This window comes from Rhipicephalus microplus, chromosome 8 (genome assembly GCF_043290135.1).
Source record: "Rhipicephalus microplus isolate Deutch F79 chromosome 8, USDA_Rmic, whole genome shotgun sequence".
Taxonomy (NCBI): Eukaryota; Metazoa; Arthropoda; class Arachnida; order Ixodida; family Ixodidae; genus Rhipicephalus; species Rhipicephalus microplus.
Genome location: NC_134707.1, coordinates 126,517,280 through 126,589,110, shown reverse-complemented (window position 1 = coordinate 126,589,110; position 71,831 = coordinate 126,517,280). Strand labels below are relative to the sequence as shown.

At 52.7% G+C, this 71,831-nt stretch overlaps 5 non-coding genes across 5 annotated transcripts; all 5 read right to left on the bottom strand.

Annotated features, from left to right (window-relative positions):
- Positions 1-26,473: 26,473 nt before the first annotated feature.
- TRNAN-GUU (transfer RNA asparagine (anticodon GUU)) lies at positions 26,474-26,547 on the bottom strand. Its single transcript has one exon. It is a non-coding gene; the product is annotated as a tRNA-Asn (tRNA).
- Positions 26,548-40,893: 14,346 nt separating this feature from the next.
- TRNAN-GUU (transfer RNA asparagine (anticodon GUU)) lies at positions 40,894-40,967 on the bottom strand. Its single transcript has one exon. It is a non-coding gene; the product is annotated as a tRNA-Asn (tRNA).
- A 5,525-nt stretch (positions 40,968-46,492) lies between these two features.
- On the bottom strand, positions 46,493-46,569 carry TRNAK-UUU (transfer RNA lysine (anticodon UUU)). The gene has a single exon. It is a non-coding gene; the product is annotated as a tRNA-Lys (tRNA).
- Positions 46,570-59,259: 12,690 nt separating this feature from the next.
- On the bottom strand, positions 59,260-59,333 carry TRNAN-GUU (transfer RNA asparagine (anticodon GUU)). Its single transcript has one exon. It is a non-coding gene; the product is annotated as a tRNA-Asn (tRNA).
- Positions 59,334-66,322: 6,989 nt separating this feature from the next.
- Positions 66,323-66,396, bottom strand: TRNAN-AUU (transfer RNA asparagine (anticodon AUU)). Its single transcript has one exon. It is a non-coding gene; the product is annotated as a tRNA-Asn (tRNA).
- Positions 66,397-71,831: the final 5,435 nt, after the last annotated feature.

Below are 71,831 nucleotides of genomic sequence, written 5' to 3'. Positions count from 1 at the left end.
AAAAAAGCGACACACCACTCCAGGGAGGGCTCGAACCTCCAACCGTTCGGTTAACAGCCGATCACGCTAGCCAATTGCGCCACGGAATAAGTCGTGAGGCACTCTCACCACCGTCAGATTATTTCTCCAAGGCTATCAGCGCAAAGAAAAAAAGCGACACACCACTCCCGGGAGGGCTCGAACCTCCAACCCTTCGGTTAACAGCCGATCGCGCTAGCCAATTGCGCCACGGAGAAAGTCGTGAGGCACTCTAACCACTGTCAGGTTATTTCTCCAAGGCTATCAGCGCAAAGAAAAAAAGGCGACATACCGCTCCCGGGAGGGTTAAAACCCAATCCTTTTGGTTAACGGCCGAACGCGCTAGCCGATTGCGCCACTGAGACAGCCGTGCTCCACTCTCACCTCCGTCAGAACATTTCACCAAAGCTATCAGTGCAAAGAAACAAAATGCGACACACTGCTCCCGCGAGGGCTCGAACCTCCAAAATTTCGGTTAACAGCCGAACGCGCTTCTCAATTGAGACAGTAGTGCAGCACTCTCACCACCGTCAGAATATTTCTCGAAAGCTATCAGCGCAAAGAAGAAAAAAGCGACACCCCGCTCTCGGGAGGGCTCCAACCTCCAACCTTTCGGGTAACAGCTGAATGCGCTAGTCAATTTTGCCACGAAGACAGTACTGCTTCACTCTCACCACCTTCAGAACATTTCGCCAAAGCTATCAGCACAAAGAAAAAAAAGCGACACACCACCCCCGGGTGGGCTCGAACCTCCAACCTTTCGGTTCACAGCCGATCGCACTAGCTAATTGCGCCACGGAGACAGTCGTGCTGCACTCTCACCACCGTCAGAACTTTTCTCCAAAGCTATCAGCGCAAAGAAGAAAAAAGCGACAAACCACTCCCAGGAGGGCTCGAACCTCCATCGTTTTTCGTTAACGGCCGAACGCGCTAGCTAATTTCGCCACGGAGAGAGCCGTGCTCCACTCTCACCTCCGTCAGAACAATTCTCAAAAGGTATCAGCGCAAAGAAAAAAAGCGAACCACCATTCCAGGGAGGCCTCGAACCTCCAACCTTTCGGTTAACAGCCGATCACGCTAGCCAATTGCGCCACGGAGAAAGTTGTGAGGCACTCTCTCCACCGTCAGATTATTTCTCCAAGGCTATCAGCGCAAAGAAAAAAGCGACAAGCCACTCCCGGGAGGGTTAAAACCCCCATCCTTTTGGTTAATGGCAGAACGCGCTAGCCGATTGCGCCACGGAGACAGCCGTGCTCCACTCTCACCTCCGCCAGAACATTTCACCAAAGCTATCAGTGCAAAGAAACAAAATGCGACACACCGCTCCCGCGAGGGCTCGAACCTCCAAAATTTCGGTTACCAGCCGAACGCGCTAGCCAATTGCGCCACAGAGAAAGTCGTTAGGCACTCTCACCACCCTCAGATTATTTCTCCAAGGCTATCAGCGCAAGGAAAAAAAAACAGGCGACACACCGCTCCCGGGAGGGCTCGAACCTCCATCCTTTTGTTAACGGCCGAACGCGCTAGCCAATTGCGCCACGGAGACAGCTGTGCTCCACTCTCACCTTCGTCAGAACTATTCTCAAAAGCTATCAGCGCAAAGAAGAAAAAAGCGACAAACCGCTCCCGGGAGAGCTCGAACCTCCAGCCTTTCGGTTAACAGCCGAACGCGCGAGCCGATTGCGCCACGGAGACAGTAGTGCAGCACACTCACCTCCGTCAGAACATTTCTCCAAAGCTATCGGTGCAAAGAAAAAAAAGGGACACACCGCTCCCGGGAGGGCTCGAACTTCAAACCTTTCGGCTAACTGCTGGACGCACTAGTCAGTTGCGCCACGGAGACAGTAGTGCAGCCCTCTCACCACCATCAAAACATTTCTCCAAAGCTATCAGCGCAAAAAAAGCGACACACCGCCTTCGTGTGGGCTCAAACCTCCAACCTTTTGGTTAACGGCCGAACACGCTAGCCAATTGCGCCACGGAGACAGCCGTGCTCCACTCTCACCTTCATCAGAACAATTCTCAAAAGCTATCAGCGCAAAGAAGAAAAAAGCGACAAACCGCTTCCGGGAGAGCTCGAACCTCCAGCTTTTTGGTTAACAGCTGAACGCGCTAGCCGATTTCGCCACGGAGACAGTAGTGCAGCACTCTCACCAACGTCAGAACATTTCTCCAAAGCTATCAGCGCAAAAAAAGCGACAGACCGCCCTCGGGTGGGCTCAAACCTCCAAACGTGCGGTTAACAGCCAAACGCACTAGCTAATTGCGCCACGGAGACGATCGTGCTGCACTCTCACCACCGTCAGAATATTTCTCCAAAGCTATCAGCGGAAAGAAGAAAAAAGCGACAAACCACTCCCGGGAGGGCTTGAACCTCCAGCCTTTCGGTTAAAAGCCGAATGCGCTAGCTGAATGCGCCACGCAGACAGTAGTGCAGCACTCTCACCTCCGTCAGAACATTTCTCCAAAGCAATCGGCGCGAAGAAGAAAAAAGCGACACCCCGCTCCTGGGAGGGCTCCAACCTCCAACCTTTCGGGTAACAGCTGAATGCGCTAGTCAATTTTGCCACGAAGACAGTACTGCTTCACTCTCACCACCTTCAGAACATTTCGCCAAAGCTATCAGCACAAAGAAAAAAAAGTGACACACTGCCCCCGGGTGGGCTCGAACCTCCAACCGTTCGGTTAACAGCCGATCGCACTAGCTAATTGCGCCACGGAGACTGTCGTGCTGCACTCTCACCACCGTCAGAACGTTTCTCCAAAGCTATCAGCGCAAAGAAGAAAAAAGCGACAAACCACTCCCGGAAGGGCTCGAACCTCCAACCTATCGGTTAACAGCCGAACGCGCTAGCCAATTGCGCCACGGAGACAGTAGTGCAGCACTCTCACCTCCGTCAGAGCATTTCTTCAAAGCTATCGGCGCAAAGAAGAAAAAAACGACAAACCACTCCCGGGAGGGCTCGAACCTCCAACCTTCCGGTTAACAGCCGGACGTGCCAGTCAGTTGCGCCACGGAGACAGTAGTGTACCAATCTCACCACCGTCAGAACATTTCTTCAAAGCTATCAGCGCAAAGAAAAAAAAAGCGACACATCACTCCAGGGAGAGATCGAACCTCCAATCTTTCGGGTAACAGCCAAACGCGCTAGTCAATTTTGCCACGGAGACAGTACTGCTCCACTCTCACCACCTTCAGAACATTTCTCCAAAGCTATCAGCACAAAATAAAAGCGACACACCACTCCGGGGAGCACTCGAGCCTCCAACCTTTCGGTTAACAGCCAATTGCGCCATGGAGGCAGTCGTGCTGCACTCTCAACACCGTCAGAACATTTCTCCAAAGCTATCATGGCAAAGAAGAAAAGCGACACACCGCTCCCGGGAGAGCTCGAACCTCCAACCTTTCGGTTAACAGCCGATCCCGCTAGCCAATTGCGCCACGGAGAAAGTCGTGAGGCACTCTTACTACCGTCAGATTATTTCTCCAAGGCAATCAGCGCAAAGAAAAAAAAGGCGACATCCGCTACTGGGAGGGCTCGAACCTCCATCGTTTTGGTTAACGGCCGAACGCGCTAGCCGATTGCGCCACGGAGACAGCCGTGCTCCACTCTCACCTCCGTCAGAACATTTCACCAAAGCTATCAGTGCAAAGAAACAAAATGCGACACACTGCTCCCGCGAGGGCTCGAACCTCCAAAATTTCGGTTAACAGCCGAACGCGCTTCTCAATGGAGACAGTAGTGCAGCACTCTCACCACCGTCAGAACATTTCTCCATAGCTATCAGCGCAAAAAAAAGCGACACACCGCTCCAGGGAGAGATCGAACCTCCAATCTTTCGGGTAACAGCCGAGCGCGCTAGTCAATTTTGCCACGGAGACAGTACTGCTCCACTCTCACCACCTTCAAAAAAGTTCTCCAAAGCTATCAGCTCAAAGAAAAAAAAGCGACACACCACCACGGGGTGGGCTCCAACCTCCAACCTTTCGGTTAACAGCCGACCGCGCTAGTCAGTTTCTCCACGGCGAAAGTCGTGCTTCACTCTCACCACCGTCAGAACATTTCTCCATAGCTATCAGCGCAAAAAAAAGCGACACACCGCTCCAGGGAGAGATCGAGCCTTCAATCTTTCGGGTAACAGCCGAACGCGCTAGTCAATTTTGCCACGGAGACAGTACTGCTCCACTCTCACCACCTTCAGAAAATTTCTCTAAAGCTATAAGCTCAAAGAAAAAAAAAGCGACAAACCGCTCCCGGGAGGGCTTGAACCTCTAGCCTTTCGGTTAACAGCCGAACGCGCTAGCTGATTGCGCCACGCAGACAGTAGTGCAGCACTCTCACCTCCGTCAGAACATTTCTCCAAAGCTATCGGCGCGAAGAAAAAAAAGTGACACACCACTCCCTGGAGGGCTCGAACCTCCATCCTTTCGGTTAAGAGCCGATCGCGCTAGCCAATTGCGCCACGGAAAAAGTCGTGAGGCACTCTCACCACCCTCAGATTATTTCTACAAGGCTATCAGCGCAAAGAAAAAAAAACAGGTAACACACCGTTCCCGGCAGGGCTCGAACCTCCATCCTTTTGGTTAACGGCCGAACACGCTAGCCAATTGCGCCACGGAGACAGCTGTGCTCCACTCTCACCTTCATCAGAACAATTCTCAAAAGCTATCAGCGCAAAGAAGAAAAAAGCGACAAACCGCTCCCGGGGAGCTGGAACCTCCAGCCTTTCGGTTAACAGCCGAACGCGCTAGCCAAATGCGCCATGGAGACAGTAGTGCAGCACACTCACCTCCATCAGAACATTTCTCCAAAGCTATCGGCGCGAAGAAAAAAAAGGGACACACCGCTCCCGGGAGGGCTCGAACCTCGAACCTTTCGGTTAACAGCCGAACGCGCTCGTGAGTTGCGCCATGGAGACAGTAGTGCAACACTCTCACCACCGTCAGAACATTTCTCCAAAGCTATGAGCGCAAAAAAAGCCACACACCACCCCCGGGTGGGCTCAAACCTCCAAACTTGCGGTTAACAGCCGAACGCGCTAGCCCATTGCGCCACGGAGACAGTCGTGCTCCACTCTCATCACCGTCAGAACATTCCTCCATAGCTATCAGCGCACAGAAAAAAAGCGACACACCGCCCCCGGGTGGGCTCAAACCTCCAATCTTTCGGTTAACAGCCAAACACGCTAGTCAGTTGCGCCACAGAGACAGTAGTGCAGCACTCTGACCACCGTCAGAACATTTCTCCAAAGCTATCAGCGCAAAAAAAGCGACACACCACCCCCGGGTGGGCTCAAACTTCCAAACTTGCGGTTAACAGCCGAACGCACTAGCCCGTTGCGCCACGGAGACAGTCGTGCTCCACTCTCACCACCGTCAGAACATTTCTCCAAACCTATCAGCGCAAAGAAGAAAAAAGCGACACCCCGCTCCCGGGAGGGCTCCAACCTCCAACCTTTCGGGTAACAGCCGAACGCGCTAGTCAATTTTGCCACGAAGACAGTACTGCTCCACTCTCACCACCTTCAGAACATTTCTCCAAAGCTATCAGCACAAAGAAAAAAAATGCGACACACCGCCCCCGGGTGGGCTCGAACCTCCAACCTTTCGGTTAACAGCCGATCGCGCTAGCTAATTGCGCCGCGAAGGCAGTCGTGCTGCACTCTCACCACCATCAAAACATCTCTTCAAAGCTGTCAGGGCAAAGAAAAAAAGTGACACACCGCTGCCGGGAAGACTCGAACGAACGCGCTAGTCAATTTTTCCACGGAGACAGTACCGCTCCACTCTCACCACGTACAGATCATTTCTCCAAAGCTATCAGCACAAAGAAAAAAAAAGCGACACACCGCCCCCGGGTAGGCTCGAACCTCCAACCTTTCGGTTAACAGCCGATCGCACTAGCTAATTGCGCCACGGAGATAGCCATGCTCCACTCTCAACTCCGTCAGAACAATTCTCAAAAGCTATCAGCGCAAAGAAAAAAAGCGACACACCACTACAGGGAGGGCTCGAACCTTCAACCTTTCGGTTAACAGCCGATCACGCTAGCCAATTGCGCCACGAAGAAAGTCGTGAGGCACTCTTACCACCGTCAGATTAATTCTCCAAGGCAATCAGCGTAAAGAAAAAAAAAGGCGACACACCACTACCGGGAGGGCTCGAACCTCCATCCTTTTGGTTAACGGCCGAACGCGCTAGCTAATTTCGCCACGGAGATAGCCATGCTCCACTCTCAACTCCGTCAGAACAATTCTCAAAAGCTATCAGCGCAAAGAAAAAAAGCGACACACCACTACAGGGAGGGCTCGAACCTTCAACCTTTCGGTTAACAGCCGATCACGCTAGCCAATTGCGCCACGGAGAAAGTCGTGAGGCACTCTCACCACCGTCAGATTATTTCTCCAAGGCTATCAGCGCAAAGAAAAAAAGCGACACACCACTCCCGGAAGGGCTCGAACCTCCAACCCTTCGGTTAACAGCCGATCGCGCTAGCCAATTGAGCACACGGAGAAAGCCGTGAGGCACTCTAACCACTGTCAGGTTATTTCTCCAAGGCTATCAGTGCAAAGAAAAAAAAGGCGACATACCGCTCCCGGGAGGGTTAAAACCCCCATCCTTTTGGTTAACGGCCGAACGCTCTAGCCGACTGCGCCACGGAGACAGTAGTGCAGCACTCTCACCACCGTCAGAACATTTCTCGAAAGCTATCAGCGCAAAAAAAAGCGACACACCGTTCCCGGGTGGGCTCAAACCTCCAAACTTGCGGTTAACAGCCGAACGCGCTAGCCCATTGCGCCACGGCGAAAGTCGTGCTTCACTCTCACCACCGTCAGAACATTTCTCCATAGCTATCAGCGCAAAAAAAAGCGACACACCGCTCCAGGGAGAGATCGAGCCTCCAATCTTTCGGGTAACAGCCGAACGCGCTAGTCAATTTTGCCACGAAGACAGTACTGCTCCACTCTCACCACCTTCAGAAAATTTCTCCAAAGCTATAAGCTCAAAGAAAAAAAAAGCGACAAACCGCTCCCGGGAGGGCTTGAACCTCTAGCCTTTCGGTTAACAGCCGAACGCGCTAGCTGATTGCGCCACGCAGACAGTAGTGCAGCACTCTCACCTCCGTCAGAACATTTCTCCAAAGCTATCGGCGCGAAGAAAAAAAAGTGACACACCACTCCCTGGAGGGCTCGAACCTCCATCCTTTCGGTTAAGAGCCGATCGCGCTAGCCAATTGCGCCACGGAAAAAGTCGTGAGGCACTCTCACCACCCTCAGATTATTTCTACAAGGCTATCAGCGCAAAGAAAAAAAAACAGGTGACACACCGTTCCCGGCAGGGCTCGAACCTCCATCCTTTTGGTTAACGGCCGAACACGCTAGGCAATTGCGCCACGGAGACAGCTGTGCTCCACTCTCACCTTCATCAGAACAATTCTCAAAAGCTATCAGCGCAAAGAAGAAAAAAGCGACAAACCACTCCCGGGGAGCTGGAACCTCCAGCCTTTCGGTTAACAGCCGAACGCGCTAGCCAAATGCGCCATGGAGACAGTCGTGCTCCACTCTCATCACCGTCAGAACATTCCTCCATAGCTATCAGCGCACAGAAAAAAAGCGACACACCGCCCCCGGGTGGGCTCAAACCTCCAATCTTTCGGTTAACAGCCAAACGCGCTAGTCAGTTGCGCCACAGAGACAGTAGTGCAGCACTCTGACCACCGTCAGAACATTTCTCCAAAGCTATCAGCGCAAAAAAAGCGACACACCACCCCCGGGTGGGCTCAAACTTCCAAACTTGCGGTTAACAGCCGAACGCACTAGCCCGTTGCGCCACGGAGACAGTACTGCTCCACTCTCACCACCTTCAGAACATTTCTCCAAAGCTATCAGCACAAAGAAAAAAAATGCGACACACCGCCCCCGGGTGGGCTCGAACCTCCAACCTTTCGGTTAACAGCCGATCGCGCTAGCTAATTGCGCCGCGAAGGCAGTCGTGCTGCACTCTCACCACCATCAAAACATCTCTTCAAAGCTGTCAGGGCAAAGAAAAAAAGTGACACACCGCTGCCGGGAAGACTCGAACGAACGCGCTAGTCAATTTTTCCACGGAGACAGTACCGCTCCACTCTCACCACGTACAGATCATTTCTCCAAAGCTATCAGCACAAAGAAAAAAAAAGCGACATACCGCCCCCGGGTAGGCTCGAACCTCCAACCTTTCGGTTAACAGCCGATCGCACTAGCTAATTGCGCCACGGAGATAGCCATGCTCCACTCTCAACTCCGTCAGAACAATTCTCAAAAGCTATCAGCGCAAAGAAAAAAAGCGACACACCACTACAGGGAGGGCTCGAACCTTCAACTTTTCGGTTAACAGCCGATCACGCTAGCCAATTGCGCCACGAAGAAAGTCGTGAGGCACTCTTACCACCGTCAGAATAATTCTCCAAGGCAATCAACGCAAAGAAAAAAAAGGCGACACACCACTACCGGGAGGGCTCGAACCTCCATCCTTTTGGTTAACGGCCGAACGCGCTAGCTAATTTCGCCAGGGAGACAACCGTGTTCCACTATCACCTCCGTCAGAACAATTCTCAAAAGGTATCAGCGCAAAGAAAAAAAGCGACACACCACTCCAGGGAGGGCTCGTACCTCCAACCTCTCGGTTAACAGCCGATCACGCTAGCCAATTGCGCCACGGAGAAAGTCGTGAGGCACTCTCACCACCGTCAGATTATTTCTCCAAGGCTATCAGCGCAAAGAAAAAAACCGACACACCACTCCCGGAAGGGCTCGAACCTCCAACCCTTCGGTTAACAGCCGATCGCGCTAGCCAATTGAGCACACGGAGAAAGTCGTGAGGCACTCTAACCACCGTCAAGTTATTTCTCCAAGGCTATTAGCGCAAAGAAAAAAAAGGCGACATACCGCTCCCGGGAGAGTTAAAACCCCCATACTTTTGGTTAACGGCCGAACGCGCTAGCCGACTGCGCCACGGATACAGCCGTGCTCCACTCTCACCTCTGTCAGAACATTTCAACAAAGCTATCAGTGCAGAGAAACAAAATGCGACACACCGCTCCCGCGAGGGCTCGAACCTCCAAAATTTCGGTTAACAGCCGAACGTGCTTGTCAGTTGCGCCACGGAGACAGTAGTGCAGCACTATCACCACCGTCAGAACATTTCTTCAAAGCTATCAGCGCAAAAAAAAGCGACATACCGTTCCCGGGTGGGCTCAAACCTCCAAACTTGCGGTTAACAGGCGAACGCGCTAGCCCAATGCGCCACGGCGAAAGTCGTGCTCCACTCTCACCACCGTCAGAACATTTGTGCATAGCTATCAGCGCAAAGAAAAAAAAGCGACACACCGCTCCAGGGAGAGATCGAACCTCCAATCTTTCGGGTAACAGCCGAACGCGCTAGTCAATTTTGCCACGGAGACAGTACTGCTCCACTCTCACCACCTTCAAAAAAGTTCTCCAAAGCTATCAGCTCAAAGAAAAAAAAGCGACACACCACCACGGGGTGGGCTCCAACCTCCAACCTTTCGGTTAACAGCCGACCGCGCTAGTCAGTTTCTCCACGGAGACAGTAGTGCGGCACTCTCACCACCGTCAGAACATTTCTCCAAAGCTATCAGCGCAAAAAAAAGCGACACCCCGCCCCCGGGTGGGCTCAAACCTCCAAACTTGCGCTTAACAGCTGAATGCGCTAGCCAATTGCGCTACGGAGACAGTAGTGCAGCACTCTCAACACTGTCAGAACATTTCTCCAAACCTATCAGCGCAAAAAAGAAAAAAGCAATACACCGCTCCCGGGAGGGCTCGAACCTCCAACCTTTCGATTAACAGCCGAAAGCGCTAGTCAGTTGCGCCACAGAGACAGTAGTGCAGCACTCTCAACACCGTCAGAACATTTCTCCAAACCTATCAGGGCAAAAAAGAAAAAAAAAACGACACACTGCTCCCGGGAGGGCTTGAACATCCAACCTTTCGGGTAACAGCCGAACGCGCTAGTCAGTTGCGCCACGGAGACAGTAGTGCAGCACTCTGACCACCGTCAGAACATTTTTCCAAAGCTATCAGCGCAAAAAAAAGCGAAACAACGCCCCCAGGTGGGCTCAAACCTCCAAACTTGCGGTTAACAGCCAAATGCTCTAGCCAATTGCGCCACGGAGACAGTCGTCCTCCAATCTCACCACCATCAGAATATTTCCCCAATGCTATCAGCGAAAAGAAAAAAAAGCGACACACCGCTCCCGGGACGGCTCGAACCTCCAACCTTTCGGTTAACGGCCAAACGCGCTAGGATTGCACCACGGCGAAAATCGTGATTCACTCTCGCCACCGTCAGAACATTTCTCCATAGCTATCAGCGCAAAGAAAAAAAGCGACACACCGCTCCCGGGAGGGCTCGAGCCTCCAACCTTTCAGTTAACAGCCGAACGCACTAGCCAATTCCGCCACGGAGACAGCCGTTCTCCACTCACACCACCGTCAGAACATTTCTCCAAAGCTATCAGCGCAAAGTAATAAAAGCGACGCACCTCTTCCGGGAGGGCTCGAAACTCCAACCTTTCGGTTAACATCCGATCACGCTAGCCAAATTCGCCACGGAGAAAGCCGTTCTCCACTCACACCACCGTCAGAACATTTCTCCAAAGCTATCAGCTCAAAGAAATAAAAGCGACACACTGCTCCCGCGAGGGCTCGAACCTCCAAAATTTCGTTTAACAGCCGAACTCGCTTGTCAGTTGCACCACGGAGACAGTAGTGCAGCACTCTCACCACCGTCAGAACATTTTGCTAAAGCTATCAGCGCAAAAAAAGCGACACACTGTTCCCGGGTAGGCTCAAACCTCCAAACTTGCGGCTAACAGCCGAACGCGCTAGCCCATTGCGCCACGGCGAAAATCGTGATTCACTCTCACCACCGTCAGAACATTTATCCATAGCTATCAGCGCAAAGAAAAAAAGCGACACACCGCTCCAGGGAGAGATCGAACCTCCAATCTTTCAGGTAACAGCCGAACGCGCTAGCTGATTGCGCCACGCAGACAGTTGTGCAGCAATCTCACCTCCGTCAGAACATTTCTCCAAAGCTATCGGCGCAAAGAAGAAAAAAGCGACAAACCGCTCCCGAGAGAGCTCGAACCTCCAGCCTTTCGGTTAACAGCCGAACGCGCTAGCCAATTGCGCCACGGAGACAGTACTGTAGCACACTCACCACCATCCGAACATTTCTTTAAAGCTATCAGCGCAAAGAGAAAAAAGCGACACACCACTCCCGGGAGGGCTCGAACCTCAAAGCTTTCGGTTAACAGCCGAACGCGCTGGTGAGTTGCGCCATGGAGACAGTAGTGCAACACTCTCACCACCGTCAGAACATTTCTCCAAAGCTATGAGCGCAAAAAAGCCACACACCACCCCCGGGTGGGCTCAAACCTCCAAACATGCGGTTAACAGCCGAACGCGCTAGCCCATTGCGCCACGGAGACAGTCGTGCTCCACTCTCACCACCGTCAGAACATTTCTCCAAACCTATCAGCGCAAAGAAGAAAAAAGCGACACCCCGCTCCCGGGAGGGCTCCAACCTCCAACCTTTCGGGTAACAGCCGAACGCGCTAGTCAATTTTGCCACGAAGACAGTACTGCTCCACTCTCACCACCTTCAGAACATTTCTCCAAATCTATCAGCACAAAGAAAAAAAAGCGACACACCGCCCCCGGGTGGGCTCGAACCTCCAACCTTTCGGTTAACAGCCGATCGCACTAGCTAATTGCGCCACGAAGGCAGTCGTGCTGCACTCTCACCACCGTCAGAACATTTCTCCAAAGCTATCGGCGCGAAGAAAAAAAAAGTGACACACCGCTCCCGGGAGGGCTCGAACCTCCAACCTTTCGGTTAACAGCCGATCGCGCTAGCCAATTGCGCCACGGAGAAAGTCGTGAGGCACTCTTACTACCGTCAGATTATTTCTTCAAGGCAATCAGCGCAAAAAAAAGGTGACACACCGCTACCGGGAGGGCTCGAACCTCCATCCTTTTGGTTAACGGCCGAATGCGCCAGCCGAATGCGCTAGCCGATTTCGCCACGGAGATAGCCGTGCTCCACTCTCAACTCTGTCAGAACAATTCTCAAAAGCTATCAGCGCAAAGAAAAAAAGCGACACACCACTCCAGGGAGGGCCCGAACCTTCAACCTTTCGGTTAACAGCCGATCACGCTAGCCAATTGCGCCACGAAGAAAGTCGTGAGTCACTCTTACCACCGTCAGATTATTTCTCCAAGGCAATCAGCGCAAAGAAAAAAAAGGCGACACACCGCTACCTGGAGGGCTCGAACCTCCATCCTTTTGGTTAACGGCCGAACGCGCTAGCTAATTTCGCCACGGAGACAGCCGTGCTCCACTCTCACCTCCGTCAGAACAATTCTCAAAAGGTATCAGCGCAAAGAAAAAAAGCGACACACCATTCCAGGGAGGGCTCGTACCTCCAACCTTTCGGTAAACAACCGATCACGCTAGCCAATTGCGCCACGGAGAAAGTCGTGAGGCACTCTCACCACCTTCATATTATTTCTCCAAGGCTATCAGCGCAAAGAAAAAAAGCGACACACCATTCCCGGTAGGGCTCGAACCTCCAACCTTTCGGTTAACAGCCGATCGCGCTAGCCAATTGCGCCACGGAAAAAGTCGTGAGGCACTCTCACCACCGTCAGATTATTTCTCCAAGGCTATCAGCGCAAAGAAAATAAGCGACACACCGCTCCCGGGAGGGCTCGTACCTCCAACCTTTCGGTTAACAGCCGAACGTGCTTGTCAGTTGCGCCACGGAGACAGTAGTGCAGCACTCTCAGCACCGTCAGAACATTTCTCCAAAGCTATCAGCGCAAAAAAAGCGACATACCGTTCCCGGGTGGGCTCAAACCTCCAAACTTGCGGTTAACAGCCGAACGCGCTAGCCCATTGCGCCACGGCGAAAGTCGTGCTCCACTCTCACCACCGTCAGAACATTTCTGCATAGCTATCAGCGCAAAGAAAAAAAGCGACACACCGCTCCAGGGAGAGATCGAACCTCCAATCTTTCGGGTAACAGCCGAACGCGCTAGTCAATTTTGCAACGGAGACAGTACTGTTCCACTCTCACCACCTTCAAAAAATTTCTCCAGAGCTATCAGCTCAAAGAAAAAAAAGACACACCACTCTCGGGAGGGCTCGGTGCCTCCAACCTTTCGGTTAACAGCCAAACGCGCAAGCCAATTGCGCCACGGAGGCAGTCATGCTGCACTCTCACCACCATCAGAACATTTATTCAAAGGTATCGGCGCAAAGAAAAAAAGTGACACACCGCTGCCGGGAGAACTAGAACCTCCTATCTTTCGGGTGACAGCCGAACGCGCTAGTCAACTTTGCCACGGAGATAGTACTGCTCCGCTCTCACCACCTTCAGAACATTTCTCCAAAGCTATCAGCTAAAAAAAAAAGTGACACACCGCCACCGGGTGGGCTCCAACTTCCAACCTTTCGGTTAACAGCCGAACGCGCTAGTCAGTTTCTCCACGGACACAGTAGTGCAGCACTATCACCACCGTCAGAACATTTCTCCAAAGCTATCAGCGCAAAAAAAGCGACACACCGCCCCCGGGTGGGCTCAAACCTTCAAACTTGCGCTTAACAGCTGATTGCGCTAGCCAATTGCGCCACGGAGACAGTTGTGCAGACTCTCACCACTGTCAGAACATTTCTCCAAACCTATCAGCGCAAAAAAGAAAAAAGCAATACACCGCTCCCGGGAGGGCTCGAACCTCCAACCTTTCGGTTAACAGCCGAACGCGCTAGTCAGTTGCGCCACAGAGACAGTAGTGCAGCACTCTCACCACCGTCAGAACATTTCTCCAAACCTATCAGGGCAAAAAGGAAGAAAAAAACGACACACTGCTCCCGGGAGGGCTCGAACATCAAACCTTTCGGGTAACAGCCGAACGCGCTAGTCAGTTGCGCCACGGAGACTGTAGTGCAGCACTCTCACCACCGTCAGAACATTTTTCCAAAGCTATCAGCGCAAAAAAAAGCGAAACACCGTCCCCGGATGGGCTCAAACCTCCAAACTTGCGGTTAACAGCCAAATGCTCTAACCAATTGCGCCACGGAGACAGTCGTGCTCCAATCTCACCACCATCAGAACATTTTCCCAATGCTATCAGCGAAAAGAAAAAAAGCGACACACCGCTCCCGGGACGGCTCAAACCTCCAACTTTTCGGTTAACAGCCAAACGCGCTAGGCTATTGCGCCACTGGACAGTCGTGCTGCACTCTCACCACCGTCGGAACATTTCTCGAAAGCTATCGGCGCGAAAAAAAAAGTGACACACCACTCCTGGAAGGGCTCGAACCTCCCACCTTTCGGTTAACAGCCGATCGCGCTAGCCAATTGCGCCACGGAGACAGCTGTGCTCCACTCTCACCTTCGTCAGAACAATTCTCAAAAGCTATCAGTGCAAAGAAGAAAAAAAGCGACAAACCACTGCCGGGAGAGCTCGAACCTCCAATCTTTCGGGTAAAAGCCGATCGCGCTAGCCAATTGCGCCACGGACACAGCCGTTGTCCACTCTCACCACCGTCAAAACATTTCTCTAAAGCAATCAGCGCAAAAAAAAGCGACACACCGCCCCCGGGTGGGCTCAAACCTCCAAACTCTCGGTTAAGAGCCGAATGGGCTAGCCCATTGCGCCACGGCGACAGTCGTGCTCCCCTCTCACCAGCGTCAGAACATTTCTCCATAGCTATCAGCGCAAAGAAAAAAAGCGACACAGCGCCCCCGCTTGGCCTCAAACCTCCAACGTTTCGGTTAACAGCTGAATGCGCTAGTCATTTGCGCCACGGAGACAGTAGTGCACCACTCTCACCTTCGTCAGAACATTTCTCCAAAGCTATCAGCGCAAAAAAAAGCGACACACCGCCCCTGGGTGGGCTCAAACCTCCAACCTTTCGGCCAACAGCCGAACGCACTAGTCAGTTGCGCCACGGAGACAGTAGTAGAGCACTCTCACCAACGTCAGAACATTTCTCTAAAGCAATCAGCGCAAAAAAAGCGGCAGACCACCCCCGGGTGGGCTCAAACCTCCAAACTTGCGGTTAACAGCCGAACGCACTAGCCCGTTGGGCCACGGAGACAGTCGTGCTCCACTCTCACCACCGTCAGAACATTTCTGCAAAGCTATCAGCACAAAGAAAAAAAAAGCGACACACCGCCCTTGGGTGGGCTCGAGCCTCCAACCCTTCGGTTAAAAGCCGAATGCGCTAGCTGATTACGCCATGCAGACAGTAGTGCAGCACTCTCACCTCCGTCAAAACATTTCTCCAAAGCTATCGGCGCGAAGAAAAAAAAGGGACACACCGCTCCCGAGAGGGCTCGAACCTCCATCTTTTTGGTTAACGGCCGAACGCGCTAGCTAATTTCGCCACGGAGACAGCCGTGCTCCACTCTCACCTCCGTCAGAACAATTCTGAAAAGGTATCAGCGCAAAGAAAAAAAGCGACACACCACTCCAGGGAGGGCTCGAACCTCCAACCTTTCGGTTAACAGCCGATCGCGCTAGCCAATTGCGCCACGGAGAAAGTTGTGAGGCACTCTCACCACCGTCTGATTATTTCTCCAAGGCTATCAGCGCAAAGAAAAAAAGCGACACACCACTCCCGGGAGGGCTCGAACCTCCAACCTTTCGGTTAACAGCCGATCGCGCTAGCCAATTGCGCCACGGAGAAAGTTGTGAGGCACTCTAACCACCGTCAGAATATTTCTCCAAGGCTATCAGCGCAAAGAAAAAAAAGGCGACATACCGCTCCCAGGAGGGTTAAAACCCCCATTCTTTTGGTTAACGGCCGAACGCGCAAGCCGATGGCGCCACGGAGACAGCCGTGCTCCACTCTCACCTCCGTCAGAACATTTCCCCAAAGCTATCAGTGCAAAGAAACAAAATGCGACACACTGCTCCCGCGAGGGCTCGAACCTCCAAAATTTCGGTTAACAGCCGAACGCGCTTCTCAGTTGCCCCACGGAGACAGTAGTGCAGCACTCTCACCACCGTCAGAACATTTCTCCAAAGTTACAGCGCAAAAAAAAGCGATACACCATTCCCGGGTGGGCTCAAACCTCCAAACTTGTGGTTAACAGCCGAACGCGCTAGCCCATTGCGCCACGGCGACAGTCGTGCTCCACTCTCACCTTCGTCAGAACATTTCTCCAAAGCTATCAGCGCAAAAAAAAGCGACACACTGCCCCCGGGTGAGCTCAAACCTCCAAACGTGTGGTTAACAGCCAACCGCACTAGCCCAATGCGCCACGGAGACAGTCGTGCTCCACTCTCACCACCGTCAGAACATTTCTCCAAAGCTATCAGTGCAAACAAAGCGACACACCACCCCCGGGTGGGCTCAAACCTCCAAACTCTCGGTTAACAGCCAAACGGGCTAGCCCATTGCGCCACGGCGACAGTCGTGCTCCACTCTCACCACCGTCAGAACATTTCTCCATAGCTATCAGTGCAAAAAAAAGCGACACACCGCCCCCGCGTGGCCTCAAACCTCCAACCTTTCGGTTAACAGCCGAACGCGCTAGTCAGTTTCGCCACGGACACAGTAGTGCAGCACTCTCACCAACGTCAGAACATTTCTCCAAAGCTATCAGCGCAAAAAAAGCGACAGACCGCCCCTGGGTGGGCTCAAACCTCCAAACGTGCGGTTAACAGCCGAACGCACTAGCCCATTGCGCCACGGAGACAGTCGTGCTCCACTCTCACCACCGTCAGAACATTTCTGCAAACCTATCAGCGCAAAGAAGAAAAAAGCGACACCCCGCTTCTGAAGGGCTCCAACCTCCAACCTTCCGGTTAACAGGCGAACGCGCTAGTCAGTTGCGCCACGGAGACAGTAGTGCAGCCCTCTCACCACCATCAAAACATTTCTCCAAAGCTATCAGCGCAAAAAAAGCGACACACCGCCTTCGTGTGGGCTCAAACCTCCAACCTTTTGGTTAACGGCCGAACACGCTAGCCAATTGCGCCACGGAGACAGCCGTGCTCCACTCTCACCTTCATCAGAACAATTCTCAAAAGCTATCAGCGCAAAGAAGAAAAAAGCGACAAACCGCTTCCGGGAGAGCTCGAACCTCCAGCTTTTTGGTTAACGGCTGAACGCGCTAGCCGATTTCGCCACGGAGACAGTAGTGCAGCACACTCACCTCCGTCAGATTATTTCTCCAGGGCTATCAGCGCAAAGAAAAAAAGGCGACACACCCCTCCCGGGAGAACTCGAACCTTCATCCTTTTGGTTAATGGCCGAACGGGCTAGCTAAATGCGCCACTGAGACAGCCGTGCTCCTCTCTCACCTCCGTCAAAACAATTCTCAAACGCTATCAGCGCAAAAAAAAGCGACACACCGTTCCCGGGTGGGCTCAAACCTCCAAACTTGCGGTTAACAGCCGAACGCGCTAGCCCATTGCGCCACGGCGAAAGTCGTGCTTCACTCTCACCACCGTCTGAACATTTCTTCATAGCTATCAGCGCTAAGAAAAAAAGCGACACACTGCTCCAGGGAGAGATCTAACCTCCAATCTTTCAGGTAACAGCCGAACGCGCTAGTCAATCTTGCCACGGAGACAGTCGTGAGGCACTCTCACCACCCTCAGATTATTTCTACAAGGTTATCAGCGCAAAGAAAAAAAACAGGCGACACACCGTTCCCGGCAGGGCTCGAACCTCCATCCTTTTGGTTAACGGCCGAACACGCTAGCCAATTGCGCCACGGAGACAGCCGTGCTCCACTCTCACCTTCATCAGAACAATTCTCAAAAGCTATCAGCGCAAAGAAAAAAAAGCGACAAACTGCTCCCGAGAGAGCTCGAACCTCCAGCCTTTAGGTTAACAGCCGAACGCGCTAGCCAAATGCGCCACGGAGACAGTAGTGCAGCACACTCACCTCCGTCAGAACATTTCTCCAAAGCTATCGGCGCGAAGAAAAAAAAGGGACACACCGCTCCCGGGAGGGCTCGAACTTCCAACTTTTCGGATAACAGCCGATCGCGTTAGCCAATTGCGCCGCGGAGAAAGTCGTGAGGCAATCTCACCACCATCTGAACATTTCTTTAAAGCTGTCAGCTCAAAGAAAAAAAAGCGACACACCACTCCCGGGAGGGCTCGAACCTCAAACCTTTCGGTTAACAGCCGAACCCGCTGTTTAGTTGCGCCATGGAGACAGTAGTGCAGAACTCTCACCACAGTCAGAACATTTCTCCAAAGCTATCAGCGCAAAAAAAAGCGACACACCACCCCCGGGTGGGCTCAAACTTCAAACTTGCGGTTAACAGCCGAACGCACCAGCCCATTGCGCCACGGAGACAGTCGTGCTCCACTCTCACCACCGTCAGAACATTTCTCCATACCTATCAGCGCAAAGAAGAAAAAAGCGACACCCCGCTGCCGGGAGGGCTCCAACCTCCAACCTTTCGGGTAACAGCTCAATGCGCTAGTCAATTTTGCCACGAAGACAGTACTGCTTCACTCTCACCACCTTCAGAACATTTCGCCAAAGCTATCAGCGCAAAGAAGAAAAAAGCGACAAACCACTCCTGGAAGGGCTCGAACCTCCAACCTATCGGTTAACAGCCGATCACACTAGCTAATTGCGCCACAGAGACAGTCGTGCTGCACTCTCACCACCGTCAGAACATTTCTACAAAGCTATCATGGCAAAGAAGAAAAGCGACACACCGCTCCCGGGAGAGCTCGAACCTCCAACCTTTCGGTTAACAGCCGATCGCGCTACTCAATTGCGCCACGGAGAAAGTCGTGAGGCACTCTTACGCCCGTCAGATTTTTTTCTCCAAGGCAATCAGCGCAAAGAAAAAAAAGGCGACACACCGCTACTGGGAGGGCTCGAACCTCCATCGTTTTGGTTAACGGCCGAACGCGCTAGCTAATTTCGCCACGGAGACAGCCGTGCTCCACTCTCACCTTCATCAGAACAATTCTCAAAAGCTATCAGCGCAAAGAAGAAAAAAGCGACAAACTTCTCCCGGGAGAGCTCGAACCTCCAGCTTTTTGGTTAACGGCTGAACGCGCTAGCCGATTTCGCCACGGAGATAGCCGTGCTCCACTCTCAACTCCGTCAGAACAATTCTCAAAAGCTATCAGCGCAAAGAAAAAAAGCGACACACCACTACAGGGAGGGCTCGAACCTTCAACCTTTCGGGTAACAGCTGATCACGCTAGCCAAATGCCCCACGGAGAAAGTCGTGAGGCACTCTTACCACCGTCAGATTATTTCTCCAAGGCAATCAGCGCAAAGAAAAAAAAGGCGACACACCGCTACTGGGAGGGCTCGAACCTCCATTGTTTTGGTTAACGGCCGAACGCGCTAGCTAATTTCGCCACGGAGACAGCCGTGCTCCACTCTCACCTCCGTCAGAACAATTCTCAAAAGGTATCAGCGCAAAGAAAAAAAGCGACACACCACTCCAGGGAGGGCTCGAACCTCCAACCGTTCGGTTAACAGCCGATCACGCTAGCCAATTGCGCCACGGAATAAGTCGTGAGGCACTCTCACCACCGTCAGATTATTTCTCCAAGGCTATCAGCGCAAAGAAAAAAAGCGACACACCACTCCCGGGAGGGCTCGAACCTCCAACCCTTCGGTTAACAGCCGATCGCGCTAGCCAATTGCGCCACGGAGAAAGTCGTGAGGCACTCTAACCACTGTCAGGTTATTTCTCCAAGGCTATCAGCGCAAAGAAAAAAAGGCGACATACCGCTCCCGGGAGGGTTAAAACCCAATCCTTTTGGTTAACGGCCGAACGCGCTAGCCGATTGCGCCACTGAGACAGCCGTGCTCCACTCTCACCTCCGTCAGAACATTTCACCAAAGCTATCAGTGCAAAGAAACAAAATGCGACACACTGCTCCCGCGAGGGCTCGAACCTCCAAAATTTCGGTTAACAGCCGAACGCGCTTCTCAATTGAGACAGTAGTGCAGCACTCTCACCACCGTCAGAATATTTCTCGAAAGCTATCAGCGCAAAGAAGAAAAAAGCGACACCCCGCTCTCGGGAGGGCTCCAACCTCCAACCTTTCGGGTAACAGCTGAATGCGCTAGTCAATTTTGCCACGAAGACAGTACTGCTTCACTCTCACCACCTTCAGAACATTTCGCCAAAGCTATCAGCACAAAGAAAAAAAAGCGACACACCACCCCCGGGTGGGCTCGAACCTCCAACCTTTCGGTTCACAGCCGATCGCACTAGCTAATTGCGCCACGGAGACAGTCGTGCTGCACTCTCACCACCGTCAGAACTTTTCTCCAAAGCTATCAGCGCAAAGAAGAAAAAAGCGACAAACCACTCCCAGGAGGGCTCGAACCTCCATCGTTTTTCGTTAACGGCCGAACGCGCTAGCTAATTTCGCCACGGAGACAGCCGTGCTCCACTCTCACCTTCATCAGAACAATTCTCAAAAGCTATCAGCGCAAAGAAGAAAAAAGCGACAAACTGCTCCCGGGAGAGCTCGAACCTCCAGCTTTTTGGTTAACGGCTGAACGCGCTAGCCGATTTCGCCACGGAGATAGCCGTGCTCCACTCTCAACTCCGTCAGAACAATTCTCAAAAGCTATCAGCGCAAAGAAAAAAAGCGACACACCACTCCAGGGAGGGCTCGAACTTCCAACCGTTCGGTTAACAGCCGATCACGCTAGCCAATTGCGCCACGGAGAAAGTCGTGAGGCACTCTCACCACCATCAGATTATTTCTCCAAGGCTATCAGCGCAAAGAAAAAAAAGGCGACATACCGCTCCCGGAAGGGGTAAAACCCAATCCTTTTGGTTAACAACCGAACGCGCTAGCCGATTGCGCCACGGAGACAGCCGTGCTCCACTCTCACCACCGTCTGAACATTTCTTCATAGCTATCAGCGCTAAGAAAAAAAGCGACACACTGCTCCAGGGAGAGATCGAACCTCCAATCTTTCAGGTAACAGCCGAACGCGCTAGTCAATTTTGCCACGGAGACAGTCGTGAGGCACTCTCACCACCCTCAGATTATTTCTACAAGGCTATCAGCGCAAAGAAAAAAAACAGGCGACACACCGTTCCCGGCAGGGCTCGAACCTCCATCCTTTTGGTTAACGGCCGAACACGCTAGCCAATTGCGCCACGGAGACAGCCGTGCTCCACTCTCACCTTCATCAGAACAATTCTCAAAAGCTATCAGCGCAAAGAAGAAAAAAGCGACAAACTTCTCCCGGGAGAGCTCGAACCTCCAGCTTTTTGGTTAACGGCTGAACGCGCTAGCCGATTTCGCCACGGAGACAGTAGTGCAGCACACTCACCTCCGTCAGATAATTTCTCCAGGGCTATCAGCGCAAAGAAAAAAAGGCGACACACCCCTCCCGGGAGAACTCGAACCTTCATCCTTTTGGTTAATGGCCGAACGGGCTAGCTAAATGCGCCACTGAGACAGCCGTGCTCCTCTCTCACCTCCGTCAAAACAATTCTCAAACGCTATCAGCGCAAAAAAAAGCGACACACCGTTCCCGGGTGGGCTCAAACCTCCAAACTTGCGGTTAACAGCCGAACGCGCTAGCCCATTGCGCCACGGCGAAAGTCGTGCTTCACTCTCACCACCGTCTGAACATTTCTTCATAGCTATCAGCGCTAAGAAAAAAAGCGACACACTGCTCCAGGGAGAGATCGAACCTCCAATCTTTCAGGTAACAGCCGAACGCGCTAGTCAATTTTGCCACGGAGACAGTCGTGAGGCACTCTCACCACCCTCAGATTATTTCTACAAGGCTATCAGCGCAAAGAAAAAAAACAGGCGACACACCGTTCCCGGCAGGGCTCGAACCTCCATCCTTTTGGTTAACGGCCGAACACGCTAGCCAATTGCGCCACGGAGACAGCCGTGCTCCACTCTCACCTTCATCAGAACAATTCTCAAAAGCTATCAGCGCAAAGAAAAAAAAGCGACAAACTGCTCCCGAGAGAGCTCGAACCTCCAGCCTTTAGGTTAACAGCCGAACGCGCTAGCCAAATGCGCCACGGAGACAGTAGTGCAGCACACTCACCTCCGTCAGAACATTTCTCCAAAGCTATCGGCGCGAAGAAAAAAAAGGGACACACCGCTCCCGGGAGGGCTCGAACTTCCAACTTTTCGGATAACAGCCGATCGCGTTAGCCAATTGCGCCGCGGAGAAAGTCGTGAGGCAATCTCACCACCATCTGAACATTTCTTTAAAGCTGCCAGCTCATAGAAAAAAAAGCGACACACCACTCCCGGGAGGGCTCGAACCTCAAACCTTTCGGTTAACAGCCGAACCCGCTGTTTAGTTGCGCCATGGAGACAGTAGTGCAGAACTCTCACCACAGTCAGAACATTTCTCCAAAGCTATCAGCGCAAAAAAAAGCGACACACCACCCCCGGGTGGGCTCAAACTTCAAACTTGCGGTTAACAGCCGAACGCACCAGCCCATTGCGCCACGGAGACAGTCGTGCTCCACTCTCACCACCGTCAGAACATTTCTCCAAACCTATCAGCGCAAAGAAGAAAAAAGCGACACCCCGCTGCCGGGAGGGCTCCAACCTCCAACCTTTCGGGTAACAGCTCAATGCGCTAGTCAATTTTGCCACGAAGACAGTACTGCTTCACTCTCACCACCTTCAGAACATTTCGCCAAAGCTATCAGCGCAAAGAAGAAAAAAGCGACAAACCACTCCCGGAAGGGCTCGAACCTTCAACCTATCGGTTAACAGCCGATCACACTAGCTAATTGCGCCACGGAGACAGTCGTGCTGCACTCTCACCACCGTCAGAACATTTCTACAAAGCTATCATGGCAAAGAAGAAAAGCGACACACCGCTCCCGGGAGAGCTCGAACCTCCAACCTTTCGGTTAACAGCCGATCGCGCTACTCAATTGCGCCACGGAGAAAGTCGTGAGGCACTCTTACGCCCGTCAGATTTTTTTCTCCAAGGCAATCAGCGCAAAGAAAAAAAAGGCGACACACCGCTACTGGGAGGGCTCGAACCTCCATCGTTTTGGTTAACGGCCGAACGCGCTAGCTAATTTCGCCACGGAGACAGCCGTGCTCCACTCTCACCTTCATCAGAACAATTCTCAAAAGCTATCAGCGCAAAGAAGAAAAAAGCGACAAACTTCTCCCGGGAGAGCTCGAACCTCCAGCTTTTTGGTTAACGGCTGAACGCGCTAGCCGATTTCGCCACGGAGATAGCCGTGCTCCACTCTCAACTCCGTCAGAACAATTCTCAAAAGCTATCAGCGCAAAGAAAAAAAGCGACACACCACTACAGGGAGGGCTCGAACCTTCAACCTTTCGGGTAACAGCTGATCACGCTAGCCAAATGCCCCACGGAGAAAGTCGTGAGGCACTCTTACCACCGTCAGATTATTTCTCCAAGGCAATCAGCGCAAAGAAAAAAAAGGCGACACACCGCTACTGGGAGGGCTCGAACCTCCATCGTTTTGGTTAACGGCCGAACGCGCTAGCTAATTTCGCCACGGAGACAGCCGTGCTCCACTCTCACCTCCGTCAGAACAATTCTCAAAAGCTATCAGCGCAAAGAAAAAAAGCGACACACCACTACAGGGAGGGCTCGAACCTCCAACCGTTCGGTTAACAGCCGATCACGCTAGCCAATTGCGCCACGGAAAAAGTCGTGAGGCACTCTCACCACCGTCAGATTATTTCTCCAAGGCTATCAGCGCAAAGAAAAAAAGCGACACACCACTCCCGGGAGGGCTCGAACCTCCAACCCTTCGGTTAACAGCCGATCGCGCTAGCCAATTGCGCCACGGAGAAAGTCGTGAGGCACTCTAACCACTGTTAGAACTTTTCTCCAAAGCTATCAGCGCAAAGAAGAAAAAAGCGACAAACCACTCCCGGGAGGGCTCGAACCTCCATCGTTTTTCGTTAACGGCCGAACGCGCTAGCTAATTTCGCCACGGAGACAGCCGTGCTCCACTCTCACCTTCATCAGAACAATTCTCAAAAGCTATCAGCGCAAAGAAGAAAAAAGCGACAAACTGCTCCCGGGAGAGCTCGAACCTCCAGCTTTTTGGTTAACGGCTGAGCGCGCTAGCCGATTTCGCCACGGAGATAGCCGTGCTCCACTCTCAACTCCGTCAGAACAATTCTCAAAAGCTATCAGCGCAAAGAAAAAAAGCGACACACCACTCCAGGGAGGGCTCGAACTTCCAACCGTTCGGTTAACAGCCGATCACGCTAGCCAATTGCGCCACGGAGAAAGTCGTGAGGCACTCTCACCACCGTCAGATTATTTCTCCAAGGCTATCAGCGCAAAGAAAAAAAAGGCGACATACCGCTCCCGGAAGGGGTAAAACCCAATCCTTTTGATTAACGGCCGAACGCGCTAGCCGACTGCGCCACGGAGACAGCCGTGCTCCACTCTCACCTCCGTCAGAACATTTCACCAGAGCTATCAGTGCAAAGAAACAAAATGCGACACACCGCTCCCGCGAGGGCTAGACCCTCCAAAATTTCGGTTAACAGCCAAACGTGCTTGTCAGTTGCGCCACGGAGACAGTAGTGCAGCACTCTCACCACCGTCAGAACATTTCTCCAAAGCTATCAGCGCAAAAAAAAGCGACATACCGTTCCCGGGTGGGCTCAAACCTCCAAACTTGCGGTTAACAGGCGAACGCGCTAGCCCATTGCGCCACGGCGAAAGTCGTGCTCCACTCTCACCACCGTCAGAACATTTCTGCATAGCTATCAGCGCAAAGAAAAAAAGCGACACACCGCTCCAGGGAGAGATCGAACTTCCAATCTTTCGGGTAACAGCCGAACGCGCTAGTCAATTTTGCCACGGAGACAGTACTGCTCCACTCTCACCACCTTCAAAAAAGTTCTCCAAAGCTATCAGCTCAAAGAAAAAAAAGCGACACACCACTCTCGGGAGGGCTCGGTGCCTCCAACCTTTCGGTTAACAGCCAAACGCGCAAGCCAATTGCGCCACGAAGGCAGTCATGCTGCACTCTCACCACCATCAGAACATTTATTCAAAGGTATCAGCGCAAAGAAAAAAGTGACACACCGCTGCCGGGAGGACTCGAACCTCCTATCTTTCGGGTGACAGCCGAACGCGCTAGTCAACTTTGCCACGGAGATAGTACTGCTCCACTCTCACCACCTTCAGAACATTTCTCCAAAGCTATCAGCTAAAAGAAAAAAAAGTGACACACCGCCACAGGGTGGACTCCAACCTCCAATCTTTCGGTTAACAGCCGACCGCGCTTGTCAGTTTCTCCACGGAGACAGTAGTGCGGCACTCTCACCACCGTCAGAACATTTCTACAAAGCTATAAGCGCAAAAAAAAGCGACACACCGCCCCCGGGTGGGCTCAAACCTCCAAACTTGCGCTTAACAGCTGAATGCGCTAGCCAATTGCGTCACGGAGACAGTAGTGCAGCACTCTCACCACTGTCAGAACATTTCTCCAAACCTATCAGCGCAAAAAAGAAAAAAGCAATACACCGCTCGCGGGAGGGCTCGAACCTCCAACCTTTCGGTTAACAGCCGAAAGCGCTAGTCAGTTGCGCCACAGAGACAGTAGTGCAGCACTCTCAACACCGTCAGAACATTTCTCCAAACCTATCAGGGCAAAAAAGAAAAAAAAAACGACACACTGCTCCCGGGAGGGCTTGAACATCCAACCTTTCGGCTAACAGCCGAACGCGCTAGTCAGTTGCGCCACGGAGACAGTAGTGCAGCGCTCTCACCACCGTCAGAACATTTTTCCAAAGCTATCAGCGCAAAAAAAAAAGCGAAACACCGCCCCCAGGTGGGCTCAAACCTCCAAACTTGCGGTTAACAGCCAAATTCTCTAGCCAATTGCGCCACGGAGACAGTCGTGCTCCAATCTCACCACCATCAGAATATTTCCCCAATGCTATCAGCGAAAAGAAAAAAAAAGCGACACACCGCTCCCGGGACGGCTCGAACCTCCAACCTTTCGGTTAACGGCCAAACGCGCTAGGATTGCGCCACGGCAAAAATCGTGATTCACTCTCACCACCGTCAGAACATTTCTCCATAGCTATCAGCGCAAAGAAAAAAAGCGACACGCTGCTCCAGGGAGAGATCGAACCTCCAATCTTTCAGGTAACAGCCGAACGCGCTAGCTGATTGCACCACGCAGACAGTAGTGCAGCACTCTCACCTCCGTCAGAACATTTCTCCAAAGCTATCGGCGCGAAGAAAAAAAAAGTGACACACCACTCCCGGGAGGGCTCGAACCTCCATTCTTTCGGTTAACAGCCGATCGCGCTAGCCAATTGCGCCACGGAGAAAGTTGTGAGGCACTCTCACCACCCTCAGATTATTTCTCAGGGGCTATCTGCGCAAAGAATAAAAAAGCGACAAACCGCTCCCGGGAGAGCTCGAACCTCCAGCCTTTCGGTTAACAGCCGAACGCGCTAGCCAATTGCGCCACGGAGACAGTAGTGTAGCACACTGACCTCCGTCAGAACATTTCTCCAAAGCTATCGCCGCGAAGAAAAAAAGGGACACACCGCTCCCGGGAGGGCTCGAACTTCCAACTTTTCGGAACACAGCTGATCGCGTTAGCCAATTGCGCCACGGAGAAAGTCGTGAGGCACTCTCACCACCATCCGAACATTTCTTTAAAGCTATCAGCGCAAAGAAAAAAAAGCGACACACCACTCCCGGGAGGTCTCGAACCTCAAATCTTTCGGTTAACAGCCGAACGCGCTGGTGAGTTGCGCCATGGAGACAGTAGTGAGACACTCTCACCACCGTCAGAACATTTCTCCAAAGCTATGAGCGCAAAAAAAGCCACACACCACCCCCGGGTGGGCTCAAACCTCCAAACATGCGGTTAACAGCCGAACGCGCTAGCCCATTGCGCCACGGAGACAGTCGTGCTCCACTCTCATCACCGTCAGAACATTCCTCCATAGCTATCAGCGCACAGAAAAAAAGCGACACACCGCCCCCGGGAGGGCTCGAATATCTGACCTTTCGGGTAACAGCCGAACATGCTAGTCAGTTGCGCCACGGAGACCGTAGTGCAGCACTCTCACCACCGTCAAAACATTTTTCCAAAGCTATCAGCGCAAAAAAAAGCGAAACACCGCCCCCGGGTGGGCTCAAACCTCCAAACTTGCGGTTAACAGCCAAATGCTCTAGCCAATTGCGCCACGGAGACAGTCGTGCTCCAATCTCACCACCATCAGAACATTTCCCCAATGCTATCAGCGAAAAGAAAAAAAAGCGACACACCGCTCCCGGGACGGCTCGAACCTCCAACCTTTCGGTTAACGGCCGAACGCGCTAGGATTGCGCCACGGAGACAGTCGTTCTTCACTCTCACCACCGTCAGAACATTTCTCTAAAGCTATCAGCGCAAAGAAAAAAGATGCGACACACCGCTCCCGGGACGGCTCGAACCTCCAACTTTTCGGTTAACGGCCGAACGCGCTAGGATTGCGCCACGGAGACAGTCGTGCTTCATTTTCACCACCGTCAGAACATTTCTCCAAAGCTATCAGCGCAAAGAAAAAAAATGCGACACACCGCTCCCGGGAGGGCTCGAGCCTCCAACCTTTCAGTTAACAGCCGAACGCACTAGCCAATTCCGCCACGGAGACAGCCGTTCTCCACTCACACCACCGTCAGAACATTTCTCCAAAGCTATCAGCGCAAAGTAATAAAAGCGACGCACCTCTTCCGGGAGGGCTCGAAGCTCCAACCTTTCGGTTAACATCCGATCACGCTAGCCAAATTCACCACGGAGACTGCCGTTCTCCACTCTCACCACCGTCAGAAGATTTCTCCAAAGCTATCAGCTCAAAGAAATAAAAGCGACACACAGCTCCCGCGAGGGCTCGAACATCGAAAATTTCGTTTAACAGCCGAACTCGCTTGTCAGTTGCACCACGGAGACAGTAGTGCAGCACTCTCACCACCGTCAGAACATTTTGCTAAAGCTATCAGCGCAAAAAAAGCGACACACTGTTCCCGGGTAGGCTCAAACCTCCAAACTTGCGGCTAACAGCCGAACGCGCTAGCCCATTGCGCCACGGCGAAAATCGTGATTCACTCTCACCACCGTCAGAACATTTCTCCATAGCTATCAGCGCAAAGAAAAAAAGCGACACACCGCTCCAGGGAGAGATCGAACCTCCAATCTTTCAGGTAACAGCCGAACGCGCTAGCTGATTGCGCCACGCAGACAGTTGTGCAGCAATCTCACCTCCGTCAGAACATTTCTCCAAAGCTATCGGCGCAAAGAAGAAAGAAGCGACAAACCGCTCCCGGGAGAGCTCGAACCTCCAGCCTTTCGGTTAACAGCCGAACGCACTAGCCAATTGCGCCACGGAGACAGTAGTGTAGCACACTCACCTCCATCAGAACATTTCTCCAAAGCTATCGGCGCGAAGAAAAAAAAGGGACACACCCCTCCCGGGAGGGCTCGAACTTCCAACTTATCGGAACACAGCTGATCGCGTTAGCCAATTGCGCCACGGAGAAAGTCGTGAGGCACTCTCACCACCATCCGAACATTTCTTTAAAGCTATCAACGCAAAGAGAAAAAAGCGACACACCACTCCCGGGAGGGCTCGAACCTCAAAGCTTTCGGTTAACAGCCGAACGCGCTGGTGAGTGTCGCCATGGAGACAGTAGTGCAACACTCTCACCACCGTCAGAACATTCCTCCAAAGCTATGAGCGCAAAAAAAGCCACACACCACCCCCGGGTGGGCTCAAACCTCCAAACATGCGGTTAACAGCCGAACGCGCTAGCCCATTGCGCCACGGAGACAGTCGTGCTCCACTCTCATCACCGTCAGAACATTCCTCCATAGCTATCAGCGCACAGAAAAAAAGCGACACACCGCCCCCGGGAGGGCTCGAATATCTGACCTTTCGGGTAACAGCCGAACATGCTAGTCAGTTGCGCCACGGAGACCGTAGTGCAGCACTCTCACCACCGTCAGAACATTTCTCCAAAGCTATCGGCGCGAAGAAAAAAAAAGTGACACACCGCTCCCGGGAGGGCTCGAACCTCCAACCTTTCGGTTAACAGCCGATCGCGCTAGCCAATTGCGCCACGGAGAAAGTCGTGAGGCACTCTTACTACCGTCAGATTATATCTCCAAGGCAATCAGCGCAAAAAAAAGGTGACACACCGCTACCGGTAGGGTTCGAACCTCCATCCTTTTGGTTAACGGCCGAATGCGCCAGCCGAATGCACTAGCCGATTTCGCCACGGAGATAGCCGTGCTCCACTCTCAACTCCGTCAGAACAACTCTCAAAAGCTATCAGCGCAAAGAAAAAAAGTGACACACCACTCCAGGGAGGGCTCGAACCTTCAACCTTTCGGTTAACAGCCGATCACGCTAGCCAATTGCGCCACGAAGAAAGTCGTGAGGCACTCTTACCACCGTCAGATTATTTCTCCAAGGCAATCAGCGCAAAGAAAAAAAAGGCGACACACCGCTACCGGGAGGGCTCGAACCTCCATCCTTTTGGTTAACGGCCGAACGCGCTAGCTAATTTCGCCACGGAGACAGCCGTGCTCCACTCTCACCTCCGTCAGAACAATTCTCAAAAGGTATCAGCGCAAAGAAAAAAAGCGACACACCATTCCAGGGAGGGCTCGTACCTCCAACCTTTCGGTTAACAGCCGATCACGCTAGCCAATTGCGCCACGGAGAAAGTCGTGAGGCACTCTCACCACCGTCCGATTATTTCTCCAAGGCTATCAGCGCAAAGAAAAAAGCGACACACCATTCCCGGTAGGGTTCGACCCTCCAACCTTTCGGTTAACAGCCGATCGCGCTAGCCAATTGCGCCACGGAAAAAGTCGTGAGGCACTCTCACCACCGTCAGATTATTTCTCCAAGGCTATCAGCGCAAAGAAAATAAGCGACACACCGCTCCCGGGAGGGCTCGTACCTCCAACCTTTCGGTTAACAGCCGAACGTGCTTGTCAGTTGCGCCACGGAGACAGTAGTGCAGCACTCTCACCACCGTCAGAACATTTCTCCAAAGCTATCAGCGCAAAAAAAGCGACATACCGTTCCCGGTGGGCTCAAACCTCCAAACTTGCGGTTAACAGCCGAACGCGCTAGCCCATTGCTCCATGGCGAAAGTCGTGCTCCACTCTGACCACCGTCAGAACATTTCTGCATAGCTATCAGCGCAAAGAAAAAAAGCGACACACCGCTCCAGGGACAGATCGAACCTCCAATCTTTCGGGTAACAGCCGAACGCGCTAGTCAATTTTGCAACGGAGACAGTACTGCTCCACTCTCACCACCTTCAAAAAATTTCTCCAGAGCTATCAGCTCAAAGAAAAAAAGCGACACACCACTCTCGGGAGGGCTCGGTGCCTCCAACCTTTCGGTTAACAGCCAAACGCGCAAGCCCATTGCGCCACGGAGGCAGTCATGTTGCACTCTCACCACCATCAGAACATTTATTCAAAGGTATCAGCGCAAAGAAAAAAAAGTGACACACCGCTGCCGGGAGAACTAGAACCTCCTATCTTTCGGGTGACAGCCGAACGCGCTAGTCAACTTTGCCACGGAGATAGTACTGCTCCGCTCTCACCACCTTCAGAACATTTCTCCAAAGCTATCAGCTAAAAGAAAAAAAAAGTGACACACCGCCACCGGGTGGGCTCCAACCTCCAACCTTTCGGTTAACAGCCGAACGCGCTTGTCAGTTTCTCCACGGACACAGTAGTGCAGTACTCTCACCACCGTCAGAACATTTCTCCAAAGCTATCAGCGCAAAAAAAGCGACACACCGCCCCCGGGTGGGCTCAAACCTCCTAACTTGCGCTTAACAGCTGATTGCGCTAGCCAATTGCGCCACAGAGACAGTTGTGCAGCACTCTCACCACTGTCAGAACATTTCTCCAAACCTATCAGCGCAAAAAAGAAAAAAGCAATACACCGCTCCCGGGAGGGCTCGAACCTCCAACCTTTCGGTTAACAGCCGAACGCGCTAGTCAGTTGCGCCACAGAGACAGTAGTGCAGCACTCTCACCACCGTCAGAACATTTCTCCAAACCTATCAGGGCAAAAAGGAAAAAAAACGACACACTGCTCCCGGGAGGGCTCGAACATCCAACCTTTGGGGTAACAGCCGAACGCGCTAGTCAGTTGCGCCACGGAGACTGTAGTGCAGCACTCTCACCACCGTCAGAACATTTTTCCAAAGCTATCAGCGCAAAAAAAAGCGAAACACCGCTCCGGATGGGCTCAAACCTCCAAACTTGCAGTTAACAGCCAAATGCTCTAGCCAATTGCGCCACGGAGACAGTCGTGCTCCAATCTCACCACCATCAGAACATTTTCCCAATGCTATCAGCGAAAAGAAAAAAGCGACACACCGCTCCCGGGACGGCTCAAACCTCCAACTTTTCGGTTAACAGCCAAACGCGCTAGGCTATTGCGCCACTGGACAGTCGTGCTGCACTCTCACCACCGTCAGAACATTTCTCGAAAGCTATCGGCGCGAAAAAAAAAAGTGACACACCACTCCTGGAAGGGCTCGAACCTCCCACCTTTCGGTTAACAGCCGATCGCGCTAGCCAATTGCGCCACGGAGACAGCTGTGCTCCACTCTCACCTTCGTCAGAACAATTCTCAAAAGCTATCAGTGCAAAGAAGAAAAAAGCGACAAACCGCTGCCGGGAGAGCTCGAACCTCCAATCTTTCGGGTAAAAGCCGATCGCGCTAGCCAATTGCGCCACGGACACAGCCGTTGTCCACTCTCACCACCGTCAAAACATTTCTCTAAAGCTATCAGCGCAAAAAAAAGCGACACACCGCCCCCGGGTGGGCTCAAACCTCCAAACTCTCGGTTAAGAGCCGAATGGGCTAGCCCATTGCGCCACGGCGACAGTCGTGCTCCCCTCTCACCAGCGTCAGAACATTTCTCCATAGCTATCAGCGCAAAGAAAAAAAGCGACACAGCGCCCCCGCTTGGCCTCAAACCTCCAACCTTTCGGTTAACAGCTGAATGCGCTAGTCATTTGCGCCACAGAGACAGTAGTGCACCACTCTCACCTTCGTCAGAACATTTCTCCAAAGCTATCAGCGCAAAAAAAAGCGACACACCGCCCCCGGGTGGGCTCAAACCTCCAACCTTTCGGTCAACAGCCGAACGCGCTAGTCAGTTGCGCCACGGAGACAGTAGTACAGCACTCTCACCAACGTCAGAACATTTCTCCAAAGCTATCAGCGCAAAAAAAGCGGCAGACCGCCCCCGGGTGGGCTCAAACCTCCAAACTTGCGGTTAACAGCCGAACGCACTAGCCCGTTGGGCCACGGAGACAGTCGTGCTCCACTCCTACCACCGTCAGAACATTTCTGCAAACCTATCAGCGCAACGAAGAAAAAAGCGACACCCCGCTTCTGTAGGGCTCCAACCTCATACCTTCCGGTTAACAGGCGAACGCGCTAGTCAGTTGCGCCACGGAGACAGTAGAGCAGCCCTCTCACCACCATCAAAACATTTCTCCAAAGCTATCAGCGCAAAAAAAGCGAAACACCATCTTCGTGTGGGCTCAAACCTCCAACCTTTCGGTTAACAGCCGAACGCGCTAGCCCATTGCGCCACGGCGACAGTCGTGCTCCACTCTCACCACCGTCAGAACATTTCTGCAAAGCTATCAGCACAAAGAAAAAAAAAGCGACACACCACCCCTGGGTGGGCTCGAACCTCCAACCTTTCGGTGAAAAGCCGAATGCGCTAGCTGATTGCGCCACGCAGACAGTAGTGCAGCACTCTCACCTCCGTCAGAACATTTCTCCAAAGCTATCGGCGCGAAGAAAAAAAAAGGGACACACCGCTCCCGGGAGGGCTCGAACCTCCAACCCTTCGGTTAACAGCCGATCGCGCTAGCAAATTGCGCCACGGAGAAAGTCGTGAGGCACTCTAACCACCGTCAGGATATTTCTCCAAGGCTATCAGCGCAAAGAAAAAAAAGGCGACATAGCGCTCCCAGGAGGGTTAAAACCCCCATCCTTTTGGTTAACGGCCGAACGCGCAAGCCGATTGCGCCACGGAGACAGCCGTGCTCCACTCTCACCTCCGTCAGAACATTTCCCCAAAGCTATCAGTGCAAAGAAACAAAATGCGACACACTGCTCCCGCGAGGGCTCGAACCTCCAAAATTTCGGTTAACAGCCGAACGCCCTTCTCAGTTGCCCCACGGAGACAGTAGTGCAGCACTCTCACCACCGTCAGAACATTTTTCCAAAGCTATCAGCGCAAAAAAAAGCGACACACCATTCCCGGGTGGGCTCAAACCTCCAAACTTGTGGTTAGCAGCCGAGCGCGCTAGCCCATTGCGCCACGGCGAAAGTCGTGCTTCACTCACACCACCGTCAGAACATTTCTCCATAGCTATCAGCGCAAAAAAAAAGCGACACACCACTCCAGGGAGAGATCGAACCTCCAATCTTTCAGGTAACAGCCGAACGCGCTAGTAAATTTTGCCACGACGACAGTACTGCTCCACTCTCACCACCTTCAGAAAATTTCTCCAAAGCTCTAAGCGCAAAGAAAAAAAAGCGGCAAACTGCTCCCGGGAGAGCTCGAACCTCCAGCCTTCGGTTAACAGCCGAACGCGCTAGCCAATTGCGCCAGGGAGACAGTAGTGCAGCTCACTCACCTCCGTCAGAACATTTCTTCAAAGCTATCAGCGCAAAAAAGAAAAAAGCGACAAACCACTCTCGGGAGGGCTCGAACCTCCAGCCTATCGGTTAACAGCCGAACGCGCTAGCCAATTGCGCCACGGAGACAGTAGTGCAGCACTCTCATCCCGTCAGAGCATTTCTTCAAAGCTATCAGCGCGAAGAAAAATAAAAGTGACAAACCGCTCCCGGGAGAGATCGAACCTCTAGCCTTTCGGTTAACAGACGAACGCGCGAGCCAATTGCGCCACGGAGACAGTAGTGCAGCACTCTCACCACCATCAGAACATTTCTCTAAACCTATCAGGGCAAAAAAGAAAAAAAACGACACACTGCTCCCGGGAGGGCTCGAACATGCAACCTTTCGGATAACAGCCGAACGCGCTAGTCAGTTGCGCACGGAGACAGTAGTGCAGCACTCTCACCACCGTCAGAACATTTTTCCAAAGCTATCAGCGCAAAAAAAGCGGCACACCGCCCCTGGGTGGGCTCAAACCTCCAAACTTGCGGTTAACAGCCAAATGCTCTAGCCAATTGCGCCACGGAGACAGTCGTGCTCCAATCTCACCACCATCAAAACATTTCCCCAATGCTATCAGCGGAAAGAAAAAAAAAGCGACACACCGCTCCCGGGACGGCTCGAACCTCCAACCTTTCGGTTAACGGCCGAACGCGCTAGGATTGGGCCACGGAGACAGTCGTTCTTCACTCTCACCACCGTCAGAACATTCCTCTAAAGCTATCAGCGCAAAGAAAAAAAATGCGACACACCGCTCCCGGGATGGCTCGAACCTCCAACTTTTCGGTTAACGGCCGAACGCGCTAGCCAATTTCGCCACGGAGAAAGTCGTTAGGCACTCTCGCAACCGTCAGATTATTTCTCCAAGGCTATCAGCGCAAAGAAAAAAAACAGGCGACACACCGCTCCCGGGAAGGCTCGAACCTCCGTCCTTTTGGTTAACGGCCGAGTGCGCTAGCCCATTCCGCCACGGAGGCAGCCGTTCTCCACTCACACCACCGTCAGAACATTTCTCCAAAGCTATCAGCGCAAAGAAATAAAAGCAACGCACCGCTTCCGGGAGGGCTCGAAACTCCAACCTTTCGGTTAACATCCGAACGCGCTAGCCAATTGCGCCACGGAGACAGCCGTTCTCCACTCTCACCACCGTCAGAACATTTCTCCAAAGCTATCAGCGCAAAGAAATAATAGCGACACACCGCTCCCGGGAGGGCTCGAGCATCCAATCTCTCGGGTAAAGGCCGATCGCGCTAGCCAATTGCGCCACGGAAACAGCCGTTTTCCACTCTCACCACTGCCAGAACAATTCTCCAAAGCTATCAGCGCAAAGAAAAAAAAGAGACTCACCGCTCCCGGGAGGGCTTAAACCTCCAAATTTTCGGTTAACAGCCAAACGCGCTAGGCTATTGCGCCACGGAGAAAGTCGTGAGGCACTCTCACCACCGTCAGATTATTTCTCCAAGGCTATCAGCGCAAAGAAAAAAAGCGACACACCACTCCCGGGAGGGCTCGAACCTCCAACCCTTCGGTTAACAGCCGATCGCGCTAGCCAATTGCGCCACGGAAACAGCCGTTTTCCACTCTCACCACTGTCAGAACATTTCTCCAAAGCTATCAGCGCAAAAAAAAGAGACTCACCGCTCCCGGGAGGGCTCAAACCTCCAACTTTTCGGTTAACAGCCAAACGCGCTAGGCTATTGCGCCACGGAGAAAGTCGTGAGGCACTCTAACCACCGTCAGGTTATTTCTCCAAGGCTATCAGCGCAAAGAAAAAAAAAGGCGACATACCGCTCCCGGGAGGGTTGAGACCCCCATCCTTTTGGTTAACGGCCGAACGCGCTAGCCGATTGCGCCACGGAGACAGCCGTGCTGCACTCTCACCTCCGTCAGAACATTTCACCAAAGCTATCAGTGCAAAGAAACAAAATGCGACACACCGCTTCCGCGAGGGCTCGAACCTCCAAAGTTTCGGTTAACAGCCGAACGCGCTTGTCAGTTGCGCCACGGAGACAGTACTGCAGCACTCTCACCACCGTCAGAACATTTTTCCAAAGCTATCAGCGCAAAAAAAGCGACACACCGTTCCCGGGTAGGCTCAAACCTCCAAACTTGCGGCTAACAGCCGAACGCGCTAGCCCACTGCGCCACGGCGAAAATCGTGCTTCACTCTCACCACCGTCAGAACATTTCTCCATAGCTATCAGAGCAAAGAAAAAAAGCGACACACCGCTCCAGGGAGAGATCGAACCTCCAATCTTTCAGGTAACAGCCGAACGCGCTAGTCAATTTTGCCACGGAGACAGTACTGCTCCACTCTCACCACCTTCAGAAAATTTCTCCACAGCTATCAGCTCAAAGAAAAAAAAGCGACAAACCGCTCCCGGGAGGGCTTGAACCTCCAACCTTTCGGTTAACAGCCGAACGCGCTAGCTGATTGCGCCACGCAGACAGTAGTGCAGCACTCTCACCTCCGTCAGAACATTTCTCCAAAGCTATCGGCGCGAAGAAAAAAAAAGTGACACACCAATCCCGGGAGGGCTCGAACCTCCATCCTTTCGGTTAACAGCCGATCGCGCTAGCCAGTTACGCCACGGAGAAAGTCGTGAGGCACTCTCACCACCCTCAGATTATTTCTCCAAGGCTATCAGCGCAAAGAAGAAAAAAGCGACAAACCGCTCCCGGGAGAGCTAGAACCTCCAGCCTTTCGGTTAACAGCCGAACGCGCTAGCCAATTGCGCCACAGAGACAGTAGTGCAGCACACTCACCTCCATCAGAACATTTCTCCAAAGCTATCGGCGCGAAGAAAAAAAAGGGACACACCGCTCCCGGGAGGGCTCGAACTTCCGAATTTTCGGATAACAGCTCATCGCGTTAGCCAATTGCGCCACAGAGAAAGTCGTGAGGCACTCTCTCCACCATCCGAACATTTCTTTAAAGCTATCAGCGCAAAGAAAAAAAAGCGACACACCACTCCCGGGAGGGCTCGAACCTCACACCTTTCGGTTAACAGCTGAACGCGCAGGTGAGTTGTGCCCTGGAGACAGTTGTGCAACACTCTCACCACCGTCAGAACATTTCTCCAAAGCTATGAGTGCAAAAAAAACTCACACACCACCCCCGGGTGGACTCAAACCTCCAAACTTGCGGTTAACAGCCCAACGCGCTAGCCCATTGCGCCACGGAGACAGTCGTGCTCCACTCTCACCACAGTCAGAACATTTCTCCAAAGCTAACAGCGCAAAGAAAAAAAGCGACACAGCGCCCCCGCTTGGCCTCAAACCTCCAACCTTTCGGTTAACAGCCGAATGCGCTAGTCAGTTGCGCCACGGAGACAGTAGTGCACCACTCTCACCTTCGTCAGAACATTTCTCCAAAGCTATCAGCGCAAAAAAAGCGGCAGACAGCCCCCGGGTGGGCTCAAACCTCCAAACTTGCGGTTAACAGCCGAACGCACGAGCCCGTTGGGCCACGGAGACAGTCGTGCTCCACTCCTACCACCGTCAGAACATTTCTGCAAACCTATCAGCGCAACGAAGAAAAAAGCGACACCCCGCTTCTGAAGGACTCCAACCTCCAACCTTCCGGTTAACAGGCGAACGCGCTAGTCAGTTGCGCCACGGAGACAGTAGAGCAGCCCTCTCACCACCATCAAAACATTTCTCCAAAGCTACCAGCGCAAAAAAAGCGACACACCACCTTCGTGTGGGCTCAAACCTCCAACCTTTCGGTTAACAGCCGAACGCGCTAGCCCATTGCGCCACGGCGACAGTCGTGCTCCACTCTCACCACCGTCAGAACATTTCTGCAAAGCTATCAGCACAAAGAAAAAAAAGCGACACACCGCCCCCCGGTGGGCTCGAACCTCCAACCTTTCGGTTAAAAGCCGAATGCGCTAGCTGATTGCGCCACGCAGACAGTAGTGCAGCACTCTCACCTCCGTCAGAACATTTCTCTAAAGCTATCGGCGCGAAGAAAAAAAAGGGACACACCGCTCCCGGGAGGGCTCGAACCTCCATCTTTTTGGTTAACGGCCGAACGCGCTAGCTAATTTCGCCACGGAGACAGCCGTGCTCCACTCTCACCTCCGTCAGAACAGAACAATTCTCAAAAGGTATCAGCGCAAAGAAAAAAAAGCGACACACCACTCCAGGGAGGGCTCGAACCTCCAACCTTTCGGTTAACAGCCGATCGCGCTAGCCAATTGCGCCACGGAGAAAGTCGTGAGGCACTCTCACCACCGTCAGATTATTTCTCCAAGGCTATCAGCGCAAAGAAAAAAAGCGACACACCACTCCCGGGAGGGCTCGAACTTCCAACCCTTCGGTTAACAGCCGATCGCGCTAGCAAATTGCGCCAATGAAAAAGGCGTGAGGCACTCTAACCACCATCAGGATATTTCTCCAAGGCTATCAGCGCAAAGAAAAAAAAGGCTACATACCGCTCCCGGGAGGGTTAAAACCCCCATCCTTTTGGTTAACGGCCGAACGCGCAAGCCGATTGCGCCACGGAGACAGCCGTGCTCCACTCTCACCTCCGTCAGAACATTTCACCAAAGCTATCAGTGCAAAGAAACAAAATGCGACACACTGCTCCCGCGAGGGCTCGAACCTCCAAAATTTCGGTTAACAGCCGAACGCGCTTCTCAGTTGCCCCACGGAGACAGTAGTGCAGCACTCTCACCACCGTCAGAACATTTCTTCAAAGCTATCAGAGCAAAAAAAAGCGACACACCGTTCCCGGGTGGGCTCAAACCTCCAAACTTGTGGTTAGCAGCTGAGCGCGCTAGCCCATTGCGCCACGGCGAAAGTCGTGCTTCACTCTCACCACCGTCAGAACATTTCTCTATAGTTATCAGCGCAAAAAAAAGCGACACACCACTCCAGGGAGAGATCGAACCTCCAATCTTTCAGGTAACAGCCGAACGCGCTAGTAAATTTTGCCACGACGACAGTACTGCTCCACTCTCACCACCTTCAGAAAATTTCTCCAAAGCTCTAAGCGCAAAGAAAAAAAAGCGGCAAACCGCTCCCGGGAGAGCTCGAACCTCCAGCCTTCGGTTAGCAGCCGAACGCGCTAGCCAATTGCGCAAGGGAGACAGTAGTGCAGCTCACTCACCTCCGTCAGAACATTTCTCCAAAGCTATCAGCGCAAAAAAGAAAAAAGCGACAAACCACTCTCGGGAGGGCTCGAACCTCCAGCCTATCGGTTAACAGCCGAACGCGCTAGCCAATAGCGCCACGGAGACAGTAGTGCAGCACTCTCATCCCGTCAGAGCATTTCTTCAAAGCTATCAGCGCGAAGAAAAATAAAAGTGACAAACCGCTCCCGGGAGAGATCGAACCTCTAGCCTTTCGGTTAACAGACGAACGCGCGAGCCAATTGCGCCACGGAGACAGTAGTGCAGCACTCTCACCACCATCAGAACATTTCTCCAAACCTATCAGGGCAAAAAAGAAAAAAAACGACACACTGCTCCCGGGAGGGCTCGAACATGCAACCTTTCGGATAACAGCCGAACGCGCTAGTCAGTTGCGCACGGAGACAGTAGTGCAGCACTCTCACCACCGTCAGAACATTTTTCCAAAGCTATCAGCGCAAAAAAAGCGGCACACCGCCCCTGGGTGGGCTCAAACCTCCAAACTTGCGGTTAACAGCCAAATGCTCTAGCCAATTGCGCCACGGAGACAGTCGTGCTCCAATCTCACCACCATCAAAACATTTCCCCAATGCTATCAGCGGAAAGAAAAAAAAAGCGAAACACCGCTCCCGGGACGGCTCGAACCTCCAACCTTTCGGTTAACGGCCGAACGCGCTAGGATTGGGCCACGGAGACAGTCGTTCTTCACTCTCAACACCATCAGAACATTCCTCTAAAGCTATCAGCGCAAAGAAAAAAAATGCGACACACCGCTCCCGGGATGGCTCGAACCTCCAACTTTTCGGTTAATGGCCGAGCGCGCTAGCCAATTCCGCCACGGAGGCAGCCGTTCTCCACTCACACCACCGTCAGAACATTTCTCCAAAGCTATCAGCGAAAAGAAATAAAAGCAACGCACCGCTTCCGGGAGGGCTCGAAACTCCAACCTTTCGGTTAACATCCGAACGCGCTAGCCAATTGCACCACGGAGACAGCCGTTCTCCACTCTCACCACCGTCAGAACATTTCTCCAAAGCTATCAGCGCAAAGAAATAATAGCGACACACCGCTCCCGGGAGGGCTCGAGCATCCAATCTCTCGGGTAAAGGCCGATCGCGCTAGCCAATTGCGCCACGGAGACAGCCGTTCTCCACTCTCACCACCGTCAGAACATTTCACCAAAGCTATCAGTGCAAAGAAACAAAATGCGACACACCGCTTCCGCGAGGGCTCGAACCTTCAAAGTTTCGGTTAACAGCCGAACGCGCTTGTCAGTTGCGCCACGGAGACAGTACTGCAGCACTCTCACCACCGTCAGAACATTTTTCCAAAGCTATCAGCGCAAAAAAAGCGACACACCGTTCCCGGGTAGGCTCAAACCTCCAAACTTGCGGCTAACAGCCGAACGCGCTAGCCCACTGCGCCACGGCGAAAATCGTGCTTCACTCTCACCACCGTCAGAACATTTCTCCATAGCTATCAGAGCAAAAAAAAAAAGCGACACACCGCTCCAGGGAGAGATCGAACCTCCAATCTTTCAGGTAACAGCCGAACGCGCTAGTCAATTTTGCCACGGAGACAGTACTGCTCCACTCTCACCACCTTCAGAAAATTTCTCCACAGCTATCAGCTCAAAGAAAAAAAAGCGACAAACCGCTCCCGGGAGGGCTTGAACCTCCAACCTTTCGGTTAACAGCCGAACGCGCTAGCTGATTGTGCCACGCAGACAGTAGTGCAGCACTCTCACCTCCGTCAGAACATTTCTCCAAAGCTATCGGCGCGAAGAAAAAAAAAGTGACACACCAATCCCGGGAGGGCTCGAACCTCCATCCTTTCGGTTAACAGCCGATCGCGCTAGCCAGTTACGCCACGGAGAAAGTCGTGAGGCACTCTCACCACCCTCAGATTATTTCTCCAAGGCTATCAGCGCAAAGAAGAAAAAAGCGACAAACCGCTCCCGGGAGAGCTCGAACCTCCAGCCTTTCGGTTAACAGCCGAACGCGCTAGCCAATTGCGCCACAGAGACAGTAGTGCAGCACACTCACCTCCATCAGAACATTTCTCCAAAGCTATCGGCACGAAGAAAAAAAAGGGACACACCGCTCCCGGGAGGGCTCGAACTTCCAAATTTTCGGATAACAGCTCATCGCGTTAGCCAATTGCGCCACAGAGAAAGTCGTGAGGCACTCTCCCCACCATCCGAACATTTCTTTAAAGCTATCAGCGCAAAGAAAAAAAAGCGACACACCACTCCCGGGAGGGCTCGAACCTCACACCTTTCGGTTAACAGCTGAACGCGCTGGTGAGTTGTGCCCTGGAGACAGTTGTGCAACACTCTCACCACCGTCAGAACATTTCTCCAAAGCTATGAGTGCAAACAAAACTCACACACCACCCCCGGGTGGACTCAAACCTCCAAACTTGCGGTTAACAGCCCAACGCGCTAGCCCATTGCGCCACGGAGACAGTCGTGCTCCACTCTCATCACCGTCAGAACATTCCTCCATAGCTATCAGCGCACAGAAAAAAAGCGACACAGCGCCCCCGGGTGGGCTCAAACCTCCAACCTTTCGGTTAACAGCCGAACGCGCTAGTCAGTTGCGCCACAGAGACAGTAGTGCAGCACTCTGACCACCGTCAGAACATTTCTCCAAAGCTATCAGCGCAAAAAAAGCGACACACCACCCACGGGTGGGCTCAAACTTCCAAACTTGCGGTTAAGAGCCGAACGCGCTAGCCCATTGCGCCACGGAGACAGTCGTGCTCCACTCTCACCACCGTCAGAACATTTCTCCAAACCTATCAGCGCAAAGAAGAAAAAAGCGACACCCCGCTCCTGGGAGGGCTTCAACCTCCAAACTTTCGGGTAACAGCCGAACGCGCTAGTCAATTTTGCCACGAAGACAGTACTGCTCCACTCTCACCACCTTCAGAACATTTCTCCAAAGCTATCAGCACAAACAAAAAAAAGCGACACACCGGCCCCGGGTCGGCTCGAACCTCCAACCTTTCGGTTAACAGCCGATCGCACTAGCTAATTGCGCCACGGAGACAGTCGTGCTGAACTCTCACCACAGTCAGAACATTTCTCCAAAGCTATCGGCGCGAAGAAAAAAAAGGGACACACCGCTCCCGGGAGGGCTCGAACCTCCAACCTTTCGGTTAACAGCCGATCGCGCTAGCCAATTGCGCTACGGAGAAAGTCGTGAGGCACTCTTACTACCATCAGATTATTTCTCCAAGGCAATCAGCGCAAAAAAGGCGACACACCGCTACCGGGAGGGCTCTAACCTCCATCCTTTTGGTTAACGGCCGAATGCGCTAGCCGAATGCGCTAGCCGATTTCGCCACGGAGATAGCCGTGCTCCACTCTCAACTCCGTCAGAACAATTCTCAAAGGCTATCAGCGCAAAGAAAAAAAGCGACACACCACTCCAGGGAGGGCTCGAACCTTCAACCTTTCGGTTAACAGCCGATCACACTAGCCAATTGCGCCACGAAGAAAGTCGTGAGGCACTCTTACCACCGTCAGATTATTTCTCCAAGGCAATCAGAGCAAAGAAAAAAAAGGCGACACACCGCTACCGGGAGGGCTCGAACCTCCATCCTTTTGGTTAACGGCCGAACGCGCTAGTCAGTTTCTCCACGGAGACAGTAGTGCAGCACTCTGACCACCATCAGAACATTTCTCCAAAGCTATCAGCGCAAAAAAAAGCGACACACCGCCCCCGGGTGGGCTCAAACCTCTAAACTTGCGCTTAACAGCTGAATGCGCTAGGCAATTGCGCCACGGAGACAGTAGTGCAGCACTCTCACCACTGTCAGAACATTTCTCCAAACCTATCAGCGCAAAAAAGAAAAAAGCAACACACTGCTCCCGGGAGGGCTCGAACCTTCAACCTTTCGGGTAACAGCCGAACGCGCTAGTCAGTTGCGCCACGGAGACAGTAGTGCAGCCCTCTCACCACCATCAAAACATTTCTCCGAAGCTATCAGCGCAAAAAAAGCGACACACCACCTTCGTGTGGGCTCAAACCTCCAACCTTTCGGTTAACAGCCGAACGCGCTAGCCCATTGCGCCACGGTGACGTTCGTCCTCCACTCTCACCACCGTCAGAACATTTCTGCAAAGCTATCAGCACAAAGAAAAAAAAGCGACAAACCACCCTCGGGTGGGCTCGAACCTCCAACCTTTCGGTTAAAAGCCGAATGCGCTAGCTGATTGCGCAACGCAGACAGTAGTGCAGCACTCTCACCTCCGTCAGAACATTTCTCCAAAGCTATCGGCGCGAAGAAAAAAAAGAACACACCGCTCCCGGGAGGGCTCGAACCTCCATCTTTTTGGTTAACGGCCGAACGCGCTAGCTAATTTCGCCACGGAGACAGCCGTGCTCCACTATCACCTCCGTCAAATTAATTCTCAAAAGGTATCAGCGCAAAGAAAAAAAGCGACACACCAATCCAGGGAGGGCTCGAACCTCCAACCTTTCGGTTAACAGCCGATCACGCTAGCCAAGTGCGCCACGGAGAAAGTCGTGAGGCACTCTCACCACCGTCAGATTATTTCTCCAAGGCTATCAGCGCCAACAAAAAAGCGACACACCACTCCCGGGAGGGCTCGAACATCCAACCCTTCGGTTAACAGCCGATCGCGCTAGCCAATTGCGCAACGGAGAAAGTCGTGAGGCACTCTCACCACCCTCAGATTATTTTTACAAGGCTATCAGCGCAAAGAAAAAAACAGGCGACACACCGCTCCCGGGAGGGCTCGAACCTCCATCCTTTTGGTTAACGGCCGAACACGCTAGCCAATTGCGCCACGGAGACAGCCGTGCTCCACTCTCACCTTCATCAAAACAATTCTCAAAAGCTATCAGCGCAAAGAAGAAAAAAGCGACAAACCGCTCCCGGGAGAGCTCGAACCTCCAACTTTTTGGTTAACGGCTGAACGCGCTAGCCGATTTCGCCACGGAGATAGCCGTGCTCAACTCTCAACTCCGTCAGAACAATTCTCAAAAGGTATCAGCGCATAGAAAAAAAGCGACACACCACTCCAGGGAGGGCTCGAACCTCCAACCGTTCGGTTAACAGCCGACCACGCTAGCCGATTGCGCCACGGAGAAAGTCGTGAGGCACTCTCCCCACCATCCGAACATTTCTTTAAAGCTATCAGTGCAAAGAAAAAAAAGCGACACACCACTCCCGGGAGGGCTCGAACCTCACACCTTTCGGTTAACAGCCGAACGCGCTGGTGAGTTGCGCCCTGGAGACAGTAGTGAAACACTCTCACCACCGTCAGAACATTTCTCCAAAGCTATGAGTGCAAAAAAAACTCACACACCACCCCCGGGTGGACTCAAACCTCCAAACTTGCGGTTACCAGCCCAAAGCGCTAGCCCATTGCGCCACGAAGACAGTCGTGCTCCACTCTCATCACCGTCAGAACATTCCTCCTTAGCTATCAGCGCACAGTAAAAAAGCGACACAGCACCCCCGGGTGGGCTCAAACCTCCAACCTTTTGGTTAACAGCCGAACGCGCTAGTCAGTTGCGCCACAGAGACAGTAGTGCAGCACTCTGACCACCGTCAGAACATTTCTCCAAAGCTATCAGCACAAACAAAAAAAAGCGACACACCGGCCCCGGGTCGGCTCGAACCTCCAACCTTTCGGTTAACAGCCGATCGCACTAGCTAATTGCGCCACGGAGACAGTCGTGCTGCACTCTCACCACCGTCAGAACATTTCTCCAAAGCTATCGGCGCGAAGAAAAAAAAAGTGACACACCACTCCTGGAAGGGCTCGAACCTCCCACCTTTCGGTTAACAGCCGAACGCACTAGCCAATTGGGCGATGGAGACAGTCGTGCTCCACTCTCACCACCGTCAGAACATTTCTGCAAACCTATCAGCGCAAGGAAGAAAAAAGCGACACCCCGCTTCTGAAGGGCTCCAACCTCCAACCTTCCGGTTAACAGGCGAACGCGCTAGTCAGTTGCGCAACGGAGACAGTAGTGCAGCCCTCTCACCACCATCAAAACATTTCTCCAAAGCTATCAGCGCAAAAAAAGCGACACACCGCCTTCGTGTGGGCTCAAACCTCCAACCTTTCGGTTAACAGCCAAACGCGCTAGCCCATTGCGCCACGGCGACAGTCGTGCTCCACTCTCACCACCGTCAGAACATTTCTCCAAAGCTATCAGCACAAAGAAAAAAAAAGCGACACACCGCCCCCGGGTGGGCTCGAACCTCCAACCTTTCAGTTAACAGCCGATCGCACTAGCTAATTGCGCCACGGAGACGATCGTGCTGCACTCTCACCACCGTCAGAATATTTCTCCAAAGCTATCAGCTTAAAGAAGAAAAAAGGGACAAACCGCTCCCGGGAGGGCTTGAACCTCCAGCCTTTCGGTTAAAAGCCGAATGCGCTAGCTGATTGCGCCACGCAGACAGTAGTGCAGCACTCTCACCTCCGTCAGAACATTTCTCCAAATCTATTGGCGCGAAGAAAAAAAAAGTGACACACCGCTCCCGGGAGGGCTCAAACCTCCATCTTTTTGGTTAACGGCCGAACGCGCTAGCTAATTTCGCCACGGAGACAGCCGTGCTCCACCCTCACCTCCGTCAGAACAATTCTCAAAAGGTATCAGCGCAAAGAAAAAAGCGACACACCACTCCAGGGAGGGCTCGAACCTCCAACCTTTCGGTTAACAGCCGATCACGCTAGCCAAGTGCGCCACGGAGAAAGTCGTGAGGCACTCTCATCACCGTCAGATTATTTCTCCAAGGCTATCAGCGCAAAGAAAAAAAGCGACACACCACTCCCGGGAGGGCTCGAACCTCCAACCCTTCGGTTAACAGCCGATCGCGCTAGCCAATTGCGCCGCAGAGAAAGTCGTGAGGCACTCTAACCACCGTCAGGTTATTTCTCCAAGGCTATCAGCACAAAGAAAAAACGGCGACATATCGCTCCCGGGAGGGTTAAAACCCCCATCCTTTTGGTTAATGGCCGAACGCGCTAGCCGATTGCGCCACAAAGACAGCCGTGCTCACTCTCACCTCCGTCAGAACATTTCACCAAAGCTATCAGTGCAAAGAAACAAAATGCGACACACCGCTCCCGCGAGGGCTCGAACCTCCAAAATTTTGGGTAACAGGCGAATGCGCTAGTCAGTTGCGCCACGGAGACAGTAGTGCAGCCCTCTCACCACCATCAAAACATTTCTCCAAAGCTATCAGCGCAAAAAAAGCGACACACCGCCTTCGTGTGGGCTCAAACCTCCAACCTTTCGGTTAACAGCCAAACGCGCTAGCCCATTGCGCCACGGCGACAGTCGTGCTCCACTCTCACCACCGTCAGAACATTTCTCCAAAGCTATCAGCACAAAGGAAAAAAGCGACACACCGCCCCCGGGTGGGCTCGAACCTCCAACCTTTCAGTTAACAGCCGATCGCACTAGCTAATTGCGCCACGGAGACGATCGTGCTGCACTCTCACCACCGTCAGAATATTTCTCCACAGCTATCAGCTTATAGAAGAAGAAAGGAACAAACCGCTCCCTGGAGGGCTTGAACCTCCAGCCTTTCGGTTAAAAGCCGAATGCGCTAGCCGATTGCGCCACGGAGACAGCCGTGCTCACTCTCACCTCCGTCAGAACATTTCACCAAAGCTATCAGTGCAAAGAAACAAAATGCGACACACCGCTCTCGCGAGGGCTCGAACCTCCAAAATTTCGGTTAACAGCCGAACACGCTTGTCAGTTGCGCCACGGAGACAGTAGTGCAGCACTCTCACCACCGTCAGAACTTTTCTCCAAAGCTATCAGCGCAAAAAAAAGCGACACACCGTTCCCGGGTGGGCTCAAACCTCCAAACTTGCGGTTAACAGCCGATCGCACTAGCTAATTGCGCCAAGGAGACGATCGTGCTGCACTCTCACCACCATCAGAATATTTCTCCAAAGCTATCAGCGCAAAGAAGAAAAAAGCGACAAACCGCTCCCGGGAGGGCTTGAACCTCCAGCCTTACGGTTGACAGCCGGACGCACTAGTCAGTTGCGCCATGGAGACAGTAGTGCAGCACTCTCACCACCGTCAGAACATTTCTCCAAAGCTATCAGAGCAAAAAAAAAAGCGACACACCGCCCCGGGTGTGCTCAAACTTCCAAACTCTCGGTTAACAGCCGAACGGGCTAGCCCATTGCGCCACTGCGACAGTCGTGCTCCACTCTCACCACCGTCAGAACATTTCTGCATAGCTATCAGCGCAAAGAAAAAAAGCGACACAACGCCCCCGGGTGGCCTCAAACCTCCAACCTTTCGGTTAACAGTCGAACGCGCTAGTCAGTTGCACCACGGAGACAGTAGTGCAGCCCTCTACCACCATCAAAACATTTCTCCAAAGCTATCAGCGCAAAAAAAGCGACACAGCGCCTTCGTGTGGGCTCAAACCTCCAACCTTTCGGTTACCAGCCGAACGCGCTAGCCCATTCCGCCACGGAGACAGTCGTGCTCCAATCTCACCACCGTCAGAACATTTCTTCAAAGCTATCAGCGCAAAAAAAGCGACACACCGCCTTCGTGTGGGCTCAAACCTCCAACCTTTCGGTTAACAGCCAAACGCGCTAGCCCATTGCGCCACGGCGACCGTCGTGCTCCACTCTCACCACCGTCAGAACATTTCTCCAAAGCTATCAGCACAAAGAAAAAAAGCGACACACCGCCCCCGGGTGGGCTCGAACCTCCAACCTTTCAGTTAACAGCCGATCGCACTAGCTAATTGCGCCACGGAGACGATCGTGCTGCACTCTCATACCGTCAGAGTATTTCTCCAAAGCTGTCAGCTTATAGAAGAAGAAAGGAACAAACCGCTCCCGGGAGGGCTTGAATCTCCAGCCTTTCGGTTAAAAGCCGAATGCGCTAGCCAATTCCGCCACGGAGGCAGCCGTTCTCCACTCACACCACCGTCAGAACATTTCTCCAAAGCTATCAGCTCAAAGAAATAAAAGCGACACACTGCTCCCGCGAGGGCTCGAACCTCCAAAATTTCGTTTAACAGCTGAACTCGCTTGTCAGTTGCACCACGGAGACAGTAGTGCAGCACTCTCACCACCGTCAGAACATTTTGCTAAAGCTATCAGCGCAAAAAAAGCGACACACTGTTCCCGGGTAGGCTCAAACCTCCAAACTTGCGGCTAACAGCCGAACGCGCTAGCCCATTGCGCCACGGCGAAAATCGTGATTCACTCTCACCACCGTCAGAACATTTCTCCAAAGCTATCAGCGCAAAAAAAAAGCGACACACTGCCCCCGGGTGAGCTCAAACCTCCAAACGTGTGGTTAACAGCCAAACGCGCTAGGCTATTGCGCCACTGGACAGTCGTGCTGCACTCTCACCACCGTCAGAACATTTCTCGAAAGCTATCGGCGCGAAAAAAAAAGTGACACACCACTCCTGGAAGGGCTCGAACCTCCCACCTTTCGGTTAACAGCCGATCGCGCTAGCCAATTGCGCCACGGAGACAGCTGTGCTCCACTCTCACCTTCGTCAGAACAATTCTCAAAAGCTATCAGTGCAAAGAAGAAAAAAAGCGACAAACTGCTGCCGGGAGAGCTCGAACCTCCAATCTTTCGGGTAAAAGCCGATGGCGCTAGCCAATTGCGCCACGGACACAGCCGTTGTCCACTCTCACCACCGTCCAAACATTTCTCTAAAGCTATCAGCGCAAAAAAAGCGACACACCGCCCCCGGGTGGGCTCAAACCTCCAAACTCTCGGTTAAGAGCCGAATGGGCTAGTCCATTGCGCCACGGCGACAGTCGTGCTCCCCTCTCACCAGCGTCAGAACATTTCTCCATAGCTATCAGCGCAAAGAAAAAAAGCGACACAGCGCCCCCACTTGGCCTCAAACCTCCAACGTTTCGGTTAACAGCTGAATGCGCTAGTCATTTGCGCCACGGAGAGAGTAGTGCACCACTCTCACCTTCGTCAGAACATTTCTCCAAAGCTATCAGCGCAAAAAAAGCGACACACCGCCCCTGGGTGGGCTCAAACCTCCAACCTTTCGGCCAACAGCCGAACGCACTAGTCAGTTGCGCCACGGAGACAGTAGTACAGCACTCTCACCAACGTCAGAACTTTTCTCCAAAGCAATCAGCGCTAAAAAAGCGGCAGACCACCCTCGGGTGGGCTCAAACCTCCAAACTTGCGGTTAACAGCCGAACGCACTAGCCCGTTGGGCCACGGAGACAGTCGTGCTCCACTCCTACCACCGTCAGAACATTTCTGCAAACCTATCAGCGCAACGAAGAAAAAAGCGACACCCCGCTTCTGTAGGGCTCCAACCTCCAACCTTCCGGTTAACGGGCGAACGCGCAAGTCAGTTGCGCCACGGAGACAGTAGAGCACTCTCTCACCACCATCAAAACATTTCTCCAAAGCTATCAGCGCAAAAAAAGCGACACACCACCTTCGTGTGGGCTCAAACCTCCAACCTTTCGGTTAACAGCCGAACGCGCTAGCCCATTGCGCCACGGCGACAGTCGTGCTCCACTCTCACCACCGTCAGAACATTTCTGCAAAGCTATCAGCACAAAGAAAAAAAAAGCGACACACCGCCCCTGGGTGGGCTCGAGCCTCCAACCTTTCGGTTAAAAGCCGAATGCGCTAGCTGATTACGCCATGCAGACAGTAGTGCAGCACTCTCACCTCCGTCAGAACATTTCTCCAAAGCTATCGGCGCGAAGAAAAAAAAAGGGACACACCGCTCCCGAGAGGGCTCGAACCTCCATCTTTTTGGTTAACGGCCGAACGCGCTAGCTAATTTCGCCACGGAGACAGCCGTGCTCCACTCTCACCTCCGTCAGATCAATTCTCAAAAGGTATCAGCGCAAAGAAAAAAAGCGACACACCACTCCAGGGAGGGCTCGTACCTCCAACCTTTCGGTTAACAGCCGATCGCGCTAGCCAATTGCGCCACGGAGAAATTTGTGAGGCACTCTCACCACCGTCTGATTATTTCTCCAAGGCTATCAGCGCAAAGAAAAAAAGCGACACAACACTCCCGGGAGGGCTCGAACCTCCAACCTTTCGGTTAACAGCCGATCGCGCTAGCCAATTGCGCCACGGAGAAAGTTGTGAGGCACTCTAACCACCGTCAGGATATTTCTCCAAGGCTATCAGCGCAAAGAAAAAAAAGGCGACATACCGCTCCCAGGAGGGTTAAAACCCTCATCCTATTGGTTAACGGCCGAACGCGCAAGCCGATGGCGCCACGGAGACAGCCGTGCTCCACTCTCACCTCCGTCAGAACATTTCCCCAAAGCTATCAGTGCAAAGAAACAAAATGCGACACACTGCTCCCGCGAGGGCTCGAACCTCCAAAATTTCGGTTAACAGCCGAACGCGCTTCTCAGTTGCCCCACGGAGACAGTAGTGCAGCACTCTCACCACCGTCAGAACATTTCTCCAAAGTTACAGCGCAAAAAAAAGCGACACACCATTCCCGGGTGGGCTCAAACCTCCAAACTTGTGGTTAACAGCCGAACGCGCTAGCCCATTGCGCCACGGCGACAGTCGTGCTCCACTCTCACCTTCGTCAGAACATTTCTCCAAAGCTATCAGCGCAAAAAAAAAGCGACACACTGCCCCCGGGTGAGCTCAAACCTCCAAACGTGTGGTTAACAGCCAACCGCACTAGCCCAATGCGCCACGGAGACAGTCGTGCTCCACTCTCACCACCGTCAGAACATTTCTCCAAAGCTATCAGTGCAAAAAAGCGACACACCGCCCCCGGGTGGGCTCAAACCTCCAAACTCTCGGTTAACAGCCGAACGGGCTAGCCCATTGCGCCACGGCGACAGTCGTGCTCCACTATCACCACCGTCAGAACATTTCTCCATAGCTATCAGCGCAAAAAAAAAGTGACACACCGCCCCCGCGTGGCCTCAAACCTCCAACCTTTCGGTTAACAGCCGAACGCGCTAGTCAGTTTCGCCACGGACACAGTAGTGCAGCACTCTCACCAACGTCAGAACATTTCTCCAAAGCTATCAGCGCAAAAAAAGCGACAGACCGCCCCTGGGTGGGCTCAAACCTCCAAATATGCGGTTAACAGCCGAACGCACTAGCCCATTGCGCCACGGAGACAGTCGTGCTCCACTCTCACCACCGTCAGAACATTTCTGCAAACCTATCAGCGCAAAGAAGAAAAAAGCGACACCCCGCTTCTGAAGGGCTCCAACCTCCAACCTTCCGGTTAACAGGCGAACGCGCTAGTCAGTTGCGCCACGGAGACAGTAGTGCAGCCCTCTCACCACCATCAAAACATTTCTCCAAAGCTATCAGCGCAAAAAAGCGACACACCGCCTTCGTGTGGGCTCAAACCTCCAACCTTTTGGTTAACGGCCGAACACGCTAGCCAATTGCGCCACGGAGACAGCCGTGCTCCACTCTCACCTTCATCAGAACAATTCTCAAAAGCTATCAGCGCACAGAAGAAAAAAGCGACAAACCGCTTCCGGGAGAGCTCGAACCTCCAGCTTTTTGGTTAACGGCTGAACGCGCTAGCCGATTTCGCCACGGAGACAGTAGTGCAGCACACTCACCTCCGTCAGATTATTTCTCCAGGGCTATCAGCGCAAAGAAATTAAGGCGACACACCCCTCCCGGGAGGGCTCGAACCTTCATCCTTTTGGTTAATGGCCGAACGGGCTAGCTAAATGCGCCACTGAGACAGCCGTGCTCCTCTCTCACCTCCGTCAAAAATTCTCAAACGCTATCAGCGCAAAAAAAAGCGACACACCGTTCCCGGGTGGGCTCAAACCTCCAAACTTGCGGTTAACAGCCGAACGCGCTAGCCCATTGCGCCACGGCGAAAGTCGTGCTTCACTCTCACCACCGTCTGAACATTTCTTCATAGCTATCAGCGCTAAGAAAAAAAGCGACACACTGCTCCAGGGAGAGATCGAACCTCCAATCTTTCAGGTAACAGCCGAACGCGCTAGTCAATTTTGCCACGGAGACAGTCGTGAGGCACTCTCACCACCCTCAGATTATTTCTACAAGGCTATCAGCGCAAAGAAAAAAAAACAGGCGACACACCGTTCCCGGCAGGGCTCGAACCTCCATCCTTTTGGTTAACGGCCGAACACGCTAGCCAATTGCGCCACGGAGACAGCCGTGCTCCACTCTCACCTTCATCAGAACAATTCTCAAAAGCTATCAGCGCAAAGAAAAAAAAGCGACAAACTGCTCCCGAGAGAGCTCGAACCTCCAGCCTTTAGGTTAACAGCCGAACGCGCTAGCCAAATGCGCCACGGAGACAGTAGTGCAGCACACTCACCTCCGTCAGAATATTTCTCCAAAGCTATCGGCGCGAAGAAAAAAAAGGGACACACCGCTCCCGGGAGGGCTCGAACTTCCAACTTTTCGGATAACAGCCGATCGCGTTAGCCATTTGCGCCGCGGAGAAAGTCGTGAGGCAATCTCACCACCATCCGAACATTTCTTTAAAGCTGTCAGCTCAAAGAAAAAAAAGCGACACACCACTCCCGGGAGGGCTCGAACCTCAAACCTTTCGGTTAACAGCCGAACCCGCTGGTGAGTTGCGCCATGGAGACAGTAGTGCAGAACTCTCACCACAGTCAGAACATTTCTCCAAAGCTATCAGCGCAAAAAAAGCGACACACCACCCCCGGGTGGGCTCAAACTTCAAACTTGCGGTTAACAGCCGAACGCACCAGCCCATTGCGCCACGGAGACAGTCGTGCTCCACTCTCACCACCGTCAGAACATTTCTCCAAACCTATCAGCGCAAAGAAGAAAAAAGCGACACCCCGCTCCCGGGAGGGCTCCAACCTCCAACCTTTCGGGTAACAGCTGAATACGCTAGTCAATTTTGCCACGAAGACAGTACTGCTTCACTCTCACCACCTTCAGAACATTTCGCCAAAGCTATCAGCACAAAGAAAAAAAAGTGACACACTGCCCCCGGGTGGGCTCGAACCTCCAACCTTTCGGTTAACAGCCGATCGCACTAGCTAATTGCGCCACGGAGACAGTCGTGCTGCACTCTCACCACCGTCAGAACGTTTCTCCAAAGCTATCAGCGCAAAGAAGAAAAAAGCGACAAACCACTCCCGGAAGGGCTCGAACCTCCAACCTATCGGTTAACAGCCGATCACACTAGCTAATTGCGCCACGGAGACAGTCGTGCTGCACTCTCACCGCCGTCAGAACATTTCTACAAAGCTATCATGGCAAAGAAGAAAAGCGAAACACCGCTCCCGGGAGAGCTCGAACCTCCAACCTTTCGGTTAACAGCCGATCGCGCTAGCCAATTGCGCCACGGAGAAAGTCGTGAGGCACTCTTACGCCAGTCAGATTATTTCTCCAAGGCAATCAGCGCAAAGAAAAAAAAGGCGACACACCGCTACTGGGAGGGCTCGAACCTCCATCGTTTTGGTTAACGGCCGAACGCGCTAGCTAATTTCGCCACGGAGACAGCCGTGCTCCACTCTCACCTTCATCAGAACAATTCTCAAAAGCTATCAGCGCAAAGAAGAAAAAAGCGACAAACTGCTCCCGGGAGAGCTCGAACCTCCAGCTTTTTGGTTAACGGCTGAACGTGCTAGCATATTTCGCCACGGAGATAGCCGTGCTCCACTCTCAACTCCGTCAGAACAATTCTCAAAAGCTATCAGCGCAAAGAAAAAAAGCGACACACCACTACAGGGAGGGCTCGAACCTTCAACCTTTCGGGTAACAGCTGATCACGCTAGCGAAATGCCCTACGGAGAAAGTCGTGAGGCACTCTTACCACCGTCAGATTATTTCTCCAAGGCAATCAGCGCAAAGAAAAAAAAGGCGACACACCGCTACTGGGAGGGCTCGAACCTCCATCGTTTTGGTTAACGGCCGAACGCGCTAGCTAATTTCGCCACGGAGACAGCCGTGCTCCACTCTCACCTCCGTCAGAACAATTCTCAAAAGGTATCAGCGCAAAGAAAAAAAGCGACACACCACTCCAGGGAGGGCTCGAACCTCCAACCGTTCGGTTAACAGCCGATCACGCTAGCCAATTGCGCCACGGAAGAAGTCGTGAGGCACTCTAACCACTGTCAGGTTATTTCTCCAAGGCTATCAGCGCAAAGAAAAAAAGGCGACATACCGCTCCCGGGAGGGTTAAAACCCAATCCTTTTGGTTAACGGCCGAACGCGCTAGCCGATTGCGCCACGGAGACAGCCGTGCTCCACTCTCACCTCCGTCAGAACATTTCACCAAAGCTATCAGTGCAAAGAAACAAAATGCGACACACTGCTCCCGCGAGGGCTCGAACCTCCAAAATTTCGGTTAACAGCCGAACGCGCTTCTCAATGGAGACAGTAGTGCAGCACTCTCACCACCGTCAGAATATTTCTCGAAAGCTATCAGCGCAAAGAAGAAAAAAGCGACACCCCGCTCTCGGGAGGGCTCCAACCTCCAACCTTTCGGGTAACAGCTGAATGCGCTAGTCAATTTTGCCACGAAGACAGTAGTGCTCCAATCTCACCACCGTCAGAACATTTCTTCAAAGCTATCAGCGCAAAGAAAAAAAAAGCGACACACCACTCCAGGGAGAGATCGAACCTCCAATCTTTCGGGTAACAGCCAAACGCGCTAGTCAATTTTGCCACGGAGACAGTACTGCTCCACTCTCACCACCTTCAGAACATTTCTCCAAAGCTATCAGCACAAAGAAAAAATAGCGACACACCACTCCGTGGAGCACTCGAGCCTCCAACCATTCGGTTAACAGCCAATTGCGCCACGGAGGCAGTCGTGCTGCACTCTCACCACCATCAAAACATTTCTTCAAAGCTATCAGGGCAAAGAAAAAAACGTGAGACACCGCTGCCGGGAGGACTCGAACCTCCAATCATTCGGGTAACAGCCGAACGCGCTAGCCAATTGCGCCACGGAGAAAGTCGTGAGGCACTCTTACCCCCGTCAGATTATTTCTCCAAGGCAATCAGCGCAAAGAAAAAAAGGCGACACACCGCTACTGGGAGGGCTCGAACCTCCATCGTTTTTCGTTAACGGCCGAACGCGCTAGCTAATTTCGCCACGGAGACAGCCGTGCTCCACTCTCACCTTCATCAGAACAATTCTCAAAAGCTATCAGCGCAAAGAAGAAAAAAGCGACAAACTGCTCCCGGGAGAGCTCGGAGCTCCAGCTTTTTGGTTAACGGCTGAACGCGCTAGCCGATTTCGCCACGGAGATAGCCGTGCTCCACTCTCACCTCCGTCAGAACATTTCTCCAAAGTTATCGGCGCGAAGAAAAAAAAGTGACACACCACTCTCTGGAGGGCTCGAACCTCCATCCTTTCTGTTAAGAGCCGATCGCGCTAGCCAATTGCGCCACGGAGAAAGTCGTGAGGCACTCTCACCACCCTCAGAATATTTCTACAAGGCTATCAGCGCAAAGAAAAAAAAAACAGGCGACACACCGTTCCCGGCAGGGCTCGAACCTCCATCCTTTTGGTTAACGGCCGAACACGCTAGCCAATTGCGCCACGGAGACATCCGTGCTCCACTCTCACCTTCATCAGAACAATTCTCAAAAGCTATCAGCGCAAAGAAGAAAAAAGCGACAAACCGCTCCCGGGAGAGCTCGAACCTCCGGCCTTTCGGTTAACAGCCGAACGCGCTAGCCAAATGCGCCATGGAGACAGTAGTGCAGCACACTCACCTCCATCAGAACATTTCTCCAAAGCTATCGGCGCGAAGAAAAAAAAGGGACACACCGCTCCCGGGAGGGCTCGAACCTCGAACCTTTCGGTTAACAGCCGAACGCGCTGGTGAGTTGCGCCATGGAGACAGTAATGCAACACTCTCACCTCCGTCAGAACATTTCTCCAAAGCTATGAGCGCAAAAAAAGCCACACACCACCCCCGGGTGGGCTCAAACCTCCAAACTTGCGGTTAACAGCCGAACGCGCTAGCCCATTGCGCCACGGAGACAGTCGTGCTCCACTCTCATCACCGTCAGAACATTCCTCCATAGCTATCAGCGCACAGAAAAAAAGCGACACACCGCCCCCGGGTGGGCTCAAACCTCCAATCTTTCGGTTAACAGCCAAACGCGCAAGTCAGTTGCGCCAAAGAGACAGTAGTGCAGCACTCTGACCACCGTCAGAACATTTCTCCAAAGCTATCAGCGCAAAAAAAGCGACACACCACCCCCGGGTGGGCTCAAACTTCCAAACTTGCGGTTAACAGCCGAACGCCCTAGCCCGTTGCGCCACGGAGACAGTCGTGCTCCACTCTCACCACCGTCAGAACATTTCTCCAAACCTATCAGCGCAAAGAAGAAAAAAGCGACACCCCGCTCCCGGGAGGACTCCTACCTCCAACCTTTCGGGTAACAGCCGAACGCGCTAGTCAATTTTGCCACGAAGACAGTACTGCTCCACTCTCACCACCTTCAGAACATTTCTCCAAAGCTATCAGCACAAAGAAAAAAAATGCGACACACCGCCCCCGGGTGGGCTCGAACCTCCAACCTTTCGGTTAACAGCCGATCGCGCTAGCTAATTGCGCCGCGAAGGCAGTCGTGCTGCACTCTCACCACCATCAAAACATCTCTTCAAAGCTGTCAGGGCAAAGAAAAAAAGTGACACACCGCTGCCGGGAAGACTCGAACCTTCAATCATTCGGGTAACAGCCGAACGCGCTAGTCAATTTTGCCACGGAGACAGTACCGCTCCACTCTCACCACGTACAGATCATTTCTCCAAAGCTATCAGCACAAAGAAAAAAAAGCGACACACCGCCCCCGGGTAGGCTCGAACCTCCAACCTTTCGGTTAACAGCCGATCGCACTAGCTAATTGCGCCACGGAGATAGCCATGCTCCACTCTCAACTCCGTCAGAACAATTCTCAAAAGCTATCAGCGCAAAGAAAAAAAGCGACACACCACTACAGGGAGGGCTCGTACCTCCAACCTCTCGGTTAACAGCTGATCACGCTAGCCAATTGCGCCACGGAGAAAGTCGTGAGGCACTCTCACCACCGTCAGATTATTTCTCCAAGGCTATCAGCGCAAAGAAAAAAAGCGACACACCACTCCCGGAAGGGCTCGAACCTCCAACCCTTCGGTTAACAGTCAATCGCGCTAGCCAATTGAGCACACGGAGAAAGTCGTGAGGCACTCTAACCACCGTCAGGTTATTTCTCCAAGTCTATCAGCGCAAAGAAAAAAAAGGCGACATACCGCTCCCGGGAGGGTTAAAACCCCCATCCTTTTGGTTAACGGCCGAACGCGCTAGCCGACTGCGCCACGGAGACAGCCGTGCTCCACTCTCACCTCCGTCAGAACATTTCACCAGAGCTATCAGTGCAAAGAAACAAAATGCGACACACCGCTCCCGCGAGGGCTCGACCCTCCAAAATTTCGGTTAACAGCCGAACGTGCTTGTCAGTTGCGCCACGGAGACAGTAGTGCAGCACTCTCACCACCGTCAGAACATTTCTCCAAAGCTATCAGCGCAAAAAAAAGCGACATACCGTTCCCGGGTGGGCTCAAACCTCCAAACTTGCGGTTAACAGGCGAACGCGCTAGCCCATTGCGCCACGGCGAAAGTCGTGCTCCACTCTCACCACCGTCAGAACATTTCTGCATAGCTATCAGCGCAAAGAAAAAAAGTGACACACCGCTGCCGGGAAGACTCGAACCTCCAATCTTTCCGGTAACAGCCGAACGCGCTAGTCAATTTTGCCACGGAGACAGTACTGCTCCACTCTCAACACCTTCAAAAAAGTTCTCCAAAGCTATCAGCTCAAAGAAAAAAAAGCGACACACAACTCTCGGGAGGGCTCGGTGCCTCCAACCTTTCGGTTAACAGCCAAACGCGCAAGCCAATTGCGCCACGAAGGCAGTCATGCTGCACTCTCACCACCATCAGAACATTTATTCAAAGGTATCAGCGCAAACAAAAAAGTGACACACCGCTGCCGGGAGGACTCGAACCTCCTATCTTTCGGGTGACAGCCGAACGCGCTAGTCAACTTTGCCACGGAGATAGTACTGCTCCACTCTCACCACCTTCAGAACATTTCTCCAAAGCTATCAGCTAAAAGAAAAAAAAGTGACACACCGCCACAGGGTGGGCTCCAACCTCCAATCTTTCGGTTAACAGCCGACCGCGCTTGTCAGTTTCTCCACGGAGACAGTAGTGCGGCACTCTCACCACCGTCAGAACATTTCTACAAAGCTATCAGCGCAAAAAAAAGCGACACACCGCCCCCGGGTGGGCTCAAACCTCCAAACTTGCGCTTAACAGCTGAATGCGCTAGCCAATTGCGTCACGGAGACAGTAGTGCAGCACTCTCACCACTGTCAGAACATTTCTCCAAACCTATCAGCGCAAAAAAGAAAAAAGCAATACACCGCTCGCGGGAGGGCTCGAACCTCCAACCTTTCGGTTAACAGCCGAAAGCGCTAGTCAGTTGCGCCACAGAGACAGTAGTGCAGCACTCTCAACACCGTCAGAACATTTCTCCAAACCTATCAGGGCAAAAAAGAAAAAAAAACGAAACACTGCTCCCGGGAGGGCTTGAACATCCAACCTTTCGGGTAACAGCCGAACGCGCTAGTCAGTTGCGCCACGGAGACAGTAGTGCAGCACTCTCACCACCGTCAGAACATTTTTCCAAAGCTATCAGCGCAAAAAAAAAAACGCGAAACACCGCCCCCAGGTGGGCTCAAACCTCCAAACTCGCGGTTAACAGCCAAATTCTTTAGCCAATTGCGCCACGGAGACAGTCGTGCTCCAATCTCACCACCATCAGAATATTTCCCCAATGCTATCAGCGAGAAGAAAAAAAAGCGACACACCGCTCCCGGGACGGCTCGAACCTCCAACCTTTCGGTTAACGGCCAAACGCGCTAGGATTGCGCCACGGCAAAAATCGTGATTCACTCTCACCACCGTCAGAACATTTCCCCATAGCTATCAGCGCAAAGAAAAAAAGCGACACACTGCTCCAGGGAGAGATCGAACCTCCAATCTTTCAGGTAACAGCCGAACGTGCTAGCTGATTGCGCCACGCAGACAGTAGTGCAGCACTCGCACCTCCGTCAGAACATTTCTCCAAAGCTATCGGCGCGAAGAAAAAAAAAGTGACACACCACTCCCGGGAGGGCTCGAACCTCCATTCTTTCGGTTAACAGCCGATCGCGCTAGCCAATTGCGCCACGGAGAAAGTTGTGAGGCACTCTCACCACCCTCAGATTATTTCTCAGGGGCTATCTGCGCAAAGAAGAAAAAAGCGACAAACCGCTCCCGGGAGAGCTCGAACCTCCAGCCTTTCGGTTAACAGCCGAACGCGCTAGCCAATTGCGCCACGGAGACAGTAGTGTAGCACACTGACCTCCATCAGAACATTTCTCCAAAGCTATCGCCGCGAAGAAAAAAAAGGGACACACCGCTCCCGGGAGGACTCGAACTTCCAACTTTTCGGAACACAGCTGATCGCGTTAGCCAATTGCGCCACGGAGAAAGTCGTGAGGCACTCTCACCACCATCCGAACATTTCTTTAAAGCTATCAGCGCAAAGAAATAAAAGCGACACACCACTCCCGGGAGGTCTCGAACCTCAAATCTTTCGGTTAACAGCGAACGCGCTGGTGAGTTGCGCCATGGAGACAGTAGTGAGACACTCTCACCACCGTCAGAACATTTCTCCAAAGCTATGAGCGCAAAAAAAGCCACACACCACCCCCGGGTGGGCTCAAACCTCCAAACATGCGGTTAACAGCCGAACGCGCTAGCCCATTGCGCCACGGAGACAGTCGTGCTCCACTCTCATCACCGTCAGAACATTCCTCCATAGCTATCAGCGCACAGAAAAAAAGCGACACACCGCCCCCGGGAGGGCTCGAATATCCGACCTTTCGGGTAACAGCCGAACATGCTAGTCAGTTGCGCCACGGAGACCGTAGTGCAGCACTCTCACCACCGTCAAATCATTTTTCCAAAGCTATCAGCGCAAAAAAAAGCGAAACACCGCCCCCGGGTGGGCTCAAACCTCCAAACTTGCGGTTAACAGCCAAATGCTCTAGCCAATTGCGCCACGGAGACAGTCGTGCTCCAATCTCACCACCATCAGAACATTTCCCCAATGCTATCAGCGAAAAGAAAAAAAAGCGACACACCGCTCCCGGGACGGCTCGAACCTCCAACCTTTCGGTTAACGGCCGAACGCGCTAGGATTGCGCCACGGAGACAGTCGTTCTTCACTCTCACCACCGTCAGAACATTTCTCTAAAGCTATCAGCGCAAAGAAAAAACATGCGACACACCGCTCCCGGGACGGCTCGAACCTCCAACTTTTCGGTTAACGGCCGAACGCGCTAGGATTGCTCCACGGAGACAGTCGTGCTTCATTCTCACCACCGTCAGAACATTTCTCCAAAGCTATCAGCGCAAAGAAAAAAAATGCGACACACCGCTCCCGGTAGGGCTCGAGCCTCCAACCTTTCAGTTAACAGCCGAACGCACTAGCCAATTCTGCCACGGAGACAGCCGTTATCCACTCACACCACCGTCAGAACATTTCTCCAAAGCTATCAGCGCAAAGTAATAAAAGCGACGCACCTCTTCCGGGAGGGCTCGAAGCTCCAACCTTTCGGTTAACATCCGATCACGCTAGCCAAATTCACCACGGAGACTGCCGTTCTCCACTCTCACCACCGTCAGAAGATTTCTCCAAAGCTATCAGCTCAAAGAAATAAAAGCGACACACAGCTCCCGCGAGGGCTCGAACCTCCAAAATTTCGTTTAACAGCCGAACTCGCTTGTCAGTTGCACCACGGAGACAGTAGTGCAGCACTCTCACCACCGTCAGAACATTTTGCTAAAGCTATCAGCGCAAAAAAAGCGACACACTGTTCCCGGGTAGGCTCAAACCTCCAAACTTGCGGCTAACAGCCGAACGCGCTAGCCCATTGCGCCACGGCGAAAATCGTGATTCACTCTCACCACCGTCAGAACATTTCTCCATAGCTATCAGCGCAAAGAAAAAAAGCGACACACCGCTCCAGGGAGAGATCGAACCTCCAATCTTTCAGGTAACAACCGAACGCGCTAGCTGATTGCGTCACGCAGACAGTTGTGCAGCAATCTCACCTCCGTCAGAACATTTCTCCAAAGCTATCGGCGCAAAGAAGAAAGAAGCGACAAACCGCTCCCGGGAGAGCTCGAACCTCCAGCCTTTCGGTTAACAGCCGAACGCACTAGCCAATTGCGCCACGGAGACAGTAGTGTAGCACACTCACCTCCATCAGAACATTTCTCCAAAGCTATCGGCGCGAAGAAAAAAAAGGGACACACCCCTCCCGGGAGGGCTCGAACTTCCAACTTATCGGAACACAGCTGATCGCGTTAGCCAATTGCGCCACGGAGAAAGTCGTGAGGCACTCTCACCACCATCCGAACATTTCTTTAAAGCTATCAGCGCAAAGAGAAAAAAGCGACACACCACTCCCGGGAGGGCTCGAACCTCAAAGCTTTCGGTTAACAGCCGAACGCGCTGGTGAGTTGCGCCATGGAGACAGTAGTGCAACACTCTCACCACTGTCAGAACATTTCTCCAAAGCTATGAGCGCAAAAAAGCCACACACCACCCCCGGGTGGGCTCAAACCTCCAAACATGCGGTTAACAGCCGAATGCGCTAGCCCATTGCGCCACGGAGACAGTCGTGCTCCACTCTCATCACCGCCAGAACATTCCTCCATAGCTATCAGCGCAAAGAAAAAAACGTGAGACACCGCTGCCGGGAGGACTCGAACCTCCAATCATTCGGGTAACAGCCGAACGCGCTAGCCAATTGCGCCACGGAGAAAGTCGTGAGGCACTCTTACCCCCGTCAGATTATTTCTCCAAGGCAATCAGCGCAAAGAAAAAAAGGCGACACACCGCTACTGAGAGGGCTCGAACCTCCATCGTTTTTCGTTAACGGCCGAACGCGCTAGCTAATTTCGCCACGGAGACAGCCGTGCTCCACTCTCACCTTCATCAGAACAATTCTCAAAAGCTATCAGCGCAAAGAAGAAAAAAGCGACAAACTGCTCCCGGGAGAGCTCGAACCTCCAGCTTTTTGGTTAACGGCTGAACGCGCTAGCCGATTTCGCCACGGAGATAGCCGTGCTCCACTCTCAACTCCGTCAGAACAATTCTCAAAAGCTATCAGCGCAAAGAAAAAAAGCGACACACCACTCCAGGGAGGGCTCGAACCTCCAACCGTTCGGTTAACAGCCGATCACGCTAGCCAATTGCGCCACGGAGAAAGTCGTGAGGCACTCTCACCACCGTCAGATTATTTCTCCAAGGCTATCAGCGCAAAGAAAAAAAAGGCGACATACCGCTCCCGGAAGGGTTAAAACCCAATCCTTTTGGTTAACGGCCGAACGCGCTAGCCGATTGCGCCACGGAGACAGCCGTGCTCCACTCTCACCTCCGTCAGAACATTTCACCAAAGCTATCAGTGCAAAGAAACAAAATGCGACACACTGCTCCCGCGAGGGCTCGAACCTCCAAAATTTCGGTTAACAGCCGAACGCGCTTCTCAATGGAGACAGTAGTGCAGCACTCTCACCTCCGTCAGAACATTTCTCCAAAGCTATCGGCGCGAAGAAAAAAAAGTGACACACCACTCCCTGGAGGGCTCGAACCTCCATCCTTTCGGTTAAGAGCCGATCGCGCTAGCCAATTGCGCCACGGAGAAAGTCGTGAGGCACTCTCACCACCCTCAGATTATTTCTACAAGGCTATCAGCGCAAAGAAAAAAAAAACAGGCGACACACCGTTCCCGGCAGGGCTCGAACCTCCATCCTTTTGGTTAACGGCCGAACACGCTAGCCAATTGAGCCACGGAGACAGCCGTGCTCCACTCTCACCTTCATCAGAACAATTCTCAAAAGCTATCAGCGCAAAGAAGAAAAAAGCGACAAACCGCTCCCGGGAGAGCTCGAACCTCCAGCCTTTCGGTTAACAGCCGAACGCGCTAGCCAAATGCGCCATGGAGACAGTAGTGCAGCACACTCACCTCCATCAGAACATTTCTCCAAAGCTATCGGCGCGAAGAAAAAAAAGGGACACACCGCTCCCGGGAGGGCTCGAAACTCGAACCTTTCGGTTAACAGCCGAACGCGCTGGTGAGTTGCGCCATGGAGACAGTAATGCAACACTCTCACCTCCGTCAGAACATTTCTCCAAAGCTATGAGCGCAAAAAAAGCCACACACCACCCCCGGGTGGGCTCAAACCTCCAAACTTGCGGTTAACAGCCGAACGCGCTAGCCCATTGCGCCACGGAGACAGTCGTGCTCCACTCTCATCACCGTCAGAACATTCCTCCATAGCTATCAGCGCACAGAAAAAAAGCGACACACCGCCCCCGGGTGGGCTCAAACCTCCAATCTTTCGGTTAACAGCCAAACGCGCTAGTCAGTTGCGCCAAAGAGACAGTAGTGCAGCACTCTGACCACCGTCAGAACATTTCTCCAAAGCTATCAGCGCAAAAAAAGCGACACACCACCCCCGGGTGGGCTCAAACTTCCAAACTTGCGGTTAACAGCCGAACGCACTAGCCCGTTGCGCCACGGAGACAGTCGTGCTCCACTCTCACCACCGTCAGAACATTTCTCCAAACCTATCAGCGCAAAGAAGAAAAAAGCGACACCCCGCTCCCGGGAGGACTCCTACCTCCAACCTTTCGGGTAACAGCCGAACGCGCTAGTCAATTTTGCCACGAAGACAGTACTGCTCCACTCTCACCACCTACAGACCATTTCTCCAAAGCTATCAGCACAAAGAAAAAAAATGCGACACACCGCCCCCGGGTGGGCTCGAACCTCCAACCTTTCGGTTAACAGCCGATCGCGCTAGCTAATTGCGCCGCGAAGGCAGTCGTGCTGCACTCTCACCACCATCAAAACATCTCTTCAAAGCTGTCAGGGCAAAGAAAAAAAGTGACACACCGCTGCCGGGAAGACTCGAACCTCCAATCATTCGGGTAACAGCCGAACGCGCTAGTCAATTTTGCCACGGAGACAGTACCGCTCCACTCTCACCACGTACAGATCATTTCTCCAAAGCTATCAGCACAAAGAAAAAAAAGCGACACACCGCCCCCGGGTAGGCTCGAACCTCCAACCTTTCGGTTAACAGCCGATCGCACTAGCTAATTGCGCCACGGAGATAGCCATGCTCCACTCTCAACTCCGTCAGAACAATTCTCAAAAGCTATCAGCGCAAAGAAAAAAAGCGACACACCACTACAGGGAGGGCTCGAACCTTCAACCTTTCGGTTAACAGCCGATCACGCTAGCCAATTGCGCCACGAAGAAAGTCGTGAGGCACTCTTACCACCGTCAGATTAATTCTCCAAGGCAATCAACGCAAAGAAAAAAAAGGCGACACACCACTACCGGGAGGGCTCGAACCTCCATCCTTTTGGTTAACGGCCGAACGCGCTAGCTGATTTCGCCAGGGAGACAACCGTGTTCCACTCTCACCTCCGTCAGAACAATCCTCAAAAGGTATCAGCGCAAAGAAAAAAAGCGACACACCACTCCAGGGAGGGCTCGTACCTCCAACCTCTCGGTTAACAGCTGATCACGCTAGCCAATTGAGCACACGGAGAAAGTCGTGAGGCACTCTAACCACCGTCAGAACATTTCTGCATAGCTATCAGCGCAAAGAAAAAAAGCGACACACCGCTCCAGGGAGAGATCGAACTTCCAATCTTTCGGGTAACAGCCGAACGCGCTAGTCAATTTTGCCACGGAGACAGTACTGCTCCACTCTCACCACCTTCAAAAAAGTTCTCCAAAGCTATCAGCTCAAAGAAAAAAAAGCGACACACCACTCTCGGGAGGGCTCGGTGCCTCCAACCTTTCGGTTAACAGCCAAACGCGCAAGCCAATTGCGCCACGAAGGCAGTCATGCTGCACTCTCACCACCATCAGAACATTTATTCAAAGGTATCAGCGCAAAGAAAAAAGTGACACACCGCTGCCGGGAGGACTCGAACCTCCTCTCTTTCGGGTGACAGCCGAACGCGCTAGTCAACTTTGCCACGGAGATAGTACTGCTCCACTCTCACCACCTTCAGAACATTTCTCCAAAGCTATCAGCTAAAAGAAAAAAAAGGGACACACCGCCACAGGGTGGGCTCCAACCTCCAATCTTTCGGTTAACAGCCGACCGCGCTTGTCAGTTTCTCCACGGAGACAGTAGTGCGGCACTCTTACCACCGTCAGAACATTTCTACAAAGCTATCAGCGCAAAAAAAGCAACACACCGCCCCCGGGTGGGCTCAAACCTCCAAACTTGCGCTTAACAGCTGAATGCGCTAGCCAATTGCGTCACGGAGACAGTAGTGCAGCACTCTCACCACTGTCAGAACATTTCTCCAAACCTATCAGCGCAAAAAAGAAAAAAGCAATACACCGCTCGCGGGAGGGCTCGAACCTCCAACCTTTCGGTTAACAGCCGAAAGCGCTAGTCAGTTGCGCCACAGAGACAGTAGTGCAGCACTCTCAACACCGTCAGAACATTTCTCCAAACCTATCAGGGCAAAAAAGAAAAAAAACGACACACTGCTCCCGGGAGGGCTTGAACATCCAACCTTTCGGGTAACAGCCGAACGCGCTAGTCAGTTGCGCCACGGAGACAGTAGTGCAGCACTCTCACCACCGTCAGAACATTTTTCCAAAGCTATCAGCGCAAAAAAAAAAGCGAAACACCGCCCCCAGGTGGGCTCAAACCTCCAAACTTGCGGTTAACAGCCAAATTCTTTAGCCAATTGCGCCACGGAGACAGTCGTGCTCCAATCTCACCACCATCAGAATATTTCCCCAATGCTATCAGCGAAAAGAAAAAAAAGCGACACACCGCTCCCGGGATGGCTCGAACCTCCAACCTTTCGGTTAACGGCCAAACGCGCTAGGATTGCGCCACGGCAAAAATCGTGATTCACTCTCACCACCGTCAGAACATTTCTCCATAGCTATCAGCGCAAAGAAAAAAAGCGACACACTGCTCCAGGGAGAGATCGAACCTCCAATCTTTCAGGTAACAGCCGAACGCGCTTGCTGATTGCGCCACGCAGACAGTAGTGCAGCACTCGCACCTCCGTCAGAACATTTCTCCAAAGCTATCGGCGCGAAGAAAAAAAAAGTGACACACCACTCCCGGGAGGGCTCGAACCTCCATTCTTTCGGTTAACAGCCGATCGCGCTAGCCAATTGCGCCACGGAGAAAGTTGTGAGGCACTCTCACCACCCTCAGATTATTTCTCAGGGGCTATCTGCGCAAAGAAGAAAAAAGCGACAAACCGCTCCCGGGAGAGCTCGAACCTCCAGCCTTTCGGTTAATAGCCGAACGCGCTAGCCAATTGCGCCACGGAGACAGTAGTGTAGCACACTGACCTCCATCAGAACATTTCTCCAAAGCTATCGCCGCGAAGAAAAAAAAAGGGACATACCGCTCCCGGGAGGACTCGTACTTCCAACTTTTCAGAACACAGCTGATCGCGTTGCCAATTGCGCCACGGAGAAAGTCGTGAGGCACTCTCACCACCATCAGAACATTTCTTTAAAGCTATCAGCGCAAAGAAAAAAAAGCGACACACCACTCCCGGGAGGTCTCGAACCTCAAATCTTTCGGTTAACAGCCGAACGCGCTGGTGAGTTGCGCCATGGAGACAGTAGTGAGACACTCTCACCACCGTCAGAACATTTCTCCAAAGCTATGAGCGCAAAAAAAGCCACACACCACCCCCGGGTGGGCTCAAACCTCCAAACATGCGGTTAACAGCCGAACGCGCTAGCCCATTGCGCCACGGAGACAGTCGTGCTCCACTCTCATCACCGTCAGAACATTCCTCCATAGCTATCAGCGCACAGAAAAAAAGCGACACACCGCCCCCGGGAGGGCTCGAATATCCGACCTTTCGGGTAACAGCCGAACATGCTAGTCAGTTGCGCCACGGAGACCGTAGTGCAGCACTCTCACCACCGTCAAATCATTTTTCCAAAGCTATCAGCGCAAAAAAAAGCGAAACACCGCCCCCGGGTGGGCTCAAACCTCCAAACTTGCGGTTAACAGCCAAATGCTCTAGCCAATTGCGCCACGGAGACAGTCGTGCTCCAATCTCACCACCATCAGAACATTTCCCCAATGCTATCAGCGAAAAGAAAAAAAAGCGACACACCGCTCCCGGGACGGCTCGAACCTCCAACCTTTCGGTTAACGGCCGAACGCGCTAGGATTGCGCCACGGAGACAGTCGTTCTTCACTCTCACCACCGTCAGAACATTTCTCTAAAGCTATCAGCGCAAAGAAAAAAGATGCGACACACCGCTCCCGGGACGGCTCGAACCTCCAACTTTTCGGTTAACGGCCGAACGCGCTAGGATTGCGCCACGGAAACAGTCGTGCTTCATTCTCACCACCGTCAGAACATTTCTCCAAAGCTATCAGCGAAAAGAAAAAAAATGCGACACACCGCTCCCAGAAGGGCTCGAGCCTCCAACCTTTCAGTTAACAGCCGAACGCACTAGCCAATTCCGCCACGGAGACAGCCGTTATCCACTCACACCACCGTCAGAACATTTCTCCAAAGCTATCAGCTCAAAGAAATAAAAGCGACACACAGCTCCCGCGAGGGCTCGAACCTCCAAAATTTCGTTTAACAGCCGAACTCGCTTGTCAGTTGCATCACGGAGACGGTAGTGCAGCACTCTCACCACCGTCAGAACATTTTGCTAAAGCTATCAGCGCAAAAAAAGCGACACACTGTTCCCGGGTAGGCTCAAACCTCCAAACTTGCGGCTAACAGCCGAACGCGCTAGCCCATTGCGCCACGGCGAAAATCGTGATTCACTCTCACCACCGTCAGAACATTTCTCCATAGCTATCAGCGCAAAGAAAAAAAGCGACACACCGCTCCAGGGAGAGATCGAACCTCCAATCTTTCAGGTAACAACCGAACGCGCTAGCTGATTGCGCCACGCAGACAGTTGTGCAGCAATCTCACCTCCGTCAGAACATTTCTCCAAAGCTATCAGCGCAAAGAGAAAAAAGCGACACACCACTCCCGGGAGGGCTCGAACCTCAAAGCTTTCGGTTAACAGCCGAACGCGCTGGTGAGTTGCGCCATGGAGACAGTAGTGCAACACTCTCACCACCGTCAGAACATTTCTCCAAAGCTATGAGCGCAAAAAAGCCACACACCACCCCCGGGTGGGCTCAAACCTCCAAACATGCGGTTAACAGCCGAATGCGCTAGCCCATTGCGCCACGGAGACAGTCGTGCTCCACTCTCATCACCGCCAGAACATTCCTCCATAGCTATCAGCACAAAGAAAAAAAAAGCGACACACCGCCCCGGGTGGGCTCGAACCTCCAACCTTTCGCTTAACAGCCGATCGCACTAGCTAATTGCGCCACGAAGGCAGTCGTGCTGCACTCTCACCACCGCCAGAACATTTCTCCAAAGCTATCGGCGCGAAGAAAAAAAAGTGACACACCGCTCCCGGGAGGGCTCGAACCTCCAACCTTTCGGTTAACAGCCGATCGCGCTAGCCAATTGCGCCACGGAGAAAGTCGTGAGGCACTCTTACTACCGTCAGATTATATCTCCAAGGCAATCAGCGCAAAAAAAAGGTGACACACCGCTACCGGGAGGGCTCGAACCTCCATCCTTTTGGTTAACGGCCGAACGCGCTAGCTAATTTCGCCACGGAGACAGCCGTGCTGCACTCTCACCTCCGTCAGAACAATTCTCAAAAGGTATCAGCGCAAAGAAAAAAAGCGACACACCATTCCAGGGAGGGCTCGTACCTCCAACCTTTCGGTTAACAGCCGATCACGCTAGCCAATTGCGCCACGGAGAAAGTCGTGAGGCACTCTCACCACCGTCCGATTATTTCTCCAAGGCTATCAGCGCAAAGAAAAAAGCGACACACCGCTCCCGGGAGGGCTCGTACCTCCAACCTTCCGGTTAACAGCCGAACGTGCTTGTCAGTTGCGCCACGGTGACAGTAGTGCAGCACTCTCACCACCGTCAGAACATTTCTCCAAAGCTATCAGCGCAAAAAAAGCGACATACCGTTCCCGGGTGGGCTCAAACCTCCAAACTTGCGGTTAACAGCCGAACGCGCTAGCCCATTGCTCTACGGCGAAAGTCGTGCTCCACTCTGACCACCGTCAGAACATTTCTGCATAGCTATCAGCGCAAAGAAAAAAAGCGACACACCGCTCCAGGGAGAGATCGAACCTCCAATCTTTCGGGTAACAGCCGAACGCGCTAGTCAATTTTGCAACGGAGACAGTACTGCTCCACTCTCACCACCTTCAAAAAATTTCTCCAGAGCTATCAGCTCAAAGAAAAAAAGCGACACACCACTCTCGGGAGGGCTCGGTGCCTCCAACCTTTCGGTTAACAGCCAAACGCGCAAGCCCATTGCGCCACGGAGGCAGTCATGCTGCACTCTCACCACCATCAGAACATTTATTCAAAGGTATCAGCGCAAAGAAAAAAAGTGACACACCGCTGCCGGGAGAACTAGAACCTCCTATCTTTCGGGTGACAGCCGAACGCGCTAGTCAACTTAGCCACGGAGATAGTACTGCTCCGCTCTCACCACCTTCAGAACATTTCTCCAAAGCTATCAGCTAAAAGAAAAAAAAAGTGACACACCGCCACCGAGTGGGCTCCAACCTCCAACCTTTCGGTTAACAGCCGAACGCGCTTGTCAGTTTCTCCACGGACACAGTAGTGCAGCACTCTCACCACCGTCAGAACATTTCTCCAAAGCTATCAGCGCAAAAAAAGCAACACACCGCCCCCGGGTGGGCTCAAACCTCCAAACTTGCGCTTAACAGCTGATTGCGCTAGCCAATTGCGCCACAGAGACAGTTGTGCAGCACTCACACCACTGTCAGAACATTTCTCCAAACCTATCAGCGCAAAAAAGAAAAAGCAATACACCGCTCCCGGGAGGGCTCGAACCTCCAACCTTTCGGTTAACAGCCGAACGCGCTAGTCAGTTGCGCCACAGAGACAGTAGTGCAGCACTCTCACCACCGTCAGAACATTTCTCCAAACCTATCAGGGCAAAAAGGAAAAAAAACGACACAGTGCTCCCGGGAGGGCTCGAACATCCAACCTTTCGGGTAACAGCCGAACGCGCTAGTCAGTTGCGCCACGGAGACTGTAGTGCAGCACTCTCACCACCGTCAGAACATTTTTCCAAAGCTATCAGCGCAAAAAAAAGCGAAACACCGCCCCCGGATGGGCTCAAACCTCCAAACTTGCGGTTAACAGCCAAATGCTCTAGCCAATTGCGCCACGGAGACAGTCGTGCTCCAATCTCACCACCATCAGAACATTTTCCCAATGCTATCAGCGAAAAGAAAAAAAGCGACACACCGCTCCCGGGACGGCTCAAACCTCCAACTTTTCGGTTAACAGCCAAACGCGCTAGGCTATTGCGCCACTGGACAGTCGTGCTGCACTCTCACCTTCGTCTGAACAATTCTCAAAAGCTATCAGTGCAAAGAAGAAAAAAGCGACAAACCGCTGCCGGGAGAGCTCGAACCTCCAATCTTTCGGGTAAAAGCCGATCGCGCTAGCCAATTGCGCCACGGACACAGCCGTTGTCCACTCTCACCACCGTCAAAACATTTCTCTAAAGCTATCAGCGCAAAAAAAAGCGACACACCGCCCCCGGGTGGGCTCAAACCTCCAAACTCTCGGTTAAGAGCCGAATGGGCTAGCCCATTGCGCCACGGCGACAGTCGTGCTCCCCTCTCACCAGCGTCAGAACATTTCTCCATAGCTATCAGCGCAAAGAAAAAAAGCGACACAGCGCCCCCGCTTGGCCTCAAACCTCCAACCTTTCGGTTAACAGCTGAATGCGCTAGTCATTTGCGCCACAGAGACAGTAGTGCACCACTCTCACCTTCGTCAGAACATTTCTCCAAAGCTATCAGCACAAAAAAAAGCGACACACCGCCCCCGGGTGGGCTCAAACCTCCAACCTTTCGGTCAACAGCCGAACGCGCTAGTCAGTTGCGCCACGGAGACAGTAGTACAGCACTCTCACCAACGTCAGAACATTTCTCCAAAGCTATCAGCGCAAAAAAAGCGGGAGACCGCCCCCGGGTGGGCTCAAACCTCCAAACTTGCGGTTAACAGCCGAACGCACTAGCCCGTTGGGCCACGGAGACAGTCGTGCTCCACTCCTACCACCGTCAGAACATTTCTGCAAACCTATCAGCGCAACGAAGAAAAAAGCGACACCCCGCTTCTGTAGGGCTCCAACCTCATACCTTCCGGTTAACAGGCGAACGCGCTAGTCAGTTGCGCCACGGAGACAGTAGAGCAGCCCTCTCACCACCATCAAAACATTTCTCCAAAGCTATCAGCGCAAAAAAAGCGACACACCATCTTCGTGTGGGCTCAAACCTCCAACCTTTCGGTTAACAGCCGAACGCGCTAGCCCATTGCGCCAAGGCGACAGTCGTGCTCCACTCTCACCACCGTCAGAACATTTCTGCAAAGCTATCAGCACAAAGAAAAAAAAAGCGACACACCGCCCCTGGGTGGGCTCGAACCTCCAACCTTTCGGTTAAAAGCCAAATGCGCTAGCTGATTGCGCCACGCAGACAGTAGTGCAGCACTCTCACCTCCGTCAGAACATTTCTCCAAAGCTATCGGCGCGAAGAAAAAAAAAGGACACACCGCTCCCGGGAGGGCTCGAACCTCCATCTTTTTGGTTAACGGCCGAACGCGCTAGCTAATTTCGCCACGGAGAGAGCCGTGCTCCACTCTCACCT